At 41.8% G+C, this 72089-nt stretch overlaps 1 protein-coding gene across 1 annotated transcript; it reads left to right on the forward strand.

The window, feature by feature from the left end:
- Positions 1–27926: 27926 nt before the first annotated feature.
- On the forward strand, positions 27927–53262 carry LOC124545767 (endocuticle structural glycoprotein ABD-4-like). The gene is made up of 4 exons (XM_047124712.1): positions 27927–27942; positions 37119–37324; positions 45457–45596; positions 51324–53262. The coding sequence occupies exons 1-4, from the start codon at positions 27927–27929 to the stop codon at positions 51595–51597; spliced, it is 636 nt and encodes a 211-aa protein (XP_046980668.1). The 3' UTR covers positions 51598–53262.
- The last annotated feature ends 18827 nt before the right edge of the window (positions 53263–72089 follow it).

The raw sequence follows: 72089 nt of genomic DNA on the forward strand, positions 1-72089 counted from the left end.
GGATCGAGCACCTGTTCATAATGCACGGCTAGTGGCGGAGTGGTTACACGACAATAACATCCCTGTAATGGGCTGGCCTGCACAGAGTTGTGACATGAATCCCATAGAACATCTTTGGGATGTTTGGGAACGCCGACTTCGTGCCAGGCCTCACCGACCAACGTCGATACCTTTCCTCAATGCAGCACTCCGTGAAGAATGGGCTGCCATTCCCCAAGAAACCTTCCAGGAACTTGTTGAACGTATGCGTGCGAGAGTGGGAGCACTCATCAAGGCCAAGGGAGGGCCAACACCATATTGAATTCCAGCTTTACCGATGGAGAGCGCCACGTACTTGTAAGTCATTTTCAGCTAGGTGTCCGGATACTTTTGATCACATAGTGTAGGTCGATGTTGAGATACCGTCGCATTGGAATGTCCGACAAATATGGGTACAGCTCGGTTAGAACTGCCAGTCAAATAGAGTGCGTTTATCTCAACAAAGAGGCAATAGCAGCCAGAGGGATGACATTCTGAAGTATCTGAAGATCACGACACGCCCCTTTAGCTTCTTTGCCCGCCGTTTCGTTCCCCATTATACGCATGTGCCCTGGTACCCCGCAGAATAGACACCCTCTTCCCGGACATCCTGGACCACTTTATCGGCTCGATTCAAGGGTTTCTGACACTGGAGGGCCCTCAAGGGGTCGGAACAAATAAGGAACTGAGTAGGTACGTCATGTTTCGTCTTCTTCAGCTCCCTCAAGATTGATAATGATTCGGCATCGAAGAAAGTGAAGTCTGGAGGCGACCGAATCTTCAGCACACTATTGCGAAAAATGACAGAGCACGCAGAGGGGTCCCCCTGTTTAGACCCACCCGTGCGACTCACAGTGTGGCCCATTTCTACTGCAATGATAACGCTGTCTGATACGAACACGCTGCATCTCGCGTCCTTCACAACGATCACACAACGTCTTTTGCTGTTGACGGTTCTTATATCCTCCAATCTGGTGGCCGTTCTATCTATCTACGAGAGAAATGCAACTCAGTCATTTCCGCACCTGTCGATGGGGTGTATTATCGGACCATGTCTTTTGGATGTTCGCTTTTGCTTGCCATTTTTTTGCCACTCATTTATGCGCAACTACTCTTTAAACTGACTGACAGGTTCCACGTCATCACGATATACCGTGCAGTGTGACCCATGAAACTTGTAACAAACTATGTTTGCTTCGTTTCCACTGACCTCGTCGTCAGCGGGAGGTTACACCTATATCGTCCTCCCTTCCTCCCTTAAAAAGGCGTTCACCTTGCTTTTCCGAAATTTCAGCACACACTGTGGATCTCGAGCACGCCACCGGTTCTCAGAATAAAACGTGAGTGGTCGAGTTTCCAAAATACAACGCAGCTGTCGGCTGTCACGCTACCTGTAGCGCTTTGCTGGCGCGGCCGCGGTCACGAAACTCCGGCTCGCGGCGGACTCTCTCTCACGCGTAGAAAGATTACACGTGTAACGCTGGACCCGCCAAAGGTCGGCCAAGTGGGATACGGCCACGGAGGGTCCGCTGACCTTTGCAGGCGCCGCCCAGAAACTTATACAATAACTCTGAGGGCAGCTGAGATCCGTAGCACTGATACCGGCCCACAACTTGGATGCTCCTCTCTGTTCGTACCTGTGCTAACGCCACGGCTTAAAGGCATTAATCAGCGGCGACTGTGGCAATGGAGCGCTGAAGGAACGGTACGAAAAGACATCAGAGGAACAGTGCTTGTAAATTTTATGTAAAATGTTTCAAATGGCTCTAAGCACTTTAGGACTTAACATCTGAAGTCATCAGTCCCCTAGACTTAGAATTACTTAAACCTAACTAACCTAAGGACATCACACACACCCGTGCCTGAGGCAGGATTCGAACCTGCGACCGTAGCAGCAGCGCGGTTCCGGCCTGAAGTCTAGGCGCTTCAGTCCGAAACCGCACTGCTGCTACGGTCGCAGGTTCGAATCCTGCCTGGAGAAGGATGTGTGATTTCCTTTGGTTGGTTAGGTTTAAGTAGTTCCAAGTCTAGGGCACTGATGACCTCAGATGTTAAGTCCAATAGTTCTTAGAGCCATTTGAACGATTTGGGGTCATTTACGACGAACAATATCTTAGACGTCAGGAGGCAGAGGAACACCGTGGCGGTGTCGGAAGAACTATTATGACTTTCGCTAAAATATTTTAAGGGTACCTACCAAGAACCTACACAGAATCTGAAAGACGGAGGTCTGAAAACTTCTCCTCCCATGTACGACAAGTATGTTAAGTTCTCGGCTAACTCGAGTTGCACACACGTAGGTAACGAGCCGAATCATATGAAACTGTTGCACTCACAGAACACATGTCCTAGATGTAGCCTCACAACTCCTGTCAGATATCTTAGACCTTCGCCCTGGAGCATATCGTGGGTGTCTACTTATTGCATAACTAAAGAGATGCTCATCTGTGGAAGCTGCCCTGTTCATCCTTCGCTTCAATCCACCCTTTTTTAACGTCTTTAGAAACGGCAGAGGCAATAAAATGCGTCAACTCCCATGTATTCGTTACTGTTACAAGCATACTGTGTCTCACAGTAAACATAATTAGATAGGTGTTCACAGTCAATTTATCATCGAAGCTCATAAAATCGCGTTTACATCGTCCCTGTGTTAGTTACACGCTTTTTCATCCACAGATCCTTTTACAAACATGTTACAAATGTCAAAATTAACACGGGAATTGAAAGTTTTTAAAAGTTACTAAATTCTCCGTAGACTACTTTCTTTGCCTATTCTTTCCTGTAGTTCGTACGCTCTACTACTGACAGCCTACTGTGTGGTTTGTGTTAGGGACTTACTTTTCTCTTCATTCATCACCTCTTCCTCATAGTTTGAAGAACATGCAATATACAGTTTCCTCTCTAATGCAGACCATTTCTATTTATACTTTCCACGTTCACTATTCTTTCGACCCCTTCACATTTGGACTTTCCAGCTCCCGACCTCACTGCCGCTTATAGTTTGCTGCCCATGAGGACTGTACGTCTCCGCAGCATGACGTATTATGCGCTAACGAGTTGTTATCCGAGACGAAAGGCTAGATTTAAAATTCGTTTCCCCATTTAATCATGGAAAGCCCGGCTGCCCCTCACGCAATCTGAGGATAAATATCTATTAGCCAGCTCTGACGCTGCCTTTGCTGGACCAGGAACTGATTGCGATGCGCACAGCGGGGAGTCGACACAAGGTTTTCAATTTTCTCGTTAGTATCCACGGCAGCTGAAACGTGACGACGATTACGCTATGTGTCGTCTACGTACGTCTTCATATCCAGTCTGCAAATCACTGGCGTAGGTCACTAGCTAGCGTAGACAATTATCTTTCCTCATACGTCTCTGTAAAGAACTTTTAAACATACGGGTTCCACTGATTTGTAGATTGCTTGAATTCACAACAAGGCTGGCCGTATTTTATTTATTTGTTTATTTAACTTCATAATTTACGGCCTTCAAGCCTTATATTACATCAGAATTCCCTTCAGGAAAAAAAGTGGCACTTTAAGCCAAGTGTCTCCGTATCGATACTATAGAGAATATTTGTAAACATGTCATGCCGAGTAATCTGGCGTGAGATGCAAAGCACAGGTTTTGTCGGTCTCACCTGCTGTATTAGGCGCAAGCCCGTTTCAAGGAATTCTTCCGTATGACCACTGTTTATTGGCATGCCGAAATCTTCTTAGTATTTTAGTTTCCAGAATTTTCATATTGAATACAGGTCACATTCCATTAGGAAATTCGACTAATCCCAATGATAAACATCAATGTTACAGTCTCAAGCAATCCATTACGCTGAGAAAAAAATGTTGTAGATCTTATGACACATTGTTGATGGTAATGGTATCTTGAATCATATCTTTCTTTTATTGATTTCGTATTCCAGGATAGCTTGTTGATGTCCGTTTTTCAATCATTACATGCTATCTAATTTACCAAACCGAATGACTATTTACCCAGGTTAACAAACAGTAAGTCTCCACTTGTCTTTGTAAGAATTCCTGTCAGTTTCATAAGGTGGTTAACAACACTTTTTGATAGCTTGTGCTGGTTCTGCTTTGCCTGACAATCGTTAGCGAACTACTTCCAATTTCTAGGAAACAACGTAACAACTGGCAGTTGCTGCGGAACAACCGACCAATGATAGTAAAACGAAACGCAGAAGGCGGGACGTGTTAACTGCTACGAATACTGTGTACGAACGCTCTGTATGCGTTGGGCAGTTCATGCGGTACGGGGTTTGACCAACGTTGTTGCGGAACCGAATAGCGCGACATTCCGTGTGGTGCGGCAACATCTCTGCAAGGAGTTCATGCGGTACGGTGTTTGACCAACGTTGTTGCGGAACCGAATAGCGCGACATTCCGTGTGGTGCGGCAACATCTCTGCAAGGCTTCATTTGAGTGCTTACGGTCGTGGAAGAACAGTTGAACGGCTCGATGTTGGTCAAGGTGTCGCTACTGTGCAAACAAAGTGTCCAAAAGTGTCATCTCGCGATAGAAAAGGCCGCTGAAGGTGGAAATACTATCTGAAAGCATGCCGGTGGTCGTATAGACGGACCATATCACCGTAAGAAAATCGATATGTATCCCTAGTGGTGAAAAAGAACTAACTTCTCACTCCAAAGAAAGTCAACGCAGACGGTGCAACCGCTACCGGTACAAGTGTCTCTGCCAGAACCATTTGTCGGCGATTAAATCAGGCTGGTTTCTATGCTTGGCCGCTTGTTAAGTGCAGCCCCCTTCAACCACGCATCATCGAGAAAGAGCTAGTTGCTGTAGGGAGCATCGTGTTTGGGTTCAGTAACTGTGGACCAGATTGATCTCCTCCGACGAATTCCACTTCACTGTGGCAATGTGGCAAATGATTATGGCCATTAGTGTGAAGAGAGAGAGAAGTGAAGATTTTACACACCACAGGATGTTCATGAACGTCGTCAGTATCGCCTAAACGTTATGCTGTGTACAGGCACTGTGCTCGATGGCCGAATACCTTACATATCTTTGCGCGAGGTATCGTTACAGCACTGCGGATTGCAGGGAGACTATTTGAATCATTTGCGTCTGCTTAGGGGTGCTGTAGGTCACGAATTTTTGTTTATGGACGACAATGCCCACTCAGACAGCGATGTTGAGGAGTTGAACGCACTGGAAAGTATGGAATGGCCTGCGTACTCCCAGGACTTAAACCCTATAGGGCATGCCTGGGATGCTGTTAGCAGACGTGTTTATCAATGAATAACACCCCCCCCCCCTTTCCCTGGATCATGCAAGAACACAAAAATGTCTTGAGAGAGGAGTGGGACAATATGCCCCAAGGACTCCTCAACAGTTTGGTAGCCAGTATGATTAACAGGTGCAAAATGTACATTAGTGCCAGAGGATTGCACATTCCTAACTGAGAGTCCGATATCGACCTGTAAGTTGGGACTATGACCTATGTCAAACATGAACGTTTTATGTCTGTGAAATCAGCACTGTTTTTCTTTATACGTACATTCCATCTCTTTTACATACTGTATGTACTGTGTTTCATGTCGTCCATCATTGCCTGTGATTATTCCTGAAAGTACCTAACATTTGGTTCTGTTATAGTGTCGCATATTTTCACATTATTTAACTGAAAAAAATATCCTGTCCATATTTCTCATCTTGTGTTTGTCTAGAAATTAGAAAATTTCCACAAGGACACGAACATCATGCGCCCATCCGTAAGCATATTAAATTACTTAATTTCCCCCCGTTTTTTAATTTGTGCGATATTATTTTCTAATATCCAAGAGACATGTAAACTGGTTTGCTTGCTGCTACATTAAGTTAAACGCTGTTACATCACTCATTTAGGACATTAAGTACAGGTTTTATACCGTCGTAGACCTTTAAGAAAAATGCAGAATGCCTTTCTTTGACAAATCTGTTCTTATAGAAAAAAAAGGCACATCTTGGTAATCTATTATATCCATCCTGCACAGCCAACCTGCTTCTAGTGGAAAAGGACACTGGTTTTAGCTTTGGAACGGTTCTTTTACTTCTGTGTACAAAAAGCTATAGCTGAGCTTGATTTCAAACTGAAATTCCCGATAAGAAATTATTTAAAGTATGAAATCACTTAGCACTGGAATTTCAAGATTCGTAATGGAAATGTACTCCGGAAAAAAAACAAGATCTCTAGTAGTATGCCAAATATCCATTTTATGTTTTTGATGCGGGTATGAGAAAGAATTTCTTCGGTGCAGATTTATGTCTTTTCCCTTTTTGCCAAGTCAGACGTCACTGACTTTACTTGTACTTTTCTAGCACTTGGAATTACTGCCAGTCTCGTTAGTTAGATTATATTAATTTTTAGGTTGTGTCAGTAATATCGAAAACAAATTTCTTCTTATCCAATCAGAATCTCCTGAGGTTGCCTTATGACGCATACACTCACACAGTATTTTCGGTAGTACAAGCAGTTTTTCTCATCAACAACTCGTAAAACGAAGTAGAGACCCTTGAAAATATGTAGTCTATGAGCTATAAAAAGATCCTCGGAAGATGCTATAGCATACTATATGCACAAACTAAGTTGGCACTCCGCGCTGTGGCTGATGGTAGCGATCGCAAAAGGAAACTGCCTTTACGGTTGCCTCCGTCAGCCAGCGCGCCGAGTGTCAACTCAATTTGTGAGAACAATGTAAGTTTTTGTTTTAAGGGCATTAAAGACAACTACTGCAGTGCGTTTGAAAACCTAAATATAGTTATAAAATTAAGTTTCCGAGGGATGTGAAAACGAAAGTTTACAATCAGTGCGTATTACAAGGTTTGGATACTGACATGAGATACGGAATTTGAATGTAAAAAAAAAAAAAAAAAATCCAAAACCTGATAGCTGTTCAGCTAATAATGATGAAACTTATTTTGGGAATTACTGAAGGAATGTAACGAAAGGATGTGATATGGTGGATGGTAAAACGACGTAGAAAGTTCTTTGCAACATTCCAGGATATGATATTTTGAGAGGACAACCTAATGGTGTTTATGTACCAGAAAAATTTCTGTTCGATTGTGCTTACTTACGGCAGAAGAATAGGCCTATAATAAACAGGAAATTCTAGAATGATGCTAATGATGGTCATTATGACGACACAGGTTTATAATTCATGATGAGACACAATGAAATAGAAACACTACCGCGAGACTGAGAACTGCGGACATAATGCCGCTACAAGTTTTGAAGTTTTAATATTTAGGTAGCCGTTATTAACCAAGGTATTAGAATCATCAATGTTTAGGTGGAGGAATATCGTCCTCAATTAATTGTTCGATGTATTCCAATCACTGTCTTCCACTACGTAGATGTCTTGAAAGTTATTTCTTTACGTGTTAACGCTTGCCCGTCAACCCCGTCACTTCTTTTTTTTTTTAACTGTTTCATCTTTTACTTCCAAATAAAAACTTCGTTTCGTAGTTAAAACTGCAGTGCAGTTTAGCTTATTCTTCTCGTATGGTTACATAATTTTGTTACGACTGCTTAGCATTTGTAGCCACAATAAACATCTTGGTGTCTTTGCTTCAGTCCTAGTTTCACATAACTAATTTTTTCCACAACCACGAATGAAGGTGATATTGTCTCCGTTTACATTTCAGTCAACCACTAAGCGCTTGAGTAGAATAACTCTTACGGTATTTCAATATTTATGTTTTCCAAACATCGCTTTATGGATTATTATTTGACTCCTTTTTACATTTATATCGTTACTCCTGCCAACTTTTGGAAAGCACATTTAATTTTGTTGTCAGATTTATCTGTTTGCGTACTTATCCGTGGTGTGGTTACAATGTTTTTGAGGAAATGTAGTGCTGCTACGTCTTATAGTTATGGACCAATATTTTATAGAATCTGTTGATGTTACGACCATTGATTTAGACATATGAGCCGGTATTTTATAGCTTCCTGCTGGACTTACCTTTCATATCATTTTATTACTGTTTTCATATCACAAACGAGCTTTCTCTTCTCCTTTATGCGTTCTATCAAATGCTGTAATATAACTGGCTCTTTGCTATGAATAAAGAGAGTGCTGACACGTGCACTTTCTAGTGGTTTGCCTTATCGATGTATAATTCACATTGAAAAGTAGATTGCTGTAATACTGTACCTGGCGACGTTAAACTGTGGCACAACATCACTATTCACATTAAGTCCTGATATTCCTATCACATTCAGTCCTGAAAAGAAGATTAGAGACTGAATCAGAACAATCTGATAATACCGTCAACATCTTTTGTGAGTGAAGGCAATGTAGTGAAATTATATTTTACAGGTATTTTAGTACAATAATATGTATCACGTTTTCTAAACGTGATTCCGCACTCTGGAAATGTAAATTAAAGAAGAAGCGGAATGAGGCAGATTTTCACCGGATGTCTCTTAACATTGGTAAACCATCATAGTGGTATACGTTTCGTCCCAACTTTTTGGAGACCAAAAGATGGGGAGACAATTGGGGAGTAACGGAATATCTGCTTTACTGAAGGAGTGTGCTGCCGTATTAGTAAGGAAGCGAATTGACATAGGCCTGTCCACTAACGAGTATTCACTATGAATTATCCTACATGGCATCCCAAAGATCCTTAGTGTCTGTCCGAAATCAGTTGCATTTGGAGCAATGCAACACGAGAGTTTTTTTAAAAACAGTTACATAACGTTCAGCATCGTTTTGTAGTAAATTATGTTCCTTTCTCCTTTGCTTAACACGGCTGTGTCAAAAGCGCGCCTAGCACGTTCTCCACAGATGGGAATTGCTTCGAAAATGCGGTCGAGTATTACGCACGCATCCTCTTAACTTCGTGAGCACATCCTTACAAAGGTCACGTTATTGCGCCTCTGGAGCAACAAAAGTTGTTCATAAAATAGATGTGTGCCAACAACGGACGTATTTAGAATGTTAGAGATACCGCTGCGTGTAATGTTACCGAAAGTAATTTTTGTGTCATTTCGAGTTTCACGGTCAGGTTATATTTGCGGTGCTTGAAGAACATGGAAACATTCACAGTGATTTTCGTATCAAACTTAAATTTGAAATACATTGGAATAGATGATCGCTAACCCTAAAATGCAAGAAAAAAGAGAAGAGATAGGAGATCCAATATTATAATGAGAATTTAAAAGAGTTTTTGACGGCTTAAGATCAAGTGAAGCAGCAGGAATAGATAAGTTTACATCGGAATATCTCAAATCTGTGGGGGAAGTAGCTACAAAGCGACTATTCATATTGGTGTGTAGAATGTATAGCTGTCAGGCTTTCGGGATAACATCATCTACACAATTCCGAAGATAGAAACGGCCGACAAGTGCGATAATTATCGCCCAATCAGCATAACACCTCATTTATGCAAGTTACAGACAAGAATAACATATAGAAGAACGGAAAGAAAAGTGGAAGATCTATTAGATGACTATCAGTTTGCATTTTAGAAAGGTAGTGGAAGCAAGATATAAGATAAATCAAGACAAATTCATAGGTTTTGTCGATTTGGTAAAAGCGTTCGCTAATGAAAAATCATGCAAGATGTTCGAAATTATGAGAAAAATACGAGTAAGTTATAGAGAAAGACGAGTGATGTACAATTTGTTCAAGAACCAAGAGGGAAAAATAAAGCTGGAAGACCAAGAATGAAGTGATCGGATTGAAAAGGGTGTAAGACAAGGATGTAGTCTTCAACTCGTACTGTTCAATATGTACATCGAAGAAGCAATGACGCAAACAGAAGAGAAGTTCAACAGTGTGATTAAAATTTCATGTGAAGCGGAATCAATAATAAGATTCGCTGATGACATTGCTACCCTCAGTGAAAGTTAAGAAGAATTACAGGATCTGTTGAATGGAATGAAGAACCGTGTGGGTACACAATATTGACTGAAAGTAAATCGAAGAAAGGAGAAGGTAGCGAGAAGTAGTAGAAATGAGAACAGCGAGAAAGTTAACATCAAAATTGTGGATCACAAAGTAGACGAAGTTGAGGGATTCTGCTACTTTGGAAGCAAAATAACTCATGATCGGAGGAGAAAGGATACATAAAAAACGACTAGTGCTGGCAAAATGGGCATTCCTCCTCAACAGAAGTCTGCTAGTATCGAATATAGACCTTAATTTGAGGAATAAATTCAGAGAATGTACGTCGGCAACACAGCATTGTATGGCAGTGAAACATGGAATATGGGAAAACTGAAATAGAAGAGAATAAAAGCAATTGAGGTGTGGTGCTATGGGTGAATGTTGAAAACTAGTTCAACTGATGAGGTAAGGAACAGGGAGCTTTCCGCATAATCGAAAGGAAAAGAGTATATGGGAAACCCTGACAAGAATAAGGGCGTGGATGATAGGGCTTGTGTCACTACATCAGGGAATAACTTCCATGGTACTAGAGGGAGCTTTAGAGGGTAAAAACTGCAGAAGAAGCGAGAGAGTCGAAGAGTCGTCCATCCAGAAAAATAGCTGGGGGGCATAGGTCGCCAGAGCTACCCTGAAGATAGTCCCTCTAACAATTACATTCCAAATTTTTTCTTTGTATTCATGTGCGGCGCCTAGGGAAAGAGTGTTCGCAATAAAAATCGCGGTTCAGTCAGTGAAACCTGAAGCTGGGCCTAATGGGTTACCAGCTGGGTTACGTATGAGAGGATGCAACCGTCCTGACGTACGCGTAATAACTTCTCTCACCTTACTCTTCTCAGACCATACTGTCTCAGACCAAAATACGAGCGTGAGTGTGTGTACGTGTGTGTTTGTGGCTGTGTTGTGTGTTCCTGCGTTTGTGTCAGGAGTCACTTCTCCAGTGACTAGATAATGAAGCCTCTTTCCTTCTTTCATGTCAGCTATTAAGCCTAAGTTGAACATTTACGGTGGGGAAAGAAGAACGAGCAGCGCTTAACTACTCGACGGCGTTGACGCCATTACGAGCGAAGAAGTGACCCAGGTTGCCACGTGTGCCGTGTTCGTATCAAAGTAGCCTGCTTTCAGCAGCCTACGCAAACCGTGGAAAACTAAATATGGATGAGCCGCACCACTGTCCTGCAGACTGTCCCGACTTCTGCACCACCTCGATAACCGTCATCACCAGTATTACTACTCTGAACCGCTACCACAGCGCACGTTGCATCAATGTTTAGCAACGAAGTTTAGGTCAGTGAGTATCTGACAGAGATTTGTTTACTATTTTTTCCTTGCACGCCGTTTCAAATCCTCCTGTAGTATTAGGTAAGAACTCAAAATTTCAAAATTGGTCAAAAGCTCCGAAAATCGTATTCCAGTTTTTTTAAAAAAAGCAATATCTCCAAATTTGGCTACAGTTAAATATGCTGGAAACTTAGTGGAGACTTCACTGTGAGATGTCACTGATAGTGTCAATAACGAATCAACGTCTAGAAATCTGAGAGAAAATACAAAGAGATTTCGATCGTATGTAATGCGTGCTAGAGGTGCGGCACAATCCTTACTTTCACCAAGTGATAACAGTGGTACTGATACCGAACACAGAGTCACTACGGTAGTGATGACGATTATGTTTGGTGTGTAGTGCACTCAACTGCGCGGTCATCATCACCCACAAAAAGTCCAGTTCTTACACAGTCCTGTTTTTTACACAGTACAGTCTAGTCACTGTCACGAATGATGAGGAAATGTTGAGGACAACACAAACACTCAGCCCCTGGGCACAGTAAGTCACCAACCCGGCCGGGAATCGAACCCGGGACCCTGTGAACCAGAGGCAGTAACGCTAGCCACTAGACCACGAGCTGCGGACCACTACGGTAGAATTACTAAACACGTCTTCAGAAATTCTTTCAACAAAGACGATGCCGTAAATTTTCCAGAATTTGAATCAGTAACAGCTAACGACATGAGTAATTCGGAGAAACACCCTCTCGGAATAGTGAAGAGACTTATTTCACTTGGTAAAGACTGTATACAAATTAGGTCCCTTTCAGACTACGGTGAGGGAATAGCTCCATTTTTAGAGTTCCGTGCCTCCGTCGGTAAACACGGAATCTTTGTTGAATCGCTTTGTTGTCCGTTCGCTTATTTGTCATCTGTCCGACTGTTAAGAATCCTTGATCTCAGGAATAAGTAGGCGCCTCACAATGAAATTTGTCACATACAAAGATCTACGATCCCTTGGCGGTGTAAAAGATCCAAATCTCAACGTCAAGACAATCAATGAAGACAATCAACAGACACGACATTTATGTTCAATATTTTGATACTCGCAGATCCACTCACCAAAACCTGTATGATACTGCCCGTTGACACAGAATCATGAAACTTCGTAAAAAGCAAGGTTTCACAACATAAGTAAAGGAAAAATTCCGAAAATTGTTAATCTGTAATTATGTCTCACAAAAATATTTTTTGTAATTTCGTAACCTTTTGTCTGCCTGTCCGTGTGTTATGACCCCTTTTTCATGTAGTAGATGGGTGTATCAAGTTCAAATTCATGTGAAATAGTAAGATTTACTATCCCTTGACAGTGTAAAAAATTGTGTTTCGGCGTCAATGCAATCAAAAGACACAGCCGTTATTGTCACATAGTTTGATATGTTGGCACTATCGATATCTATAACAGTCAAAAATCGTCAAAATGATCGATTCTCGGGATGAATGGATGAACCATCTTTATACGTAATTAAGTGTTTGAACGGACCATCGGTGCGTGGGTACTACTCTGAAATTTTAGTACTCCTGTGCAATCGCTCACACGATGTAAATCCTTACCTAAAAACTGGAAATTTGCACACGACACATCGATAAACCCTCTAGTACCATGGAAGTCGTTCCCTGATGCCTTAAAAGATGTTCAATTATATATATATATATATATATATATATATATATATATATATATATAAATGTGTGTGTGTGTGTGTGGGGGGGGGGGGGGGGGGTGTGAAATACCACGACTCACCGAGTCAGTGACACACGGTATCGAAAACATCGTTCCTGTGAAACCCAACTAGCTTTTATTTCACACATATAGTAATGACTGCTGTCGACAGAGGCTTTCCAGTCTGCTTGATTTTAAAATTTTAAGGTTTGTCGATGACACTTTATTCATGTCAGTGATTACAACGGTCTCGGAAGAGCAATTGAAAGGGATGCATGGAGCAGAGATACTAAGCTGAGCATAAACAAAAGGAAAACAACGACACCAGAATGTGTTCGAATTAAATCAGGTGATCCTGAGGGAATTAGATTAGGAAACGAGATACTAACAGTAGTAGACCAGATTCAGTATATGGACAGCAAAATAACTGACAGTAGCCGAAGCAGAGAGAATGTAAAATCCTAACCTACCATATCAAGAAAAGTATTTCCTAAAAAGACGAATTTGTTACCTAATATCAATTCAAGTAGTAGGAAGTCTTTTCTGTAGATATTTTTTGTGAAAGGAAACGTGGTTCGTAGCTGGCCATATCTTTATTCATTAATTGTACTATCGGCAGATTTTGAGGTTTATGTCATTATCAAGGACAAGCGTATGAACATCATGTGATGCATCACTTCAAACATGACACGTAATTGAAATCTCTGTTCCACATTTGAGGCCACATTTTACTTAGTCCTTGAGTGCAGCCTTGTAGTCGAACGGAAAGTGGACGAAAAGTATTTTAGACCCGAAGAGAAAAGAAGATTTTGAAGTATGGTGCCACAGAAGAAGGCTGAAGTTAGATGGATACACTAAATATCTAATGAGGGGGTACTGAATCAAAAAAGATATTTACAGCACCAGTGGGCTGAAAGAAAGTATCGGTTGATAGGAGTAATCCTGAGGCATCAAGGAACCGTCAGTTTGCATACAGGGGGAAACGTGGGGAGGAAATATTTGTACAGGGAGACCAAGGAATGAATACAGTATACATGTTCAAATGGGTGTAGGTTGCAGCTGTTTTTCGCAGGTGAAGAGGCCTGCACGGAAATGGGTAGCATGGTGAAATGCAGCAGACCAATTTTCAGGGTTAAGACCACAACACCAATAACATTATCACCTCATCTGCACAATTGGAGTCGTGGCTTCTTGTGTAACGTAATAGTCCATAGTAATTGGAAATCATCTAATGAATCGGAAGTTATACCTAGGGTTCCCCAACGTTATAGGCCCTGTTCTGTCCTTAATCTACACAAATTTAGGCGGTAGTCTGAGAGCCCTCTTAGGCTGATTGCAGATGGTGCAAATGAATTAAATAGAATACCTATAGACTGCGAGAAGTATCAAATAACCCTGTGCGGTAAATAGATAAAGAAAGGCCATTAAATTTTGTTGTACTATAAATAACAAGAATTTATAAGTTTTCAAATCAACTAAATACCGAAGGATTACAAATAAATTAAATTATTTACATCAAATGGAGACCACTGCGATTTGTTGGCAGAGCACTTAGAAGTTGCTACAAATCAACTAAAGAGACTGCATACATTACACGTGTCAATATCTTTCCTACAGTAATGGTGCGCTGATGGATCCTTACCCGACAGGACTGACGGAGGACATCGAAAAAGGTTCGAAGAAGAGTAATTGCTTTGTATTATGAAAAAGTAGTGGCGAGGGTGCCACGGGTGTGATAAGCTAGTCGGAGTGGTAAGCATCAAAACAAAGACCTTTTTTTTCGTGTCGAGATCTTTTCACACAGCTGTAATCACCAAATTTCTCCTCCAAATGTCAAAATATTTACACTTTAATTCTAAGTTTCTCATCTACATAGGGTCCAGAGCCCTCACATACAGATTTAGGTGTTCATATTTTCCGCCTATGTTATTCGCGAGTGGAACGCTAGAAAAATTGTCTGATAGTGCTTCTATGAACATTCTGCCAGACATTTAACTGTGAATTGCTGAGTAATCATGTAGCTGTAGATGTAGACCTTTTTACCATTCCAACAAACGTTACGCATTTCACTGGAAAACTCCGTGCCGGTGATCTGAAGTTTACTCGTGTATAGATGATAAGAACTGAAATCTGATGTTTAAAAAATAATGGGCATATTTTAAGGTATTTATTCCTCCTATGTAGACAATAAAAAAATTCATTACAACATGCGTCCGGAAGTACTCGTTTTCCGAGCTATGGCCTTCAAAACAGGGGTGTTCACGTGAACGCTTTTCTTTCCGTAGGTGGCTGAAGAGATAAACACAGCAATCTATTCTGGGGCGAAAGGTACATCGAATGTTGTGTTTCACGTTCGATATGCAAAATTACAGGATGGCAGAAGTGCACTTATGGTGGACGGAAATGCAGCGCTGGCTCTTATCTTACACGAGGATGTACTGAGGGCGTTGTCCGGATCGTAAGATATTTGAACGTCTCCTTCACTGTCCATGCACTCGTGGGAAAAGTACACCTCCTGTCTTGGAGAAGGGACGACCAAGATCTACAATTACAGATATAGCTAGAGATTTCGATTTTGTGCGCACAATTTATTCTATAACAATAGGAAGGTTAGTGTGCAAGTGTTACTTATAGGACGGTCTGGAAACTGTGACGAGAGGACGAATCACGTTGTTATAATTTGCAACTTGCACAGGGTCTGTCAAACACAGATTACCTTCAGTAATATATTAAAATATGAGAGGACACAAATATAGACTCTTTTTCTTTTAGTAAGAAGAGTAGTTAACAATAAACAAACATAAAGTCAAATGAAGTACCTTTCAGCCGTCTAATTTCTAAGCTATTATTTTATTGGGCTACCAGTTTTGGTGATGTATTACCCAATCTTCAGGCCCCCTGACGATCTGAGAAATCTAGAGATACCAGTCTTTGAATTCTGGTCCATATTTCCACCGGAACCGAGGTTGGGATCTTCCTACTCGTCGGTCTGCGGGCCTCAATATGGTGTAATATATCGCCTAAAATGGTAGCCCAATAAATTAACAGCTTAGAAATTAGATGGCTGAAAAGTTTTTGATTTAACATTCTGTACGGAACAGCCGAGTCCAACAACCATCTCTGGCAACATGGGCATACAGAGAATAAACAAACATGTCTGAGAAGACAGACAAACAAAGTTGAAGGAACCCTGATCTTTATGCAGCAAACGAAGTGAGTAATGGTAGCATGAAAGAATTTATGCACTTGGAGCAGATCATCTCGGGAGACGAAAGGTCTCAAAAGTAGTGATACTAAATTTTGAAGTGCAGGGAACTCAAAAGTTCGTTCAAATTGGAAAATTCAGTACTTCGTGGAATAATGTAAGTAGAGAGGTAAAAATTCACACATGTGTCTGAAATGATATGCAGCTCTATTTGAACAAAAACAAGTGCACAAAATCACCAACAGATGGCGCTTCATATGATACGAAACCAATAATGAGCATAGCAGCTGATTTTTAGCACAGACGATGTTCATTATGATAAATGCTCAGAGTGTCGGTAGTTATTTACGAACAATACCTGTGTCAAGGAACAATGTTGTGAACAGCACTGTGCAGCATATCAGTAGGTGTGCTCAGAAACTGCCGTCGGATGTTGTCTTTTAGCATCCCTATTAGGACCGACGATCGTGGAAGTCTTAAGGCTTCAGGTAACCCAATAACTAATAATCACACGGAATGAGGTCTGGGGACATGGGAGGCTAAGTATGACGGAATCGACGGCTTAGCACGTGATCCTCACGAAACGGTGTGCTCAAGAGACCTTTCACACTTGTTGCAATATGAGGTTGAGAGCCATCGTGCATAAAAGTCGTTTCTTCAAGCAGGTGTTTATCCTGGCATGAGTATCTCGCATCCGGCAAGCTGACAGTTTCCGCGAAGGAAAAGGGTCCGATCACGAGTGATCTAAATCCAGGCCACACCGTCACTTTTTCGTCATACCATGGGGTTTTCCCTCCAACACTAGGATTTTTGGTAGCTCATTTTACACACGATTCTTATGCAGTGTTACTGTCGACCCACCCACTGTCAACTCCAAGCCATAAGGAGATACCATTATTAGCAAAATAGAATGTGTAGGTCATGTTCAAAAACGGTTGGGAACAAGGCTGGGAAAACTAACTGTTGATATGAGAGGAAAAGAATTAGAAGATGGAAAATTGTTGGCCGGACAGGGTCGGTTAACTAAAACTGAAATAGAAAACTTGCAGGTATACTATGGGCAGACAATTAGGATAAACAAAGAAAATCTGGAGGCAATGACGAGAGATGTTTCGGCCATGTTCTTCCATAAGTCCTCTACTGATGACAAGCCATGTCATGGATTGTGTCCATCAGGAGAAAATTCATGATGCAAATACAATAGGGCTCAGGCAACTGGAAAATCTTATTCTCACCAGCATTCTCTTCCTGCTGCTGTTATTACAATAATTAAACCCATTTTCAGAGACTTCGCTCATCCTGACCTTCTAATGAAATGTCTGCATGGGCAGACACAGAACCCAAATGAATGTTTCAGCAGCATAATTTGGAACCACCTTCCTAAAACTTTATAAGCAGGCATGCATACAATGAAACTAGGAGTTTATGATGCTGTTATTACGTTCAATTGTGGTAGTATTGGAAAGTGTTGTGTATTGAAAAAGCTGTGAATTAATCCTGGTGAAAACATCGCAACATTGCGATAAAATGAGGATAGCCGATGCAGACAGATTTGCATCTAATATGGCCAAGAAAGCAAGACAAACATCCAGGAAGGTGAAAAAGAAGCTGAAAGACCTGCTAAAGGCCAAAGATGGGCAATCATATGCAGCAGGACAGTTTTAATTAACTGTAAGCAACAAATTTAAAAAGTATTTTCTTCATAGTCAATTTCCCGCTATCTAAAATCTTCAATACACATACCCCATTACGTCAGAAACTATCATAGATAAATGAATGAAGTTTTCAGAGTCTCTGCATAACATAAAAATCCACCTCTGGTACTACATTCATTAATGTTCCCCCATTAGGAAGTTCGCAAAAAAATGTTTTCTGCAGAAAAAATTTAATATTTTTTGTTAATAAATTTAAAAAGATATTTCTTAAAAACTATAGAATGGATAAAGTAGATTTGACTCTATTAGCATCATGTAACATACATTAAGAATATTAAGGTCCTGCATCAAATAGTTTTTTTTCAGAAATGGGTAAAATACTTGCCTAAATTAACATGGGTTAGGTAGGCAGGGTGTGGTCCCCTTAAGGTGACTTAATAGACCCGAGTGGTACCAGTCTACCGGTCGAAGTCGTAGCCATCTTCCTGCTGCATCAATAAACACCCCACCGTTCACATAGTGCTTTATGCGTTGTGCGTCCTTCATTTGGCCAAAAGTTTGGAAGTCGGAAGGTGCGAGATACAAACTGTAGGATGGGTGAGAACAGTCCAGAGAAGTTATGTGAGCTCCTCTCGGATGTGCAGACTTGTATGAGGCCTTGCGCTTCCATGGAGAAGGAGAAGATCGTTCGCATTTGTGTAGTGATGAAACCTCTGGAGTCATTCCTTCAACTTCCTGAGGAGCAGATGTAACAGAGTACCCCCACAGTTGCATGAGTTCAGAGCTATCAATAGAAACGCCGAGCAGTGAGGTGTTGATAGCGGCACGTCGGTTACTTCAAATGAGAATGTCCGCACATTCAAACGTAGCAAGAGTCACAGCAGAGTGCGGCCGTCCGGCACGCAGGAGATCGGACAGGTTTGAGCGACCTTGTTCGCAACTGGTGACATACGCCTCGTCGAACGACTCAATGTGCTTCAGCTCACTGCCAAGTCTCCGTAGATATTCTGCAAGTGCCTATGCATATCTGCTATGCTCTGTGTTTCCTCCAAAAGAGACTCAGTGGCAGCTGTCTGCTTGGATCGCACCTCTCTCACAGACGCAAATTTGAAGGCTATATATAGCGCCTCCAGCTATCGGATCTCCATGAAACTGTAGGGGCTAAAGCGGCAGTTTTCTACCATGTCCGACAGCAAATTCCGCACTTTTCAACCCGAGTTGACTGAGAAAAGGAAGTGTTGCGTTACTTACTGAACGTCGGCCGTTGTGGCGCTCCAGTCCGGAAACGCGCTGCTGCTACGGTCGCAGGTTCGAATCCTGCCTCGGGCATGGATGTTAGGTTTATGTAGTTCTAAGTTCTAGGGGACTAATGAACTCAGATTTTAAGTCCCATAGCGCTCAGAGTCATTTTGAACTTATTGAACGCTCCTCGTACATTAATTTAATTAGCAATCAATGTTCTACAATGCTGGCCATTAATGTTCCAACATTGGGAAAGATAACGTATGTTAACTTCTATTGTGGATATATACGCTACTGGCCATTAAAATTGCTACACCATGAAGATGACGTGCTACAGACGCGAAATATAAACGACAGGAAGAAGATGCTGTGATATGCAAATGATAAGCTTTTCAGAGCATTCACACAAGGCTGGCGCTGGTGGTGACACCTACAACGTGGTGACATGAGAAAAGTTTCCAACCGATCTCTCATACACAAACAGCAGTTGACCGGCGTTGCCTGATGAAACGTTGTGATGCCTCGTGTAAGGAGGCGAAATGCGTACCATCACGTTTCCGACTTTGATAAAGGTCGGATTGTAGCCTATCGCGATTGCGGTTTATCGTATCCCGACATTGCTACTCGCATTGGTCGAGATCCAATGACTGTTCGCAGAATATTGAATCGGTGGGTTCAGGAGAGTAATACGGAACACCGCGCTGGATCCCAACGGCCTCGTATCACTAGCAGTCGAGATGACAGGCATCTTATCAGCATGGCTGCAACGGATCGTGCAGCCACGTCTCGATCCCTGAGTCAACAGATAGGGACGTTTGCAAGACAACAACCATTTGCACGAACAGTTCGACGACGTTTGCAGCAGCGTAGACTATCAGCTCGGAGACCATGGCTGCGGTTATCCTTGACGCTGCATCACAGACAGGAGCGCCTGCGATGGTGTTCTCAACGATAAGCCTGGGTGCACGAATAGCGAAATGTAATTTTTTCGGATGAATGCAGGTTCTGTTTACAGCATCATGATGGTCGCATCCGTGTTTGGCGACATCGCGGTGAACGCACATTGGAAGCGTGTATTCGTCATCGCCATACTGGCGTATCACCCAGCGTGATGGTATGGGGTGCCATTGGTTACGCGTCTCGGTCTTCTCTTGTTCGCATTGACGGCACTTTGAACAGTGGACGTTACATTTCAGATGTGTTACGACCCGTAGCTCTACCCTTCATTCGATCCCTGCGAAACCCTACATTTCAGCAGGATAATGCACGACCGCATGTTGCAGGTCCAGTACGGGCCTTCCCAGGTACAGAAAATGTTCGACTGCTGCCCTGGCCAGTCATCAGTCCCCTAGAACTTAGAACTACTTAAACCTAACGAACCTAAGGACAGAACACAACACCCAGTCATCACGAGGCAGAGAAAATCCCTGACCCCGCCGGGAATCGAACCCGGGAACCCGGGCGTCGGAAGCGAGAACGATACCGCACGACCACGAGCTGCGGACTCTTTTGTCAGGCTATAACACATGCTGGTACCAGCTAGTAGCGGGGAAGTGCATGCCCTGGCAGGAATTTCACTGACATCGCCATTAACACATTCTTTTCAGCATCACTCCCTCATTTTCAAGTGACATCATCGCATCACTGCCCTGTGAAGACCACGCTTATCCCAGCATCCCCCTTCAGTACCCTGTTCCACACCCTCACCTGTTGCACTTAATGCCCAGTTCGTCGCCGCACCCCTACCCCTACCCCCACCATGCCACCGATTATCCTCTGCACCTGCAAGCTTAGTGCCCCCGTTCATCAATTGCATGAAAATTCAGCTGCCCACCCTACGAGCAGAAGTAATTTGCATGCAGTGTTGTACTGCAGCGAAGCCACGAGTTGATGATGTCTGCAATCATGCTAAACGAGAGTAATTTAATGTGTATGATGTTTTTAAAACACATAATTCTAAAGTGAGGACTGTCATTTCTTCGCTGGCTTTACATATATCTCAGTCACATGTTGAGTTGCTTGGATTGAGTAAAGAAGAAGGTAACAAGTGAATTTGTTGTAAACCTCTGTGAAAGAAATTACAACTTTCTGCATCAGGAATGGAAAAACCTGACATTGGATGACTGTGAAAGGAGGAATATTGTTCATATAGACAAGAAACAAGAGTTACTATACTTTAAAGTACCCAGTTTTGACTACTTCCCTATTTCACCCAACTACCTGACTCCCATGCATGTGGATCATCGTAAATAGGAGATCTGTTTAGGACTTTTGGCAGGGTAGGGAATGTGGAAACAAATATACATGTACAAAATGTTTATTAAGCTCTACCTATAAATTTACACTCTGTAAACAACTCTGTCATTATTTAGGCTTGAAATGGTCTTAGCAAGATACAGCTTAATTTTTTAAAATGAGGACAGGTTATCACATGGAAGCAGCAATGATGAAACACTTGCAGCATTCCATGAAACATGCAGCCACGTCACCAGCACATGCAGATGGGGGTTTCGTTGTTATACTTTTGGTTTTATGCTTTGCAAATGATTGTTGTACGGGTAGTATACCACATCTAAATATAATGGAACCGTCCTTTCTAAGCAGCCAACATCGAAATAGAGTTTTATAAATAGACTTTTTGAGTGCCCTTTAATGTAGTACACACGCTCCAATCCACCATTTTCGGCTAGGACTCCAGCATGTGGCCACTTACCAATGCTGTTTACAATAACTGCTTATATCTTTTATTCCTCTCTCATAGTTATATGTCTTAATACACTATATTTAAAGCTACATCTAAATCTAACTGGACTTAAAGGTGTAATTCCTTAATACTTGTAGAATAATATTGGTGGTGTTGAGAAGAACAATGTAATAGTGAGAGAATATATTCCTCCTACTTTCATGGACCATATATGTAGATGGCACTGCTATGCGCGATTGCTCTGAAGTACTAGCAATTTGCCTATCCAAGCGCGTAACACACTTCATGCTTGTTCGTCGTTTGCTGCATGCTGCCTTCATGGTTTTGCTGTTTTAATGACCAGTTGTTTACTAGAAGTGCTGGAAAAGGGGGTAGAGGGAACGAGGCTTCTCAGCCTCTAATACAACTTGGGTTGTTTCGACCACTTCAATAAACTAAAAACATGAAATGAATTGGAAGCATTAGAAGTTATCTAACTTTCTCTCATCAGCCAGCAAAGCGACGGCGTGGTTGGGCCGTATCAGATGGGGACGCGTTTGTCGGTGTGCGATCCTCCACGGCTCACGGCTGAGGCCGGCTGGACAGGATGTTTACACGGAGTGTGGGCCAACGCGCCGGCGGCATGCTTCGTTGCGGACGCAGTGGAGCTACGGCTACTGTGCGTGTCTAGCACGGCCGTGTAAATGACCCGTTCTCTCTGCACAGGTCAGGAACTACCGTGCAGCAGTGTTATACATGGGTTTCTCTGCTTACAGGATTACGATTCTTCCTAAAGAAATCTTATCAGCCGGCCGGGGTGGCTGAGCGGTTCTAGGCGCTACAGTCTGTATCCGCGCGACCGCTACGGTCGCAGGTTCGAATCCTGCCTCGGGCATGGATGTGTGTGATGTCCTTAGTTAGTAAGGTTTAAGGAGTTCTAAGTTGTAGGGGACTGATCACCTCAGATGTTAAGTCCCATAGTGCTCAGAGCCATTTGAACCATCTCTCCGTTTCTTGATAATTACTGGAATTGTCTCATGGACATGAGATCTAATATATGTACCTAAAGGGCTATGAACACATTTTTCAATAGAAGAGATTTGTTTCACAGTAGCGAAGATAAGCAAATGGTCGCAGCTCTTAAGGTATGAACTTCAGAGCCAATATTTATTGGACGTAGTTTCTTGTTCAGGTTCATACTTCCACCTTTAAAAATATGGAAAGCAGAAAGTTGTAGTAGCAGAAATTTGTTCCACAGTATCGATGTATTTCGGAGCCAGTGTTCGCTCGATTTTTTTGATTTGAATCATCGTGCCTGTCATATCACGTAATATTGACGATTTCTCCTTGGGCGCTGTGGATATTCTTCAGTTGCTTGTAAATTCGCGGACAAGTTCGTCACTCCCTGGATAGACCTTCACTTGAAATCAGCTCAAATTCCAGATGAAAACCGGCTTACGAACTCATAATATAATATTGCTAGGTGATATGCCTGGTGAACCACAATTCACACCTTCTCATGACAGAGTTTCGCGATTCTAGCGAAATTTCTACCCCTGATTTTTCTGGAAGATACTGTCTGTTTCGAATATTCATGATAAAGTGTTAATATGCGGTTAGCATCATACACACACAATGCAGCATTTTCTCATGTTACTCTTGTTTCCGTATCTACAATGTCCAGTTCCGTCACTAAGTTACTTCTTTTGTACTTCCATTAATGCTGATATCTTAACTGGATCTCCCGAATTAAAAGTTCGAAAGTGGAACGGAAAAAAAATTTTCTTTATTGAGACTCAATGGCAAGAGAAAGAATATTTAGGAGCTTTAACTGGAAAATTAAACGTAGAATGAACTCTGAAGGAACCACTTTATGTAACTCGCCTCTTAGTTCCGGCATAGGAATGTGTGACAAAGGAGAGATGTGACAAACAAGAACTTTTGCAGCCAAGACAGCGTATTGAAATACTTTTATTTCTTCAGTGACCGGACACGACAGGTTTATGGTTTAGCTGTCCCTTTCGGATTTTCCGAAATTGTTATTACTGTACATGAATCGTACGACCGAGGCACCACATTGGTTTGTCAAATACATAAAATAGAGTAATTAGAAAGCACGTAGCACCAACAGTGTGTTGCGGAGTGGAGGGGAGTTTGTCCGTTGTAGCTAACGCCCATCAGTAAAGAGCTCTAGCGCTGTCCGGTTAGTGAGCAAACAAAAACATTTCAACATGCGATCTTGGCTGCAAAAATTTGTATTTATCAGTAAAGATCAGATCGCGTCCAACAACATATGCAACTTCACAGAAGACAGATGGCTAGCGTACGTGATGGTGCGTAGTGGTATGATCGAAAGGAAACTGATGAAAACATATAGTAAGAGCTAAAGAATAGTAAACAACTTTTATAATTGAAAACCGACCACACTCTTATACCAGTTACTTCTGTTATTAATGACATGATGGTCGATGTCAGCTCTGAAATGTATTTCGTGACACAGTTCACATGGAAAGGAGTGCAGTCGTTAAGGGATTACCGCAAACCACTGGCGCGAGGCTGTTACAAAACACTTTGCTACCTGGTGCACGCATAACAAGGGACCTCACTGCCCGTCTCGGTAACCTCTGACCCTTCAATCAGTAAACTCGGCATTTAATAGTCCTCCGGAAAAAGAAAAATTCGGTACAGCTACAATACAAAAGAGGCGCAGTTCGAAAAGCTTTCCTCTGTTTTAATTCTTTGAAACGACGATGTAGGTCCAAAAGAAATATAAGGTTCCTTCCATTTCCAAAGTATCTTGTGTTAAGCAGCTGCAGATAACGAAAGTAGCCGAGGAAATTCAATTTAATTTTTACTCTTCTGTGTACTATCGAATTACATCATGAACAACATTCTTTGGGAGGCCGAAAGCTGATGCGACCTGGTTCTCCAGTGAAGAAGCAGAGTCAAGAAGCATAAATTATATGATCTCACATAAAAAAAATCGGTTAAAGTGAACTGCGCCATATGCAAGTTAAGCAAGTATCTGAAGGTAACCTACCAACTGAAGGACGCGAAACAACAAGTTTCTTCAAATGTGTTGTTTTCTATCCGAATGAAATCAACAGAAACTACTAGAAGGTGTGCACTGTGGTCGTGAATAATATTTTGTCACAATTTGCATCAAATCAGTTTTTTGTCAAAAGGTAACAGCAGAATTATATTTGACAAGAGTTTTTCTTTGGTAACTCTCACACTCCCTTCCCTCCCACCCTACTCCTACGATTAATGTATGGCTAACTTTAATTTCTCTATAAGGTCGTTATTGATCTTCTAAGTAGTCATTACTAAGTATTACGCATTTAGCCAATTTCTCTAAGAATGTGACAGCGTTCTCTCTCTCTCTCTCTCTCTCTCTCTCTAGTTTAAACGAATAAAAATTGATATCGAACACTTGAACGCTATGAATCTCCTTACATACAAGCTTTTCAATGTCTATGACAAAACTGTGCGAAACAGGAAATGAGAAGATTCATGGCAGGTGCCCGAAAGTGTTAACGGTAATGACGTTTCTATCGCAATGTAGACCTAATGGTCTGAGAACCGCTCCGACAATATTAATGTGTGACAGATTCTAGAAACAGTCGTTACCTCAGCAGTTCATACAAACATTTAACACAAAGCCGTAACTAGTTATACACACAGAGTATGTGTAACTGAAATACATGTATGAGAATTTCAAAAATGCCTTCAAATCGTCAGAACGAGATTTGATCTACTTGTTGGTTCCTGGTAAAAAGAGGAAATACTCGAAAATGTGTTACCTCTTCCCCTATGAACCGAATTATTCTTTTCTCGTTTGAAACCTACTGTCCTAATTCAGTGTCATGCCACGATCTTCAAGTATAAAACCCGTTAGTGTGGAATACAGGATAGTTCGATCGAAAAGAAAGAGCTGTTTCTCATAACCCTCCCCTCCCCCTCCGCAACCAGTACCCACCCCCTACCCCCCCTTCCGTTTTGTTCATCCCGTATCTATTATCCACTGCTTATGACGTTTTCCGTTGACGGGACTTCACCGCTAATCTTGCTTCCTATAGTTTAGAAAGTTTTCTAAATTTCTAAACGTTGCTTGTACTTTTTCCAAAGAGTGGGGCTGAAGAAACAAACCAAAAACCGGACGGAAGGCGCAGCTGGGCCGCAGATGGCTTTGCACGCTCTCCCTCGCAAATGATTTATGCGACTATATAAGTCACGTGGTCAAAGGAAATCGTAGTGCCATTTCTGACAGCTATGATGAACGAAGCACCGCTCTGGAGATTAAAGTGAGGTAAGAAGAGCTGAAAGCAAAAATAAAAACTGTACAAAGATTGAAGCCGCCTCCTTAGGATATTACTTCGGCATTAGTAATTCTATCAGATAGATACTTCTGTACGACTGAGCAAAGTGCTCAAATGTCTAGAGCAATGTTATTCACAACATTTACGTACTTCCGCAGACAGCGCTCTAATTTATCCTACAACACGCTATGTTTGTTCTGCAGACTCCGGAACTTGGTTCATGAGAGAGCTTGTACGACTGCACTTGCTACTCGACGCGCCTTAAGATACTTGGCCAAGATTTATGACTCGCCTGGGTGTCCACACTTGTTGCCGAGTACGCCGAGATCTTGTTCACGCCTGGCCTGAATAGTTATTGCACGTTTTTTCGACTTTAACCGTGTGCTTCATGTAAGCAAAGGAGTAAGGAAGATAATGGTGACATTAGATTTACAGACATTTCCGATTCAGCTTGATAATTACGGGAAAGAAATCGGTAATGTACAATGAAGTATTTCAGAGTTTACTTGAACTGTCTTACTAAAAGCTCAGTCAAATTAAAACTAATGAACAGAATTTGAAACCCGTTCAACCTTAACAGCAGTGCAACTACCTAATCATTCCGTCATCGCACTTCCTCTCTCTGGTGCAGCTGTAATATGTTTATAATAAATTTGTAATGAATCTGCAATTACAACAAGATTCTTTCTCACTCACACACTGTTGGAGCACTGTTTGGCGAAGGCCATTATACTGTGTTTTTTTATTTACTTTTATTGTTCCGATTAGTACTCAGTTACAGTACTTGAGATGTTACCGTGAATCCGGTGGACATGCTTTCACAGCAGGAGAACTACCCGAACGTTGGAAACATTTGGCTGTTGTTCTTACTACCACATATTCTAATGACATAACCCAAAAAACTATTATAAACAAACTTATACTCCACATATAGCAAAACTCGCTGAGAGTATAACTACATTAAACTACTCATAACTCCATTTTGTTCCTACGGAAAAAGGTTCCCAGTTTATATTTCAGTCAAACATTTGATTTATGTAGCATCACGTTCAATTTCAGTGAGAAGTTTATTTCATTCTTTTGTGTCATGGCTGTTAGAAATCGCTAGGTACGATAGTGCAAATCTCTTACCCATGTACGCAGTTAGAACTCGCGAATTACTTTACCAGAATACACGCCGCACAATTAATAAGTGGTTCATAACATAAGCTACAAACTGTGACTAAGTCTATTCACAGTAACGTATCACGTGGAACTGTAGGCACTGGATGTGTTATTCAGGTTCAGTAACCATTTTGGTGGTCTTTCGTACTACTGTAACAGTCTTAGATATGATGATTTCTCTACAGTAAGATGCCGATATCATTAATGTGTGAGTCCAGTAACAGTTATGCAGCAAAGATTTTGAGATAAAACCCTTATTTTGTTATCATGGTTCCATATTTTCTACTGGATTATTGGAATATTTCTGTAACCCAATCAGGTAACAATTATTTGGATACTCATCTGATATTTAGTTGCAGACAGTACGATTATTCTTATGGCAATTTTCATGTGTGAGTAGAGTTCACAAATTACTTTTATAAGTACTAAAAACGCCACTACGGCGCCCCCAGATTCTAGGAAATGTCAATCACTAATATGTTCCTAGCAACCTGGATGAATGTTAATATCAATTATGATTCGACATACGAGGCAATCCCTAAATTATTAAAGCTTTCGTAAGAAAAGTTATTTATATTTGGGCATTTATGGAAACAGCAGGACTTTCCACCATGAACTGAGCATCAGATCATCCCAGCCATCTGGAGAAAAGGAATATTAAGCAATGACGAAATCCTGAAACTGGTTGGTGCAGACACATAAATTTCGTTTTCGTCTCACAACTTCCGGCTCGCGATACGGTGACACATGCTTACTTCTGAAGGTGAGTTGAGATGAAGAATTAGACGATGTATGCATTACATCAAGCTGCTTCGTGTTACTTGATGTTCACGCTCCGAACAGCTCTGTCATTAGGACATCCAAATCTTACTTTTCTGATAATAGTTACAAACCCTTTCAAGTCTGACTTACGATGATGAAAGAGACTGGGGATATCGCATCTAAACTGATAATCGTGCTAGCAAAAGCACTTCAGTCTTAAAAACATCTTTGTCTATTAACTGACAGTTATCAGGAACGGTACAATCTCTCTCTGCCATCAGCTTACAAGTACGAATCCCGAATTTGATATCTAAAAGGCTTTCTGAGGAAAATTAGACGAATAAATTTTGGTGTTATTTCGAATGTTTCTCCTGTAAACAACTGATATTTCATTCTGAATACCTCTTTTACGAATATTTCATCCGTTAAAAATGTACTGCTCCAAAATTTCATGGGACTAATAGAATGAAAAAGTTATTCTGTGACGCCTCGAGCAACTAACATTATGGAAAGGAAAGAACAGCAGTATTTTACGAGCAGAGAGTATCCGACTAAAATGAAACCAGTTGCGTGTCTTCACACTAATCGATTATAGAAAGTTACAGACTTACAAAACTGACCTTTGAGTACCCTGTTCAAGAATAACTCTGTTTCTCATATCGACTGTCTAACAAGGAATTCTTCTGGTATTAAGTTTTAGCTTACATACTAAAGTCTTCTTTGCATAAACAGTTCAACGCTGTAAGAAAAGAATTTCAGCTATTAAGGCGAAACGGTGGACAGTTTAAAGTTTTCAAACAATCGAGGTGTGGAGCTGAAACCAGAGGTTTTTGAGCTCCAACATAGAAACTGTCTACTAGCTTCAACCAGCAGACGAGCATTAAGTTTCAGTAACGTGACATGAAGGAAAGTCTTATGCTATTTGCGGATAATTTACGGAATAAACTATGAAGATGCAGTTCTTTCCGATAACGTCGAAAGGTCTAATTTTTTGAAATAGTTGTTTTAATGTTAACATATTACAAATAAATTTCACCTAACATTTAATATTAGTTTTTACAGTCGCTTTTGGTCTATGGAATGAGAGAAAAAGATGAGGTGGATCTTGTCGACAAGTGCATGGTAATTTCCTTGAAGGAAGGAATATATTTTCCCACTATGTCAATCATATTTGCTGTATATTTTATTGAAGGAAAAAAACAACATTCAATTTAAAATTTAGTCTTGGCCACGAAAGCCACTACTCCAGTGCAGAGTTCCGTAAAATAGGTCTTGATGAAAGATTGCCGGCCGCGGTGGTCGAGCGGTTCTAGGCGCTTCCGTCCGGAACCGCGCGACTGCTACGGTCACAGGTTCGAATCCTGCCTCTGGCATGGATGTGTGTGATGTCCTTAGGCTCGTTAGGTTTAAGTAGTTCTAGGGGACTGATGACCTCAGATGTTAAGTCCCATAGTGATCAGAGCCATTTGAACCACTTTTGATGAAAGATTGTTGTAAAAATGTGTACTTATTCTAACCACAGTCGAAAACTAATTTAGCACATCTATGTTTAATATTTGAGACATAGAGCTCACATTGAATACGATGGTGTCCTGTAAATAAATAATGTCGTTCTGTGGTCCGGATTCATATCCTTTAAGGCATCCCTTAAGCACTTCAGACGAATGTCGGGTATTTGTATCATTAAGACTAAATACCGTGGTGTTCCTCTCCCCAGATATTTCTTCGATTCCTTGTATAGTGAAGATGGATGTTGGCTTTCATAATAATAAAAAGATATATTGGCGAATAAATACGCGCTGATTTAGCCCCAATGTGAGGAGAGAGAGACAATGTATGCAGAGGAAGACGAAAAAGGGCGGCTGACATGTGATTAGTTTCTAAGGTCAGCTGGGAGTGGGCTGACTTGGAAAATCGCTATGAGACATGGACCGATCAGGTGCAGCGGTGGAATTCAGAAAACAGACCTAGGGGGAGGTCACCAGACCGATGAAATTAGATCATCCTTAAAGCCTTTCGAAACAATGGGAAGAAACAACGTAAGATCACCTTAATTGAGGACAACTTCTGACAATGCACCTCGATATTTCACATGGAGATATCTCATTATTTTGTGCAGGGTATGACTGGAAATGATGATGATGATGATAGTTGTGGCAATAATGATTCAAAACTTGCGTTTTAAAAACAAGGAAAAATTAGAACAAAATACTTGCTGCTCGACCAGTCCACGGGTGTACTGCCGGTCCATAGTGTTCAACGGGCACAATATTTCGGCGATCAGACATGTCGCCATCGTCAGGTGCTCCCGCGAACAGCGCACCTGATTGCCGAAATATTGTGCCCGTTGAACACTATGGACCGGCAGTACACCCGTGCACTGTTCGAGCAAGAAATACACCGGGAGAAACTGAAGAATCACAAAATACTTGCTTATCCATCTTGTGCTGAACGTGTGATTCATCTCCACTGACGCCAGCGTAATCGAAAAGAGTCTAAAGTTGCTGCTTCCTACGCCCTTTTAAAAGTCATAATTACGAATATTGATAATAATTAACTGCATTTCTTCACCTAGTCATGTAGCTATGCAAATGGGTCATTATATAGAAAGGGAAAAGACAATGTTAAAAAGCAGTCCCGCAATGGATGATGTAATGAGCAAAAAGTTTGATACTCATCTTAATTAGTGAACATACTTATGGCTCTAAATTTCTTCTTGCTATGGAATGAAGTAAGAGTCCGGGTTTGTCGAACATTAGTGAAGATACTTATTTACATTTTCGTCGCATTTTGTTTTATGTACCATCCAGGCCGGCCGTTGTGGCGGAGCGGTTCTAGGCGCTTCTGTCCGGAACTTCGCTGCTGCTACGGTCGCACGTTCGAATCCTGCCTCGGGCATGGATGTGTGTGATGTCCTTAGGTTAGTTAGGATTAAGTAGTTCGAAGTCTAGGGGACTGATGACCTCAGATGTTAAGTCCCATAGTGCTTAGAGCCATTTGAACCATTTGCCATCCATGAATGGCAAACCACTGACATTTATGCATCAGTCTTCTGCAAACTGATAAAGAGAGTTTTCTCTCAGGCATACACAGATTTTATACTGCTCACTGGCCTCAGTCAACAAGTAGATAAAACACTGCAAAAGGATTTTCAACACAAATTACAGTTTCCATCATAAGAAGTCGTACTTGCCGCACGTTCAGTATACCACACGAAGGCTCACTCCCTACCTTGCATCAAGACGACGACTGTACCACACGAGCCTTGACAAAGACTAAATACTTTTGATGCGTATGACAAACGATGTATTACAATATGGGGTTATAGGCTGTTCTAGAACCGGCGATTAGTCTTATGAAATTCTATACGTAATTTTCTGCATACGTGAGTGATCAATAACAAATAAATACCTCTCTTGAGATAAGTAAAATTTATAAAGAAGAAAATAATTATATATTATCATACATAAATCTGAAACAGAGTTTTGTTGAAACTACAGTGTGTGTCTCATCGCCAAAATAATAAAGATTTTATATTTTCTTCCATATGTCTGAAAACTGAGGCTGCTTTTGAAAAATTATAGCAGTTCTTGGTTTAACAGATAGTAAAATGTTATGAGGAAATCCGTAATCAAAATATTTTAAAGTGGTAACTAAATACCATTCATGGTCAAATAAAACAAATGGAATTTTAAGGCTAATCAACTTCCTTTAAAATCAAAAACAAAATTTTTTTTACAAACCATTAAACAAAAACCCAGGGAAAATATGAAATTTAAATAAATACCGGTTGACAAACCTGAAATTCCCAAGTATTCGTTTTGTCAGTTTTCTATTAGAGACGAAAAAAAAGCGAACTGTGTTTCTAGCGTCTAAAAAATTTCATTTCCCTTTATTCATTAAGACATCTTTGAAATTATGAAACAGTCATACAAAGAAATATGCATGATGTACAAACACGTAAGCACAGTAACCAAATTAAGAAACATGATCCCGGACAGTTACTGTATTCTGGGCGAATCTGCTTCAAGTGTCTTACAACAGATTTTGTAAACGTCTCTACGGCAACCCCTACTCATGGCTGTCATAGAGGACAATGAGTTTCACCATCTGGCGTTTGCGCTTCGCTGTTGAAAGTCGCCAAAACCGATACCAGATGTCGGAGACGTCCTTAAACTATCTGGCTGCAGGAGTGTATTAATAGTAAAGAATAAACGTATTAAAACTTCACGCATGATATGGAATTTTTTCACGTATCTCAGTGTTTATGACGTCACATCTTTTGAACTATGTGTCACACAATTATATATGTGTGTAGATACATTTTGAGGCATATGTGGATACTTTTTGCGATTATGTTGCGAATGTGGTGACAAAGAAGTAATAAACTCAAACGTAATGCATGCTGCGGCAGTATTTCATGCATCTCAGTGTTTTTGACGTCATATCTTCAGAAGTATGCGTGGTATCCTGATGAACATTTGTAGGTTTACTTAGTGGCGTATTTGGATACTACCCGTGAAATTTATTGTGAATACAGTTAGTAGGACAAAGTAATACATAAACGTCAAGCATGATGCGGAATTTGCTCACGTTTCTCATTGTTTATGACGTCATATCTCCTCTGATCTATGGTAGGTAGGTTGTTCTTACTCCGACAGCGATTGTTAGCTGTCAGTGAGGGACATGTGTACCAAGTTTGGTTGAAATCCCCCCCCCCCCCCACTGGTTTCGGAGGAGATGTGGAATACACACACACACACACACACACACACACACACACACACTCTGAAACGTCCCCTTAGAAAAATTTATGAATGACTGTGCTGATAAACCTCTTACATTATTTGCTTTTCGAACAGCTGAGCAAAACTGAACGTACTGAGACATTACTCTCTTTACGTATTCTGATCAACACTAAACTGACACACAATATTTTTAGCGCAACGCAATCTGACTTTTAATAATCCCTACAAAAGAATGGCCCTGACTAACAATAACCTACACCTTTCATGAATCACTTACCTCACAAAAATCTTCGTTACTCAAACTACCGCAATACAGCGAGCGCCAATACTGCCAGCTAAATAAAAGATTCTTACTGCTGAAGTCACTAACTACTGATAGGCATAGTTAGCAAATGAAAGATTTTGATAAAGAACAAACAATGTATTTACCTTAATAGTGTTCAAAAGTCATTATATATATTATTATTATTATTCGTTACAGTCAACTTTGGACTACGCTAAGCATCAGTCATTTCTTGTGCTTTTTCTTGCGTTCTTCCCAGTACTTCTTCATTTTTTCTGAGTGGGCTTCTTTACGTTCTTGCGACCAGGTTGTTCCCGTCTTCTTTGATTGCGTTCGGTCTTTGAATCCCTGTATTTTGTTGATGGCATTCCTATATTCCATTCTGTTGTAAACTGTCTCTGGTATAATGTTCATTTCTGCAATGTCTTCTTTTACTTCTTTCAGCCAGTTAATTTGTGTCTTTCTGCTTTCCATGTATTCCAGGATTTTCTTTGCCGTTCTTTCTGGTGCCATTCTTTTGACATGCCCATAGAAACTCAGTCTTCTCTTTTTAAAGGATGTTGTCAGTCTTTCAATTTTCTCGTATAACTCTTTATTGGATCGCAATTTATAATCTTGTCCATCCTTTTTAGGTCCTAAGATCTTTCTCAGTATTTTTCTCTATTTCCAATTTCTCCAACAGACGTTTTCTGTTCAGTGGGATGCATTCAATCGCATACAAACTTTCTGGTTTTATTACCGCATTGTAGTGCCTGAGCTTGGCATTGATGGAGATCGACTTTTTATTGTATACATTTCGGCATAGCTGGTATGCCGTTTCCATCTTTATTGCTCTTTCCTGTAGTGAAACATTTGGTAACCCTGTCGGTGTAATCCATTCCCCTAGATACTTAAATTTATGAACTCTCTTAATTATTCCATATTTAGTTTGCAATGTCTGTGTTGGGTCTGTTTTGTCCTGTATCATCAGTTCTGTCTTTTCATACGATATTTGTAGACCTGTCTTCTCAGCAATCTCATGCAGCATTTCTATCTGAATCTTTGCTGTTTCGATGTCATCTGCCAATATTGCCATGTCATCAGCAAATGCCAGACATTCAATTTTTGTTTTATTTCTTCCTAACGTTATCCCATTTTTCACTCCAGCTTCTGCCATCTTCTTTCTCCATTCCCTGACCACTTTTTCAAGGACAATGTTAAACAACAGTGGGGAGAGCCCATCCCCTTGTCTAACACCTGTTCCAATTACAAACGGTTGTGACAATCTACCCAAAAACTTCACTTGCGATTTTGTTCCCGTAAGGGTTTCCTGGATTAGACTTCTGCTTTTATCATCAATCCCAAATTCTTCTAATGTGTTAATCAGGGTTGGTCTATCAATAGAATCATATGCTTTTTTGAAGTCTATGAATGTAATTACTAGATTTTTCGATGTGCGTGCGCGAAGTTGTATTATGGAGAGTAGACTGAATATCTGTTCACTGCATGATCTTCCTTTTCTAAACCCAGCCTGATATTCACCCAGTTCTTTCTCTACTTGATTTTCAATCCTGTTTTGTAGTGCCTTGGATAGGATCTTACAGGCCACTGATAACAATGAGATACCTCTGTAGTTATTTGCATTTGTCTTGGCACCCTTCTTATGTAACGGATGAATCAATGCTGTCTTCCATTCCTCCGGAATCTTCTCTGTATTCCAAATCTCTTCAAACAGCGCCTCGAAATTATTTATTAAGTTTTCTCCTGCGTATTTCAGTAGTTCCGCGACTAACGAATCTTTACCAGATGCTTTATTGTTTTTCAATCCTTTCAAGATCTCTTTAATTTCTTCTTTATTAGGTGGTTCAGAGTCTGGTAGCTTATTCTTAGGCTTCTCAAATGTCAAGGTTTCATCAGGTCTTTTGCAGCTTAGCAGCGTTTCAAAGTAGTTCGCTAGGTGTTGGCAATTTTGTTCCACGCTGGTGATCAGATTTCCTTTTTCATCTTTGAAGCAGAGTGTCGGTGGTTTATATCTTGTTATTGTAGTTCTGAATGTTTGAAAGAAATTGCGTGTATTGTTCTTAGAAAATTCATCTTGTATTTTCTGTATTTGTTGTGTGTCATATTTCCTTCGTTCACTTTTAATGATTTTCGTCGTTTCACGTCTTTGCGTTTTGAACTGCTCCCAGTCAGTTGGCCTTTTGGTTGAGTTGTATTTCTCCCAAGTTCTGGCTCTTTTCTGTAGTGCTTTCTCACAGACCTCATTCCACCAGGGATGCTTTTTCTTTTTGGTTAGTAAAATTGTTTGTTCTGCTACGTCTCGTATTGAGGTTGCAATTTCTTCCCATTTGTGACTTTTGATTTTATCTGTCTTTTCCTTGTAGTCGTCTAAGACTTGCTGATTGAGCATTAAGTCCTGTACTCTATATTTGGCTATTTTTGTTTCGTCACTCTTGTGACTTCTTTCTGGTGTTAATTTCATCTTAATTTTGGTCAGATAATGGTCAGAATCAAAGTTGGCCCCTTTCACCACCTGTACATCTTGAATGTCCCTTGAATTATCATAACTTATTGTCACGTGATCAATCTGGAACTCGCCAAGTAATTTGTTCGGTGATTTCCATGTTGTTTGTTTTTTGGGATTCTTCTGGAATATAGTTGTCATAATGTTCAATTTGAATTTCTCACAAAACTCAACTAATCTCTGGCCATTCATGTTAGTTTTAGTGTGTGCTGTAAACCTCCCTGTGCTTTTTGATAATTCGTTTCTTCCAATTTGTGCATTAAAGTCTCCTAACAGAATTGTAGTGTGTTGCTCAGGGATCTTCCCTATTGTTTCTTCCAGTTCCTCCCAAAATGTCTGCACTTTCTCTGGATTTTGTTGGTTGTCTTTATTTATTGGTGCATGGGCATTTATAAGTGTGTACTTTTTATTTTTATTTCTGAATGTTATCAATGATATTCTTGGTGATTTAGATTTAAATTCTAGTACCTTAGTAGAGAATGAGTTATGTATCACAAATGCTGTGCCATATACCCGAAGACCTTTTGTATTCTTTACTATCTGTGCTGGTTTCCCTTTATAAATATATATATATATATAATGTATTAAAATCAAACGTGCAATACATGCACACACACACACACACACACACACACACACTCTGAAACGTCCCCTTAGAAAAATTTATGAATGACTGTGCTGATAAACCTCTTACATTATTTGCTTTTCAAACAGCTGAGCAAAACTGAACGTATATATATATCTCAGTTCATGACATCAAGTCTTACAAATTTACTGTCTCTGATGGACACACGTCCAGATCATCCGCTCTCAAAACTCGGCCATCTCTCTCCCAACATCCACCACTGCTGGCGGCTCACCAATTGTGCAACGCTACTCGCTGTTAACATCTAACTGCCCAACACTACAATAGCGACTATTCCAACAATGCCACCCAGCCACAGACTGCACACAGCACATCCAGTGATTTTCATACAGAGCGCAACATGGCGTTACCAATATAAAAACTTAAACAGCCTACTTACAACTCACACACACACACACACGCATACGTTCTAATAATATGTGTGGACTTCCACACAATACGCCAACCCATAGGCTTGCTTTTTATAATTCAGACTTGCAATTTTAAGTAAAACGTCTGAAAAAAGAATGGAATTGCAAATATCGTCATACTGACTTAGTATCGTAATCTACTATTGATCAAAAATCCCCAGACTCTGGTTCGTTATAAGAAGTCCCTAAACTTTCGTAATCTACTATTGATCAAAAATCCCCAGGCTCTGGTTCGTTATAAGAAGTCCCTAAACTTATTGCGTCCGTCACTGTTTATTGCGGGAGCAGCATGTCTGTGTGAGACAGAATGCCTTTCCTAAAATGCCGGTTCCTTCTCGACGGTTACCTCGTAACGCTCCGTACAGTCCCGCAGAGAAGAGGGAAGATTTTCGTGGTGTCCTTCTGAAGTACGCGCACAGAATTAAAAGTAACCTTGGGCGGAGGAAATTGTTAGCGCGGTGCAGGGAACGACGAGAGGCAACGGTGTCGGTGGTGTAGGGGTCCGACCGGCTTATGGGTGGAAGGCGGGTTGCGAAAAACGCCAGAGCGGCGTGGCTGGGGGCGGTGCGGTCTCGGACGCTCCTCAGTGAAGACGCGCCGGCGTTGCATCACGCCCCCCGCCCCCACACCTCTCCTGTGGACACCTGCCCCCGCGTCGCCGCTGCCGCCGCCGCCGTCCCCGTCGCCCGCCGAGTATAAATACGCGCGCCACACGTTCGGCAGTACAGTCCACATCGACGCCTTCCACCTACGACCCAGCTCCAAAGCCGCAGCCGCAGACATGATGAAGCTGGTACGAACTCGACCACTGTTCTGATACGGTTATCTTGTGACCCACTCGTGGGACACTCCATTTTCGGATACATTTCTGCTTTAACGTATATGTGATTTTTGACTTGCATATTCAGAATTATATAGCGATGCCGTTACGACTTCGGTATTTATTATATGTCAACAGGCTTTCCTGGTCACTAAAGGTAAACTTATTCTGAGCTGTTAGACCCTGTCATGGATCTCTTCAAACTTCTTCTTCAAGCGCTAATGTTTCGAGCACTCTGCTAACTTTCAGGACTCGTTCAGTCTATCCGGATGCCCAAACATCGGGAATAATAGAAGAGTCCTGAAGGAAAACCGCAGCAGAAGGTTCTAAATGTCGACTACTAAAGAACTTCCAAAAGGAACATGGCGCAGTGTAGAAACTCATAAGATGTTACCTTCTGTAGTCATTGTTTACATTTCAAGTGAGGCCGGATTTTAATAATACCACCTCGTGATCGAATGTAGATGCGGATCTTTGTTAGTTGGACAACGATATTTAGGGCCGCTTCTTCACAGGGATGATTTTAAAGTGTCTTCTGGTTTCGGTAACATAAAACGAATAGGTAGAAAGTGGATGGTACCGAAGATAGTCGCAACCACTGCGATATTTCGCTTAGTTTACCTATCCATCACTAAATAGGTCAGTGCAGACGATACGAAATCATTGCGAGAAGGTTTCTAAAATAACACGACGCTGCATTCTAGTGCGAAGTATCCCTGAGGAAATATCAATTACAGCACCTGATTCAGTTCTAAGGTAGGAAGGTTTGAGTTTGTGGTCTCTTCCTGTTTCAGAACGGAAGGTTGCTTTGTGAATGACTGAAAAGAAATTTTGTCGAGCTCATTTTTCAAGAATCGTTCTGTAACGTATCACGTGTTTCTTTGGAAAACATCTAAAAACAGTCTCTATAGCCGAACTGGGATCTCCGGACACCCAGTCTGTGTTGGTGTGTTGTCATCTCGATTAAATTTAGTCGTTCCATCTAATGTATTTTATTAGAAATTTTCTGCTGGCAGTGATGACGTAAGACAGGAAACTCTTGTTCGTTATTGACAATGTGCAAAGAAAAGTTTTCAGCTGGACGTACTGGAGTAAGGAACCTGAGTAAGTACGGAACAGAGACTTGGAGACTGAAGAACAGCGAGAAAACGTAGAAAAGTTGGAAATTAGACGAAGACGTCAGATGGAATAAATGAGTTATCATGAAACAAGGATTCGTAGGGAATTAGAACAAGTGGTGTAACGTAAGACACGTGACCACGAAGAGCTCTGGAAGAGAAAGAAAGATAACTCTCCGTCCTTGTCGAGATAATTGGAGTTGTAGACTTACGTGCCAAATAGTGTATGTGGGAGGGACTCCATCGGCCGTGTCTGTTCAAAGAATCGAGCGTTCGCCTCAAGTAATTAGGGAACAACACAGAAAACGTAACACATGTTCGATTGGACATATGAAGCCATCCAAACTCAGTGTATCGTCACAATCAGCGCGTCATTAATTCGATAGCTTTAATTCGATATCTCAGCCTAGCGATCATGTGTAACGCCGTAGAAATGCCATGGGAAGCTTGACAGCGACAGATACCACTACTGTAAATTAGCAAATTTTGCATAGTTGTAAAGTGGGCAACAATTTCAAATCTGGTTATCTCCAAAAACACAACGAAGCTAAGATTTGACGCGTACTTATTACAACCGACAATTTTTTTCCGGAATATGAAAACATTCACTGTTCAGTCTGTATTACAGAAACTCTTTTGGGAACGTGACTGTTGACAGATGTATCAAAGACTGAGAAACGGTTGAAGAAAAGACGAAGGTTGTCGGTTGGTTTACATGTTTATAAAATTTTCGACGTGGGTTTGTAACTCGCTAGTCGCATGTTATATTCACGCTGCTAACTGGAGTCCACCGGCCGCTGTGGCCGAGCGTTTCTAGGCGCTTAAGTCCGTAACCACGTAGCTGCTGCGGTCGCAGGTTCGAATCCTGCCTCGGGCATGGATGTGTGTAATGTCCTTAGGTTAGTTAGGTTTAAGTAGTTCTAAGTCTAGGGAACTTATGACCTCAGATGTTAAGTCCCATAGGGCCTAGAGCCATTTGAACCATTTTAAACTGGAGTCCCAGCATTCTAGTTGGCTTTTGAGAGTTTATGTTTTCCCAAAATCCATGTCTACTCTCATAAGGCAATGTATTCAGTCTAACCCATCTTTATGATTTACGGATATTTACCTTCTGACTTCCTCTGCTATGTACTTACTTGTTTTTTTCAGTGGAATATGGGGGTTTCGGGTGGCTATAGAATTCGCAAGATATTGTTTCCATTTATGGTAATTGCCACTGTTCTAAGGATAGTTACCCTACAGGCATCGACGTCAAGCTTTAAGTGAGGAAGAGACTTTCAGTGAAGCCAAAGTGGTCGCTGACCAGTTCTGCTCCAAATTATCTAAACAGTAGCCTCAAAAAGTAGCTCAGCCTTGAGCATCGCGTCCGACTAGCCCCTTGCAAAATGGGAGACCACGCGTAGGTCACTACTGCCTCACCCACTACGAGTCGCGTTCGTCTCGTGGCTGAGAACGGCGTGACTGGGGTCAAGACGACGTCTTTCGAGATCTCGAGGGCTCCCGCAGACGCGTATGATACAGTCTGCAGCGCTGTTTTCTGATCGTCTCTCAATCAACAGCAGTTACCAAAATTTCCAAATGTGTCATCTACAGCTCACTATTGTCTTGCTCGATTGTGTAATTAAAATCGAGGCGCAGAGGAAATTGACTGCAAGTTTTCAGGTTACCGACAGACTGACTCGTACCTAAAGCTCTTTTGTAGATCGTACTACTGTTGTTTGTATTCTTCTGGACTTGTGCTGGTCAAACTTCGCAGTCAGATGAGGGACCACATCTGTAAATTTTAATCAGAACGCTTATCTCATGCATTTTACCATGCACAAGCAGGAGTAACAAAAACTGACTACCAACACCGAGAAATATTTCTTATTGCAAGTGCCAATCTAAGGAAAGAGTATAAAAGTGCATGTAGACATGTACGCCCCCATGTACCGTATTACTATCCACTTTTATAAATAGATAAGCAACCCCTGTAATGTTCACTGCCAAAAAGCCTTTCACGGCGTTAATATACGACCATCAGCCATTCTCCCAAGAATATTCCACACAAGGGATGAGTTTACTCTGACTAAGCACTTACTCCATATTTTGAAAGACTGCCGTTGAGCGTCCTGAAACAAATTTTATCAAATGCTTCTAGCAGCAAATTCGATATTTTGTCAGCAGATTAAGGCATAGCAACGGAACGTCTTTCATTGTTTTCAGCTAGGCTGTAATTACCAACCCACTGAACGTGACAGCAAAGGATTCCGCGATTGACATTTTCTTAAAAAAATTTTTATGGAGTACGTAGCTGCCTCGTCAGACCCTTGTATAGAACAATGTTTCGGCCACTGTTGCGAATCGCCTTCAGCGGGGTTATTTATTTATATATACAACACTGATGAAGGCCTTTAAAACGTAAGAATAAACGTAAGTAATTCAAGAAGTTACACGATCTTTAACTCATGTTCATCTCTGATGGTACAGGAAAATGTGAATGTCCTAAATCATTGTTGGTGGGATTATCATCAACAATGCCACATATCGTCACGCCATGAAATACAAAGAGAGATTTGGAACTTTTAAACCAGGGACACCGGTGGAAAAACTGCCTACCAGGAAATTTATACCACCACGTCTCCTCCATTTGTCAGACATAGGTTGGTAGTGAAAAGTTGTTCCACCTCCAGGATTCGAACACGTTACGTCTGATTCCAGTGCCATCACATAAGAGCACGTTACTGATCTCGGTTACAGGCTATGAGACTAGCGCTTTAAAGACCTTAAATTACTAAACGTTTCAGGTAATATTGGCATTTTATTGCACTTCAAGTGCATGACGGCTGGGAGTTGAGGGCAGAAAAATAGATTGGAGCTTACAGCCGCATTGATATTGAGGTCAATAGCCCCTTATCTGGACGGTGCAGGGAAAGAGAAGGAAGTGTTACTAAAGGAACCAACCCGCAAAACATTCAGGCGATTTGGGGTAACCGTTACAAACCTCAACCAGGAAGAGCGAGCAAGGATGTTGAACATAGGCTTCGCCTGTCTGACTAAACCCATTTAAGATTTAGGAAACAACATATTTTATATGAGTGTGAGAAAAAAAATAGATAACTCTTCAAACGTATTCGTGTGTATTTCCTGTGCTGGCTTTGAGAGCCAGAAAGGAAGGCGAAACTACTTTCATACCCGCGTATGGGCAAGCAATATCCGTGTGCTGACATATTAACTTGCGACAGTACTACGAGTAAATGGTTAACGCAGCAGTACAAGGAAGATTAGGTGTCACCTCATTGGATTTGTGCTTATATTAGAGAAAATATTACTCGCTGATTCTGGTGGATGAATTTGTCTGTTGCATGTAAGGAAATCCGGACAGCCCATTTGTTTTACAGGACGTGTCGCTGCGCGCAAACACTAAAAATTCAAATTAGCTCTCCCGGAACACCTGGACACCTCGTCCATCCTTCCATAATGCATCTGGAGGAGGACAAGGAAACCGGTTTCGGGAGCGATTAATTAAACAAATTGTGCCAGCAAGATACTCATTTACATATAGGAGGATCTTCTTAGTTTCGTTTATTTAATTCTTCCCAACTTCCATAGTGACCGCGGCGCTAAGCCAGACGCGTAGGTAGTGGCAAACGCATTACGTGTCGCTGTTTATCACCCGACACGCATAAATCCGTCCCTTAGTACGCCGTTAGGCGTCTGCGGTCGGCTGAACGCACGTGTGTCGGAAGGCCGGATTATTAACGCACAGCGACCCACTGACGGAACACACCGCACCAAGGGGGACGAGGTCCTAGACTCGGACGTAAAACTAATTTACGCCGCGAAATGAGTACTGTCTTCCCAGGTCGAGGTTGAAGCTGTCTCGCGGCTGGGGGTGAGCTGCTACTGCGCCTGCTTTCGACAAAGTTCCTCCAGTTCCTTTACTAATGAATGTGTCCAACATTCACGAAATTGGGCAGATGGACTCAAAAAGGACCTGGGATTATAATTTGGCCCAGTGACTGGAACGTCATTCGTTTTTCGAAAGAAACACAAATCGACAATTAATCAGATAATTTACATGTTCCAGAGACATAATAATTTTCAACTTATCTTTGATAATGAAAACAGGCTGAAGCAATGAATTAAAATTGGTACCAAGGCCAGGACTGGAACCCAGGTCGCTTGCTCTCTGGGCTGATGCACTAACCGCTGCGCCACCTGGGCACTACGCTGTGAAAATTCGAGAAGTAGCTCCAAATTAAATTTTTAAATTATTATTCTAAAATAGCGTAAAAGTAAAACAAGGTTAATAGAGTATACTGCTAATAAATCAGGTCATGCATATGAAACTGGAGTGGATTAAAAGTGGTAGTTTTGCTGTTTGGGCAGCAAAATATCTGACAATGACCAGAATAGAGAAGATATGAAACGCAGTCTGGCAACACAAAGAGAAGTCTTTTTGAAAGCGAAAGATATTTTAATATCTAATTTAAATTTAAATGTTTGGACTTTTTCTCTGTAAATATTTGCCTAGAGGGTAGCCTTGTGTGGAAATGAAACGTGAACGGTAAGTAAATCAGACAAGAAGAGAAAAGAAGGCCTTGAAACGTGGTACTACAGAAGAATGCTTGGGTTCATAGGTAAATCGAGAAGCTAGTGAGGAGCTATAGAATCTAATAGGGGAAAAAAGAAGTTAACGACGCAATTTGATTAGAGAGGATCGGTTGACAGAACATATTCTGAGATATGAAGGAATCGTTAATAGTAGACTAGTGGGAAGTTTGGAGGCCAAATATTATTAAGAAAGACCAAGGTTTGAATAGAGAAAGCAGGTTCAAAACTATGCAGGTATCAGTAGTTGTGCGGGGATGAAGAAGCTTACACGGGATAAACTAGCATAGAGAAATAAATAAATTTTGGGACTGAAAACTAAAACAGCAACAAATGTAGAAACATTTTCACATAGACGTTCATTCCCTTAATTTTATGGGCATTTCTCGACATCACTGTGCTTTTAGAAAGCTTTGTCTGTTATGGTCACTAAACTTTGGCCAGGTGATTTGGTAGGATGTATTGCTGACTGTATGTGAAAAGCGTATCTTTCGTTCTTCTAGCTTGTCACTACACTTGTGCTGTACTCTACTCAGTCGTTTGCTTTAACGTCCAAGTGTAATACGATACGTTGAAAACAGTAGCTGCAATCATTATCAGTATGTAAGATATGCGAAATCTACTACGCGGTCTCAATGTTTGGTTCTCAAAAGGAGGAGTAGTCTTGAGAAATAGTCAGAGTAATAAGCAACGAAACAAAAATTGTGCAGTTTGATCATATTTTTCAATTATTGTTTCAGTCCCCTCTTTCATTTATTCACACGCCTCTGAAGCCAAATTTTACGTAAATCTTGGTTATAATGTAGAGAATAGGAATTAACTTCCCACATTTTATTTTCTTGTAAATTCAGAGCGTCTCAGACTACGTTATTGCTGAAGGCACAGGACATTTTGCATGAAGTTCGGTCTTTCAGCTTCCCATCATTCGTGTGTGATCACTGTTCTCTTATCATCAGTTATGTTATAGACGCACTTTTGACTCGAACATGATCATTCCCGCTTATGGGCGTCTACAAATTTTAGTTTCGTCAGACACACATGCCAACAGATTTTGAACATCATCAATAGGAAAGGAGTTTTGCTATTTGGGGAGCAAAATAACTGATGGTGGTCGAAGTAGAGAGTGTATAAAATGTAGACTGGCAATGGCAAGGAAAGTGTTTCTGAAGAAGAAAAATTTGTTAACATCGAGTATACATTTAAGTGTCAGGAAGTCGTTTCTGAAAGTATATGTATGGAGTGTAGCCATATATGGAAGTGAAACATGGGCGATAAATAGTTTGGACGAGAGAGAATAGAAGCTTTCGAAATGTGGTTCTACAGAAGAATGCTGAAGATTAGATGGGTAGATCACATAACTAATGAGGAGGTATTGAATAGGATTGGGGAGAAGAGAAGTTAGTGGCACAACTTGACTAGAAGAAGGGATCGGTTGGTAGAACATGTTCGGAGGCATCAAGGGATCATCAATTTAGTATTGGAGGGCAGCGTGGAGTGTAAAAGTCGTAGAGGGAGACCAAGACATGAATACGCTAAGCAGATTCAGAAGGACGTAGGTTGCAGTAGGTACAGGGAGATGAAGAAGCTTGCACAGGATAGAGTAGCATGGAGAGCTACATCAAACCAGTCTCAGGACTGAAGATCACAACAACAACAGTTTCTCATGTTAATGCCGCCATTGACTCACATCCGATTCAGGCATCTCACCTTTGGCATACACAGAGTTCGCTGGAAGATGATTTATAATGATGATTTAAACTGTAATTGCTACAGATGAAATTTGTTGACAGCCGTAAGTGGAAATGTTCATGCCGAAAAGTTGTACACAGGTGGCTGACTCAGTCGTCTTCAAACATTTCATTTGTTGAACAAACAGTAATGAGTGGCTGAGGTCATAGAAAGCAGGCTTTTGTAAACAACGTCAACTGACTGACGGGAACATGGTGCCGCTCAACCAGATAATGTTTGTCCGTAAAGGTCTGAGGAATCTTCCAAACCAATACTTGGTGAGCAAGGGAGCAACGGTGGTGACTTTCATAGTACATATTCGTCAATGAATCTCAGTGTTTTAAATTCCTGTAACGTTGGTTGTTTACAGAGTCAAGTTTTGGAGGCGTACACTTCATACTAATCCATAGACTGTTCACCAAAGTCTAAATCCTGACACTGTTGTTAGAGATCTGTTAGTTTCATGGGGACCTTAAGCTCTCTCTGGTCTATTCTAGACATTTATGTGCCCAAATAACGTACCACGAATTCTTGTCTCTCATGAGCAACACAGTCAGGGCCCATCGCCACCATCTACATTACAAACTCCTAAACTACAGAACACTAGATATTTTCTGCAGTCCCTATTTCTCGCCGACAAGTCTAGACGCCTCTCTATGTGTGCAGGTCTCCCTGATCGTCGCTGCCCTGTTGGCGGTTGCCACCGCCCAGAGGTACAACCTGAGCCCTGCCGACCTGAGGGCTGTGCCCATAATCGCCTACAACAACGTCCCGCACGCAGCCGCCGACGGATCCTACGAATACGGGTAAGACCCCTACACGTATGCTCCGTGTAGCGAGTGAGAATACGCCAACTCTACAAACATCGAGGTTCGCCACATTTTCCTTTCCTGTGCCAACCGCTTCATGTCACACTACGTCTTAAACATAAGTCTTCGCTTATTAGTTGGTTATATTCTACTCTCTACTCCTTGTGTTTTCCATTTATTCCTTTCCTTCCCAACTCTGTCGAGAATATCCTCATGTTTATGATTACGTATCTCAATGGTAAAAGCAGAACCCTAATGGGATCACTTCGTTGTCTGTCTGTCTGTGAAGACCACTGTATGTCAGGAACGAGAAGAAATATCAAGTTCAAAGTTATTCCACATACTAAAGTCTTTGGTCCCTTGACGATGTAGGTCAACGCGATCAAAATACAGGCCCATTTTGTGTAACTTGCAAACTCACTCATTAAAGCCATCCCGTTGAAATATAGGTAAAAGGAAGGCTTCAGAGCACAAGTAAAGGAAGAAACCTGAAATTGGTCAATTTATTACCTATGTTGAACTGGAGGGGGCGATCTGTAGTGATTACCTAGGAGAAGAAGAACTTCGTAGCCGAGATCGCTATAAAAACTTAATTGTAGACAGTCGATTTCGGTAAAACTTAATTTTACATGTTCAGATCTTCAAAGAGATTATTACAAAAATCTAAAGCCAGATACAAAATCTTCCCACTTAATTTATAGGTACATAAAACATGAACTGAGCGACGCATTGGAGCCGGCCGTAGTGGCCGAGCGGTTCTAGGCGCTCCAGGTTGGAACCGCGCGACCGCTACGGTCGCAGGTTCGAATCCTGCCTCGGGCACGGATGTGTGTGATGTCCTTAGGTTAGTTAAGTTTAAGTAGTTCTAAGTTCTATGGGACTGATGACCACAGCAGTTAAGTCCCATAGCGCTCAGAGCCATTTGAACCATTTTTTTGAGCGTACGTCACAATTCTTCTGCCAGCCTGGTAGGCAAGGCGAGTTATGTTATGGAAACGATGTTTTGGCGGCTTTTTGTGTGTCTGGTACAAGATGTTTGTAATAAACTTTCTGAATATCTGAAGACGGTAACTTAGTTTTACCGAAACCGGCTACCAACAGAAAACTTTTATTTTATTTTATTTTATTTTTTACTGGCTAAGAAGAGTTCTTCTTCTCCTAAGTGAAATGTTAATTTGTAATTATATCACATAAAAATATTTTTGCCGTTACAAAATTACATCGGATTCTTAATCCGTAAAAAAACTCAGAAACTGCTATTGAGATTTTGATGTGGTTTTGAGTTACAGGAAGAGTAATTCACTAGAGGGATTTCTGTGCATAATTTACAAACATCTCTTACTAACTGGGTGAGCTGCGATGAAGAGATCCCATGCTGAATAAACGTTATCTGTGGCGTCCAATAAACGTTATCTGTGGTGTCTGCTTTATTTTGTTGCAAGTCTTCATAAACTCTGTCTAATATCAATCATCTGTGCCTTACAAATCGGCATCCAGTTCTTGTTCTATTATATCAGCGGATAGTTTCTATTTCCTAGAGGTCGAGAAATCGGTGTCTCCTATAGCTTTTCTTTGTGATAGGAATTGACCTGAGTTGCTGGTGAACCACAGCAAAAAATCTTGGGCCTCCAGAGTTCATTGTAGAGCTGATTTATGGTTACAAATCTCGTTATCAAGCTAAAAATATCTAATATTTCTTAAGCGCTACGGACTTAAATAAATGCAGTAACGAAAATTTTAGCTTGCGTCCAAGAAGTACACAACTGACAATGGAGTGGAAAACAAAGTGTTGCTGTATCTTAGGCCAGTGTTTTGTTGTAAGACAATCAGATAGCTGTTAGCAGTATTTGTATCTTTTTTTTTAACTGTTAAAAACAAAATTAAATTCATTGTCCTGCGTGTTGTTATGGTGGAAGAAACTGGGATGGCAAGCAACCACTGGCGATTAGTAGTAACAATTTTCAGGATACTGATACCCGCTGTCGAACTAAATTGCAACGGTAACGTATGAGGTCGTTGTGTTGATATTTCGGTGAAATCTACTGTCGCACACTTAGCTTGCAGCAGCTGTGAAATTTCGGCAAAGTTGCTGGGAAATATGTGACACTCCAGATGGAAACTTACAACGACGGAACTTCAGCGTGGTAGCTGTGAAATTTATGTACAGCGTTGCAGTGTAGCGCAACTTTCTCCAAGGAATACTTACATACCAGATGACACTTGTAGAAGTCTGCCGGAATCAAGCGGGCGACTTCTACGAGTGTCAGCGGCGAGAAAGGAGGCACTGTGTCTTTCCGGAAAAGGATATCCACGTTCCCAATCCTTAAAATCTATTTTCGAGTCACAGAAATCTCCTTCTGTAAGACTTTCTCTTGGCCCACCACGCTATAGGCTACTGCAGATTACGTTCTGGGCAGATCGTCTTACAAACCGCGGGGGGCTTCGACGCGTACCTGTCGTAACGAACTACACCGGCCGTTATTTGCTTCTTTATGGATGCGCACTGACGTAAAACAATTCACAAGACCGCTTTTCCAGCTGAGAGGTGAACACTGTTGACCCACCCACGATTCCGCGTGGTAAAGCGAAAGCGTTTCACACCCACTATGTTCTCTTAACACCCGAGGCCGATTCGTACGTATTCTTTGGGTAGCTTCAGAAACTGCGGAATGCAAGATAAGATTGTTTCGTCTACCGTCCAGAGTTTTCCAAAGTGTGCTGCTGACATTATGCGTGCGACCTGTGAAGTGAAAGCAGGAACAATTTGTCAGGTGTAGCAGCAGACCAATATATCGCACTACACAGCAAGCGACACTAATGTGATTATTTACCACAACACTTGTCGATAACCTTACATCGATACACAGTACAACAACATGCCGGTAGTGTTTGCTTACGCTGAAAAAATCATCCGACAGGTGTGGAAGAAAATGTAGGGCTGAGAGTCGTGCTTTCAGAAGCGGTTTTTTTCGAAAGTCACGAGAGAGCCGTCGGTGGATGCCGTAGCCAATGGGTAATTCAATAAAACGCTTCTTCTGCTACCACAAACACTGTCTCGGGCGACCTTTAAAAAACCTACCAAGTCTGCAATTGAGACATACTTAGGTCAGCTACAAGAACGAGAAGGTGACTTCGTAATACGTCAACAGCTCGGTAATACATACCTGGCAGGGTGAAGAAATATTTGAAATCATGAGCCCGAAAACGATTGAGAAAGCAGTTCATCTTCCCTGTAAAAGAGGCAAGTCCTCGGTAATTGATTAAACAGGAGGGCGAGAGCAACAGTGCGACTGTTTCCTTATTTTCCGATCCACGCAATCACATACGAGGTTAATACACCTCAACTTCATTTGAATATTTTAAATTATCGAATGACCAACGAAAAGTGAGAACCATGACTAATAAATTACTACCCTAGAAGGAAGTGCTATGTTATTTGCAGTGACACAGCTTCAGTCTCTAAGTTTCACTTGCGACGTAGTTGTGGCAGTTGTATTTAAGTTGGCCGAAGGAAGAAAACATCGCGTTTCTCGTACAATCATGTCTTCGGACGACAGGGTGCTTTTGTTGTGGTCTGCCTGAAAAAGATTTAACAGCTTTTTTCAATGAAAGAAGTGCTTAGCCTGTGACCTGAGTCGTGAATGTAAGTACGAGACATAACGCTTATGTTTAACCGCTCAACTTCCAATTGCGTTAGCAATACTCGAGACAGTTTACTTCGGAGCCCTCTTTTGCATTTCCGGTTAAATTTTCTGTTCGTTTTCTAACGTATTCCGTGTGTATAACTACTTAAAGTAATCTTAATGACTTACTACTAATTTTGGTTCAAAAATGGTTCAAATGGCTCTGAGCACTATGGGACTTAACTTCTCAGGTCATGAGTCCCCTAGAACTTAGAACTACTTAAACCTAACTAACCTAAGGACATCACACACATCCATGCCCGAGGCAGGATTCGAACCTGCGACCGTAGCGGTCACGCGGTTCCAGACTGTAGCGCCTAGAACCGCTCGGCCACTCTGTCCGGCTACTAATTTTGGAATTACTCCTTTTTAAGTAAACTGTTTGATGTAGGATTTGAATATATACTAGCGAGAGGAAGATTATGAAGTAAAGCAGAAACTAAAGCAATTACTTATGAAAAGTATTCTTTCAGTCAATCTTTTCACATTTATCACTATTTAGAAGAAGTTACATTAATGACTTTTATCTGTGTATCACTTCTCACACTACATGCACTCAAACCGTTTTAGTATCAGATCATGGTCTCCCACGCTAACATTATTACCATCTGCCCCTCCAACACTTCCCTTTATCACCAAGTTCACTACTACTCTTTGCTCGAGGCTGTATTCTTTCAAATGATCCTGTTTTTCAGTGAAGCTGTATCATAAATGTCTTTTCTCCACATTTCTATTCAGTACTTTTTCATTAGTTGTCAGATGCACTCGTCTAATCTTGTTTTCTTCTGCAGTAAGATATTGCTAAAGCTTCTACTGTTAGCTGCCTCATTCTATAATCTTATTTCCTCAGTGTTCCTTTACGTAATTCGACAACATTTAAGTATCGGTGTTTTACTTTTGTTGATATTCATGCCGTTTGATGTTAAGTTGGCACATAACAACATTTCCCCTACTCCTTTGTTTTACTGTCAATCTGTATTATTTGCTCATTTGACTTTTCATCCCATTCAACAGGCCTTTTAATTGATCTTCACTTTCACCAGCGAATCTTATTGATATCCTTCCACTATAAATATTAATCCCACTCCTGTCCGTCATTAGATCCTTGCAGTACAGGTTGAACATTAGGGAGGGAAGACTGCCCTTGCCACAAATTATTTTTAATCTAATATTTGGATCTTCCATTCTTTTTGGGGCCTCTTTATTTTTACATACTGCACCTGGACCGAGCGAGGTGGCGCAGTGGTTAGCACACTGGACTCGCATTCAGAAGGACGACGGTTCAATCCCGCGTCCGGCCATCCTGATTTAGGTTTTTCGTGATTTCCCTAAATCGCTCCAGGCAAATGCCGGCATGGTTCCTTTCAAAGGGCACGGCCGACTTCCTTCCCTAAGCCGATGAGACCGATGACCTCGCTGTTTGGTCTCCTTCCCCCCAAAAACAACAACAACAACTGCACCTGGTGGTTATAATTAAAATACAGCTGTCACGGAGATCCAGGTTTGGCTGTAAGTATCGTAAGGCAGTGGAAGTCGATTGATATGCTAATACAGTAATGAGGAACCAAATTATGCCGCAAAAAAGTAGTTCCAATTTTGGTCACCAGGTGCAAATCTGGCGCTATACAGCACCGTGTTAACATCTGCGGTGCTGATATTGATATTGAGCAAACTGTGTAAGCATCGGTTAATAATAAAATCAACAATAGGCCTTTTTCACTTTTTTGGTATTATCTGCCCACGTCCCATCCCTAATGCATTACATACGAAAATATTTTTATATATCTTTCTCGAGTTCACAGCGCCAGATTTTCACCTCGTGGCGAAAATAGGAACTATTTTTTTCGGGCGTAAATCGGTTCCGTATAACGTAGTAGAATATCAGCGAAGTTTCGCTGCCATACGATAATTGAACTGGACCTCTGTGAATAGCTCCACTTTAATTGTATTACATGTCTTTCCCCAAAAGCTGTATTATAACACCTACGACAAGGGAGAATGTCGCACGAGCAGTTGTTCACTGTGACCTTTTCTGTGGCAGATACGAGACAGGCAACGGCATCTTGGCCCAGGAGAAGGGCTTCGTCAAGAACCTGGGCTTCGTCGACCAGGAGACCCAAGTGGCCCAGGGGTCGTACTCGTACACCGGGCCTGACGGCGTCGTCTACACCGTCACCTACACGGCCGACGAGAACGGCTTCCAGCCTCAGGGAGCCCACCTGCCCACCCCACCACCGATCCCAGCGGCGATCCAGCGCGCCCTCGACTTCATCGCCAGCCAACCGCCGCAGCCCGAGAACGCCGGCAGGAAGTAGGCGGGGTCGTGTCTACAGCAGCGACCACGACTGCGACGACGGTGACGACGACGACGTAGACAACGGACTCGGACGACGCAGCTTTGGAAGCATCTACAGTAAACCACCAGCCCCCAGAACTTCCCATCTATATGGACCGAGGCACATGTAGACCACTTCAGGCGACCATCATCTGTTAACCTGTTCATTCAAACGGATCGAAAGTTCAAGTTACTTTCTTGGATTCGAACTGCTCCAGAAGCATAATGATTCACTCAGTTGTAAGTAAGGGCAGTGTATTTAGAATGTTTCCTCTATAATGTATGGTAGGACGTTGTGTTTCTCTTCCTTCCTCTTTCACTGTCTCTTCCCATTTGTCTTCCTCTCTTCCTTTTTGTGAATAGATCATGTGTCTTCTAGTAACTAGTTCGATGATTTCTACTTTGCTTATTTTATAGACTTCCCTATTACAAGTTGTGTCTCCAATCGCATTGCATAGTAAAATTTCTGGAAACTGAGTTGCTACAGGAATAATACAATTCCTTGTGAGTTGTTTCTTCGTTTCTTCCGTGGTATCTGGTTGTGCACTGTATTATTCCTACGGTCTCTCTCCCACTTTCTCTTTCTATCTCTTATCTTGTTTCTTTCCATTCCTTTTTCCATTACTAGTAGGTTTTCGATCTTACAGCAAAAATGCTTATTGTTTTTGCTCCTCTTCTCTGTAGATGGTAGTGATAGCGACTCTGCATACTAGCTCTGTACTGTGAAGTAGTCTCTTACTTTTCGCTTATGCTTCTGCACATTTCACTTACTACTACAGAAACAAGCTTCTGCATGCCCAGATGGTAGTTTCAACCTACCGGTGCAAGGAAAGTAAACGTGCCAAGGACTCTATTAAACATCACAAACCTTCTTCTCTTTTTCATGGTCAAGCAGACGTCGTATCTCTCTGCTTCACCTCGCACGTCCTTAATTCGCAGCGAGCTCGTGGCAGCAATCTTCCAGCTCCGTTGAGCAATAAGACATAGCCGGTCCCTTCAGACAATACGTAATTAAAATTTCTAATTCCTGCCTCGCTTTTCATACAAACGGACGGCGGCAGCGTGGCTCGCCGCTCCTTTCGTTAGAGCCGATGACTCAGGCGGGTACTGCTGCAGTGGTAAACCCACTACTGCCGCCATGTAACAGAATAAACACAAGCTGCCCCGCTGGGGAACTGTTCTGCTGCGAGTCCTCTGACCTCAGAATGTGCTGCGAACGGTGGCGAAGAATTGTAGGATATGCGGTGGTTCTCTGTGGCAGTCTTCCAGCGCTAAACACATTTAATTTATTATATTGTACTGAAGCTTAAGAGCTCTTGCTTGTTGACGCCCGAAATTTTATACTACTGACTGGGGTGTTTCGTCGAGTTACATTTATTGTAAACCCAGGCACTTTCAACTTGGATAAAATTTCTGGCGTCATTCCGGTTAACGTATACCTAAACTGTGTACGTACGAATGGACGTAACATCTCTCAAGAGTTTATCTCGTGTGGATAGCTCTGGACATTTTTCTACAGTTTATTAATGTGCTTATCGAGATGGAAGCGTCCATTTCTTAGTCCATTTTTTGTACAACACGTATGTTTGAAACTACATATATTTATATTTTTTTGATGAAATAAATTCAGGAATTATTGTAAAAATGTTGTCTACCGATTTATTTTCATTCACTTAAATCGCTCTACGTCTCCACTGCCTTCCTTTAATTTTGCACTACAGAACTATGAAAATCAACATTTATTCCACAACGAAAATCTGTATTAACTTGTCACAAACAGAATGCAAACAAAATATACCGATATTTCTGTGCCTGTGAAAATGATACCGTCATAATCGGGGTGAATTGTAACAGGTACATAACCATTAGGAACACTACACTACAGTATAGTCATAAAAGTATGAGTAACAAAATTGAGAAGACTCTTATAAGAGAAGAGGGCAATTCCTCTAATGTAGTTGTACAATCCTCCGAAATAAAAGGTACTTAGTAACTGAATAACTTTCGTCGACGTACCAGACAGTTCACTCTCAATGAAGTAGATTGTAGTCAATAATTGCTACTGTATCAATACTTTCCACTTTGCGCACTCATTCCTTAGTAGATTGGGAATGCTTTCAGTGATTAACCTATATAACACACACTCAATGTCTACAAAGTGGTAAGTCACTAAATAACGAGCCACTGTTGGATGTCAAAATTTTACTGGTGATAGAGAAAAAAATGATTATTTTGATTACTAGGTGCAGGGCTAGATCGACATCAATCAAACGAAACTTACCATTTCATACGACGTGTGCAGGAAGAAGAAACATCATTAAATATTGACTTCAGGGTGCTTAGGCAGACAGGGAACAAACAATTTATCTTGGAAATTTGCTTCGTTTTATTTATTCATTTGATTTTAGATGGTATCCACCAATTCACCAAGTATATTTCGTTTACAGAACTACATGAGATGTACTTTTAAAACGTATAAGTTACATAAATACATATACATGGTTACATATTCAGACATAAACATTCTAAAGAAAAATGAAGTCAAATATTGATATCCGAGACTATTAGGTACACGCATGTGGTGTGATATTTCAGGTATAAACATTCGAGAAAATGAAATTAAATACTGTAATGCGAGTCTTTTAAGTACATTCCTATGATGTGGTATAATATTAAATCATTCGCATTTATGACGACAGTTACAGATGCTGACAAAGGAATCTTCAGCTGGTTCAACTTGTGGTATAATTTTGTTTGCTGTGTTCGGTATTTAGTGCCTGTTGTGATTTAAAATGCCTCCTTCTATAACCCCGCTTCTACAGGGGAGTTTCATTCCCTGGAATGTACCTTGAGTAATTCTTTCTTTATCATATCCGTTGGATAGCTCGTTTCCAGTGATGCCTGCATGCCCTTTTATCCACAAGAATGTTACGTCACTCCCAAATTTTCTTGCCTTATGTATCAAGCATCTTACATGGAGGACCTGTACTCCCGCATGATCCCACTCTACAAGTCGACGTCGGAGAGAACGTCTTGCTGCATCAATAACTTCCACACCATCCGCGTGCTGCTTCTTGCAGAGTATATCCTCCATTGGACCAAACACATTGAAGTCGATAGGTACGAGATCCAGGCTGTAGGGTGAATGAGGCAGAACTGTCCAGTGAAGTATTGTGAACACCTATAGGGTACGCAGACCTGTCTGAGGTCCTGCATTGAAACGGAGAAGGAAAAGTTCGTTTGTATGTTGACGACGACGAACACGATGAAGTCGTGTCTTCAATTTAATTGTTGCGCAATACAATTCAGAGTTTATTGCTGCACAATGAGGGAGAACATCAAAGAGAATAACCTCTTCAGAGTCGCAAAGACGGTCGCCGTAATTTCAACGGCTGAGGGCAAAGCTTTGAACATTTTCTTCCGAGGGGTACACACACACACACACACACACACACACACACACATATATATATATATATATATATATATATATATATATATATATATATATATATATGCTGCAAACGCTAGCGCCATCACAAACGAAGATGACCGATGTCGGAAGTTATCGATACTGAAATCAGTAATCAACAGGTAAGGTAGAAGCATTAACTTTGTCCCTCGGTTTTTTGAAAGCAGAGAGAGCAAAATTCCATGCGGAATTTAAACAATAGCCACCGTCTCTACTCACAAGGGTCCTTGCTGATTTAGTTTCAACAGCTTCCTTAATAACACTGTCCCAGTAGCTGCAAGGGCATGTCAGACTCCCCGCGTTGTTATACTCCATAGTACGACCGCTGCCTAGATAGTGTTCTGCAATGGCGGATTTGATCGGCTGTTGTAATCTTGTGTGCCACTATTACTCAGTACATCGGTCCTCCACAGGCTTGGCCGGTGTACTGAACATAAGTGACACACACGGTTACAACAAGTGAGAAAATTTGGTTCGATTCCCGGCGGGGTCAGGGATTTTCTCTGCCTCGTGATGACTGGGTGTTGTGTGATGTCCTTAGGTTAGTTAGGTTTAAGTAGTTCTAAGTTCTAGGGGACTGATGACCATAGATGTTAAGTCCCATAGTGCTCAGAGCCATTTGAACCATTTTTTGAGCAAATTTCTTCAACCGACATTGGCATTAAAAAACATGTGTTGCGTTATTTACTGAACGCTCCTCTCATCTTGTATGTTATAGGCATTCTGACGTGATGTTTCTATCCTCTGTCGAGTAGTTTTAAGGTTTGTTACGATAAAGATCGTTTGAAATGCGTTCCTTATTCCATAGGTAAACACTTAGCGAACTGTTAATAATTCAGCAATATAAATAAAAAGAACAGTCAAATAAAATCTGGACAAATGGAAAAAAAGCAAGAAACTGTTTATCATTTCAATAGTAATCGCCATAACTGTTTGTCATTGCGTATGGAACTATGATGGCACCAAGGCATGCACCTTTGCGTCCAAAGCAAATCGACGGCTAGAAATATCCTTGCTCGCGTCTCCAAAAATGCGGAAATAGCTTAGAGAGAGATCGGTACTATATGGAGGATCTGTAAGCCTTGACGAGATGTGAACCCGCCATTCCCTTCTTGAAATAACTGTTCACTGCGGGCAAAACAGTGATGTTGTTGTTCGTGTTGTGGTCTTCAGTCCAGAGACTGGTTTGATGCAGCTCTCCATACTACTCTATTCTGTGCAAGCTTCTTCATCTCCCAGTACCTACTGCAGCCGACATCCTTCTGAATCTGCTTAGTGTATTCATCTCTCGGTCTCCCTCTACGATTTTTACCCTCCACGCTGCCCTCCAATACTAAATTGGTGATCCCTCGATGTCTCCGAACATGTCCTACCAACCGATCCCTTCTTCTAGTCAAGTGGTGCCACAAGCTCCTCTTCTCCCCAATTCTATTCAACACCTCCTCATTAGTTATGTGATCTACCCATCTAAGCTTCAGCATTCTTCTGTAGCACCACATTTCGAAAGATTCTATTCTCTTCTTGTCTAAGCTATTTATCGTCCACGTTTCACTTCCATACATGGCTACACTCCAAACAAATATTTTCAGAAACGACTTCCTGACATTTAAATCTATACTCGATGTTAACAAATTTTTCTTCTTCAGAAACGCTTTCCTTGCCATTGCCAGTCTACATTTTATATCCTCTCTACTTCGACCATCATCATTTACTATGCTCCCCAAATAGCAAAACTCCCTTACTACTTTAATTGTCTCATTTCCTAACCTAATTCCCTCAGCGTCACCAGACTTAATTCGACTACATTCCATTATCCTCGTTTTGCTTTTGTTGATGTTCATCTTATATCCTCCTTTCAAGACACTGTCCATTCCATTCAACTGCTCTTCCAAGTCCTTTGCTGTCTCTGACAGAATTACAATGTCATCGGCGAACCTCAAAGTTTTTATTTCTTCTCCGTGGATTTTAATACCTACTCCGAACTTTTCTTTTGTTTCCTTTATTGCTTGCTCAACATGCAGATTGAATAACATCTGGGATAGGCTACAACCCTATCTCACTCCCTTCCCAACCACTGCTTCCCTTTCATGTCCCTCGACTCTTATAACTGCCATCTGCTTTCTGTACAAATTGTAAATAGTCTTTCGCTCTCTGTATTTTACCCCTGCCACCTTCAGAATTTGAAAGTGAGTATTCCAGTCAACATTGTCAAAAACTTTCTCTAAGTCTACAAATGCTAGAAACGTGGGTTTGCCTTTCCTTAATCTTTCTTTTAAGATAAGTCGTAAGGTCAGTATTGCCTCACGTGTTCCAACATTTCTACGGAATCCAAACTGATGTTCCCCGAGGTCAGCTTCTATCAGTTTTTCCATTCGTCTGTAAAAAATTCGCGTTAGTATTTTGCAGCTGTGACTTATTAAGCTGATAGTTCGGTAATTTTCACATCTGTCAATACCTGCTTTCTTTGGGATTGGGATATTATATTCTTCTTGAAGTCTGAGGGTATTTCGCCTGTCTCATATACCTTGGTCACCAGATGGTAGAGTTTTGTCAGGACTGGCTCTCCCATGGCTGTCAGTAGTTCTAATGGAATGGTGTCTACTGTGTTTCGACTCAGGTCTTTCAGTGTTCTGTCAAACTCTTCACGCAATATCATATCTCCAAATTCATCTCCATCTACAGCCTTTTCTGTTTCCATAATATTGTCCTCAAGTAGATCACTCTTGTATTGACAGTCTATATACTCCTTCCACCTTTCTTCTTTCCCTTCTTTGCTTAGAACTGGGTTTCCATCAAAGCTCTTGATATTCATGCAACTGGTTCTCCTTTCTCCAAAGGTCTCTTTAATTTTCCTGTAGGCAGTATCTATCTTACCCCTAGTGAGATAAACCTCTACACTCTTACTTTGCCATCCAGCCATTCCTGCTTAGCCATTTTGCATTTCCTGTCGATTTCATTTTTTTGACGTTTGTATTCCTTTTTGCCCACTTCATTTACTGCATTTTTATATTTTCTCCTTTCATCAATTAAATTCAATATTTCTTCTGTTAGGCAAGGATTTCTACTAGTCCTCATCTTCTTACATACTTGATCCTCTGCTGCCTTCACTACTTCATCCCTCAAAGCTACCCATTCTTCTTCTACTGTATTTCTTTCCCCCATTCCTGTCAGTTGTTCTCTTATGCTCTCCCTGAAACTCTGTACAACCTATGGTTCTTTCAGTTTATCCAGGTCCCATCTCCTTAAAGTCCCACCTTTTTGCAGTTTCTTTAGTTTTATTCTACAGTTCATAACCAATAGATTGTGGTCAGAGTCCACATCTGCCCCTGGAAATGTCTTACAATTTAAAACGTGGTTCCTAAATCTCTATCTTACCATTATATAATCTATCTGATACCTACTAGTATCTCCAGGGTTCTTCCATGTATACAGCCTTTTGTCATGATTCTTAAACCAAGTGTTAGCTATGATTAAGTTATGCTCTGCGCAAAATTCTACCAGGCGGCTTCCTCTTTCATTTCTTAGCCCCAAGCCATATTCCCCTACTATGTTTCCTTCTCTTCCTTTTCCTACTCTCGAATTCCAGTCACCCATGACTATGAAATTTTCGTCTCCCTTCACTACCTGAATAATTTCTTTTATCTCATCATACATTTCATCAATTTCTTCGTCATCAGCAGAGCTAGTTGGCATATAAACTTGTACTACTGTGGTAGGCATGGGCTTCGTGTCTATCTTGGCCACGATAATGCGTTCACTATGCTGTTTGTAGTAGCTTACCCGCACTCCTATTTTTTTATTCATTATTAAACCTACTCCTGCATTACCCCTATTTGATTTCGTATTTGTAACCCTGTATTCACTTGTCCAAAAGTCTTGTTCCTCCTGCCACCGAACTTCACCAATTCCCACTATATCTAACTTTAACCTATCCATCTCCCTTTTTAAATTTTCTAACCTACCTACCCGATTAGGGGATCTGACATTCACACTCCGATCCGTAGAACGCCAGTTTTCTTTCTCCTGATAACATCGTCCTCTTGAGTAGTCCCCGCCCGGAGATCCGAATGGGGGACTATTTTACCTCCGGAATATTTTACCCAGTAGGACTCCATCATCATTTAATCATACAGGAAAGCTGCATGTCCTCGAGAAAAATTACGGCTGTAGTTTCCCCTTGCTTTCAGCTGTTCGCAGTACCAGAATAGCAAGGCCATTTTGGTTAGTGTTACAAGGCCAGATCAGGCAATCATCCAGACTGTTACCCCTGCAACTACTGAAAAGGCTGCTGCTCCTCTTCAGGAACCACACGTTTGTGATACTAACGAAATTTCTGTGTCGATTATTCTAACAATCACAGCCCGAAGGCATTAACGTTCAAATGATCGATTTGTATTTCATCACAACGAACATTTGATCGTAGTAGTGTAGATACTCCACTTCTGGCATCTTCTCGATTATAATGTTGAGGTGCATATAGATTACGTAAGGATTATGCAAGGACAGACATTACACTATGGTGACATCAATGATGGAACATCTCGTGGCGGAGTGTCGGACCTCCTCTTACACGATGTAGCGCAGCAACTCGACGTGGCATGAAATCATAATGTCGTTGGAAGTCCCGCGCAGAAAAAATGAGCCAAGCTCCCTCTATAGCCATTCATAATTGTGAAAGTGTTGCCGGTGCAGGATTTTGTGCACGAAATGTCCTCTCGACTATACCCTTTAAATTTTCGATGCGCTTCATGTTGGACAATCTGGGTGGTCAATTCATTCGCTTGAATTGTCCAGAATGTTCCTCAAATCAATCTCGAACAATCGTGGCTCGGTGATATGTCTCCAAGTAGCCGAACATAACCGTTCCCAGTCAATGATCTGTTCAGTTGGACTAGAGGACCCACTCATTCCATGTAAACACAGCCCACACCATTATGGAGCCACCACCAGCTTGCACAGTGGCTTGTCCACAACTTGGGTCTATTGCTTTGTGGGGTCGCGCTTCACTCGAAAACAATCATCAGCTATTACCAACCGAAATCTTGATTCATCTGACCAGGCCACGGTTTTCCAGTCGTCTAGGGTCCAATCGACATAGCCGCGAGCACAGGATACGCGCTGCAAGCGATGTCATGTTGGTAGCGAATGGATTCGCGTCGGTCGTCTGTTGCCACAGCCCATTAACGCCAGATTCCGCCGCACTGTCCTAACGGATACATTTGCCGTACGTCCCACATTGATTTATGCATTTCACGCAGTGTTGCTTGTCTATTAGCACTGACAACTTTATGCAAACGCCACTGCCTTCGGCTACTGTGTTCTCCTTCTTGAAAGGTAGTACCTAAAACTTAATAATCTCGGTGCCACTGTGGATCTCGGGATACCGGATTCCGTAACGATATCCTATGCCTCTGTCTCCAACTACCATTCACACTGTGCTGCCAGAATCACGTCGGAAACTTTTTCACTTGAATCACCTAGATATAAATGAAAGCTCCGGCAGTGCACTGGCTTTTATACCTTATGCACGAGATACTAGCATCTGTATATGCATATCGCAATCTCGTGAGTTTGCCACCTATGTATGTGTCGTATACAGGGTGAACGTTAATGAAACCGACAAACTGTGGGGACAGTTTCCTGCCGCAAATGGACTGTGTGTGTGCGACGACAACAAATCTTACCGGGACACAGAGCAGAGCTGCATCGAATCCACGTCACAACAAATGTTCAAAGTGGACTCCATAGGACTGCATATCCGAAAATGCTTCGTTGCCACGGTAGATGGCGCTGTCGAATGACGATTCCTGTGACTACATGTCGTATGTTCCTTGTGTGTTGCGGACTGTGTGATTGACGCAGTGTTCTGTAAGCAGCAGAATGGTCCGGTATTCACGTCGGGAACAAGCCGAGATGGTGTTTGTGTACGACCAAGCAGATGGGAACGGCCGAGAGGCAGCACGGCTATACAGACACACCAACCACATGACACAACATTTAAAGCCCTTTTTGGGCGTTTGTGTGATCATGGGTTCGTTCAGACAGATGAACCTGCAGGAAGGCGACGGACTGTGCATCGCCCGGTTTCGAAAACCGGTTTGTAGCGGATATTTAGACGAACCCTAGTAAAAGCTCCATGCAAGTGGCACGCCAACATGCTGTAAGCCGAAGTACGGTTGTTCTTCCTGCATAACATCTGTTGCTGTGCTGTTACCTCCTATCCCATGGAATCCATACTGAACTGCTGTTGTGACGTGAATGTGAAGCAGCTCTGTACTGTGTTCTGAGATGATGTGTTGTCAAATCACACACACTGTCCATTTCCGGATACATATTCATAGGACCATTTTCCCCCATTTCCAGTCAGGATTCTGTTCCTGCAGTTCATCGGTTTCATTAATGTTCATCCAGCATATTTCTAAATTAGCTGAGTACCCTGTATTGCGCGACTAGGTGCTTGTTCCAATCTTCTATTAGTCAGTTTCCTCCATCCTCCTTTTCCTTTCTCTGTCCATCTCCTATACTCCATCTCTCCGTCCTTTACCCTCCTCCCACTCTGTGTCGATCTCCTCCTTCGTCCTCTCTCCATTTCCTCTCGCCCTCTCACTGTTCATCTCCTCTTCTCTCCTCACTAACGCCTCTTCCTCTTCTCTCTTTCGATCATCTACTCCCCTGTCCTCCTCGCCCCTCTCACTGGTTATCTCCTCTTCTTTCTTCTCTCTCTATGTTTCCTCTTCTTTCATTTGTCTGTCCTCCTCTTCCCCCTCTCTGCCCATTTATATCTTCCTCTCCAGCTGCCTATCTCCTCTTACCCCTCTTTATCTGTCCATATCCTCCTGCCTTCCTGCTCCATCCCATCACTTGGCTGGTGCTTCTCACCACAGAGGCAGCATCCAAAGAATCCGTTTTGGTCTGGATGACAGTACGCAAGAGAATGACTCAGTGGCAACAGATTCGAAACTTGTGTCGTTATCGGAATCAGACTGCAAAAGCAGCGTCAAATCAGAAATGGAAGAGAGGCTTCTGAAGAGAAAACGAAGTCAAATGCTCATGAGAATAGGTTTTATACTGGAATGAAATCCAGTAAAGACTAGAATGGGAATCAGAACAACAATAAGTAAAGTGATCACAGGATCGGATCGACACCAAGAACAAGTGAGGCCTACCAAATCACAACATGAAGTCTCTCAAGAGATAAAATGTCACTCATCAGTGTCTCCATGGGAAACGTCTATCGAATGTAATCACCGAATATTTTCACTCTGCCGAAAATGGTCTTTTTCAACTCTCCAGGTCTTCTGCCCTTGCGCTTCCAGAGCTCTGAAAGTTTCCTCATCACATCGGCTAATGATATATCAGTGCCAGCCAGCAGATGGTTATCCCGGAACCGCTATCCTCCCCTTGATTCCTCGTAAAAGGGAGCTAGCTTTCCGCTGAGATATCCTAAGGGTCCCTAAAAGCTATTATGTCTGATCACTAACGTAATGTGTCCAACAGGTATTCCCAGAGTTTTGCCCTACTGGTTGACGAATTGCGGCATATTGAAAAGAACATTACTTTCTCGAGAAGTCTGTAGGAGTCTTCAGAATGGTCATCCGCATGCATGAATCTCAGCCACCCCCGGCCCACTCTCCGTTATTTTTCTGAAGGAGGCATCGATTTAGTGGAAGAATGCAATTTCCTAGTGGAAAAAAAATGTTCAAATATGTGTGAAATCTTATGGGACTTAACTGCTAAGGTCATCAGTCCCTAAGTTTACGCACTACTTAACCCAAATTATCCTAAGGACAAACACACACACCCATGCCCGAGGGAGGACTCGAACCTCCGCCGGGACCAAGTGGAAAACGGCAGCTGACGATGAGTCCCCTTTGCTAATCACAATCCTTTCGCAGTAAGGTCCATCCACTGGGAAACAGTGCTCATCTCCACAGTTCCACTTTGTCCATTGCACATGTTTCGAGGAAGGATTTCCACAGAGCACAAATAAGCACTTAATGGATCGTCTTGTCTATAAGTCACACACGGTCTGTTTGTACATTCACTTTAATAACGTTGTAAATAAAACAGAAATACAGAGTTAGTAGGAAGCCGATGTATGTTCTGGAACATTGTCACCATTGTCTTTCAGGTTGTCTGCATGCAGGGACAGGAGCTTTCCTACCTGCCAGGGACGGTCTTGGCTGCAGATTTCTAGATCTGCGTTATCGTGTGGAGATTTATGGGACTTCCCTTGATAGGTCTCGCGATCACAACACAAAGGAAGTAGCTACTCGGGTAGCAAAGTACTAGTGGAGTGCACAGCACGGTTTTTTAAGCTAGGCAGTACCTCGAGGTGCTCTGATGAACACTTGGCAGTCGATGTGCAGGAGAGAAAGTCAAACGACGTTCTGAATAAAGACACTTCGACTGTTACAATTTTATCAGTAAACTGTCGAAACATTTGTAATAAAGTTCCAGAATTTACTGCCTGCAGGAAATTCCTCGTGCTGAAATTATTCTTGGTACCGAGAGCTGGCTGAATCCTGGAGTGGAAAGATCTGAAATATTTAACGAGTCGTGGAACGAACATGGGAAAGAAAGATTAGAGGCCATAGTAGGGGAAGTGTTCATTGCTATTGAAAAAATATTGTCTCTATTGAGGTCGAAGTAGAGTGTGATAGTAAAGTCATCTGGTCGAGTATAACAGGTATAGGTGAAACCAAGTAATTGGTGGACCTTTTTACCGGCCACCCGATTCTGCGGTGACAGTTCTAGAGTCATTCAAAGAAAGTCTACAGTCAATAGCTCGTAAATATCCAGACCATGCAATACTAGTTGGAGGCAAATTTAACCTCCAGAGGCAGACTGGGAGTCTACGGATTCGTTGTTGGGGAGGGGGGGGGGGGGGGCAGGGGAGGGGAGTACAGACAGTCGTGTGAAATACTTTTGAATACGTTTTCTGAAAGTTGTCTTGAGCAGCTACTTCGGCAGCCCACAAACAATGGAAATGTCTTAGCCATTGTAGCTACAAACAAGTGGGGCCTTATCCACAATGGCAGTATAGAAACGGGGATTAGCGACCATGACGTCATTACAGAAACTATGATTACGAATGTTAATAAATCTGTAACCAAGGCTAGGAGAGTGTTTCTACAAGATATACCATATAGCAGTGACTTAGACAGTTAATTGCTATCAGTTTCAGTAAGATCAATGTAGAGGAATTATAGACAAAGTATAAGCGTGTTGTAAACCGTGATCTGAAGATTTACATACATAGTAAATGAATGAAGGATGGAAATGACCAATCACGATTTAATAACGGAATTTGGCGCATGCTGAGGAAGCAGATGTAGCACTCTCGTTTCAAAAGGGAACACATAAATGACAACAATCGAATTTTAGTAGAGATTCGTGCATCTATGAAAAAAATCTATGCGCTAAGCATACAACAACAAACACCGTCACACCTTAGCAAAAGATCATGCAGAGAATCCGAGAACATTCTGGTCGTATGTGAAACAGCTTAGCGGGTCTAAAGGTTTCATTCAGTCCTGCGTTGACCAGTCTGTTGTGGCAGTTGAAGATGGCAAAACGAAAGCCGAAGTTTTTATTTTCAACTTCAAGAAATAGTTCATACAGAAGAATCGTACCAACATAGTGTCATTTGATCATCGGACAGACTCCTGTATGGATGGAATAGTAATAAGCATGCCAGGTGTAGAGAAACAACTGAAAGATGTGAAAGCAAATTAATCACCAGGTCCGGGTGGAAGCCCAGTTTGATTTTACAAAAAGTACTTCTTTGGCTCCTTACCTAGCTTTCATTTATCGTGAATCTCTCGCCCAGTACAAAATCCCAAGTGACTGGAAGAAAACGAAGGTAACTCCACTATATAAGAAGTGTAAAAGAACAGACCAATATCCATAACTTCTGTTTGCTGTACAATCCTTGAACATATTCTCAGTTCGAATATAATAAACTTTCTTGAGACTAAATAACTTAATCAGCATGGTTTTAGAAACCATCGCTCGTGCGAAACTCAGCTTGCTATTTTCTCACATGATACACTGAGAATTATGGGTGAAGGGAAATAGACAGAGTCCATATTTCTAGATTTCTGGAGACACAGTGCCCCGTTGCAGGCTGTTAACGAAGATACGACCATACTGAATAAGTTCACAGATATGTGAGTGGCTTCAATATTTCTTAAATAATAGAAAGCAATGTGTTGTCCTTGACAGCGAGTATTCATCAGAGACAAGGACATCGTCAGGAGTGCCCCATGGAAGTGTGATAGGGCCGCTGTTGTTCTCTACATACACATAAATTATTTGGTGGCTTGGGTGGTTATCAATCTGGGGTTATTTTCTAATGATGCGGTGATGTACGGTAAGTTGTCGAACTTGAGTGACTGTAGGAAGATAGAAGACGACTTAGAAAAAAGTTCCGGTTTATGTGATGAGTGGCAGCTAGCCCTAAATGCGGAAAACTGCAAGTTAATGTGGATGGGTAGGAAGATCAAACCTGCAGTGTTCGGATACAGCATTACTAGTGTCCAGTTTGACACAGTTAAGACATTTAAATATCTGTATGTAACGTTGCAAAGCGATATGAGGTTGAACGAGTACGTGAGAAATGTGGTAGGGAAGGTGAATGGACGACATCGGTTTATTGGAATAATTTTAGGAAAGAGTGGATCACCTGTAAAGAAGACTGCATATTGGACGCTAGTGCGACCTGTTCTTGAGTACTGCGCGAGTGTTTTGGATCCTTAGCAGGTCGGACTGAAGGAGGACATCAAAGCAGTTCACAGGTCGGCTGCTAGATTTGTTACCAGTAGGTTGGAACAACACGTAAGTGTTACGGAGATACTTCAGGAACTCAAATGGGAATACCCGGAAGGAAGCTGACGTTCTTTTCGATAAATAATATTGAGAAAATTTGGAGAACCGACATTTGAAGGTGAGTGTCGAACCATTCTACTGCTGCCACCATACTGTCGCGGCACCACCGTTTAGGATAGGGACAGTTAGTTTTGTGCAATATTCTGAGCACGAGTTACAGCCAGGTGCGGGTAGGATTGCAGTGAGTTACGCTTACCAACAGTTGTGAAGTAGAATAGAGGCCACAGGGCCGTCAAATTGCTGAAAGAGTATACGTAGCAGTTTTGTATGTCGCACTTAACAGGCAGAAGGGGCACACTGGCCAACCTAGCGTGTTATGAGTACGTGTCGTGAACCAGCACGTATGGCAAAACAGAGGCGCACAGCCACATATAAATAGGCGCAGGTTTCTAACGAGATTCACTCAAGTGCGGCAGCTCTCCTGGACGACAAGGCGTGTCACACCACCAGCTACATGCAGCAGCAGATGGGAGCCAGCTTTCCAGTCCATGGCAGGTCGCTGGTTCGACCCTCTGAGGCTGACGCGGGGTCTGTAGCTAGCCAGCAGCGGGGCACTCCATGGCTCGCTACCACAGGGATTCATGCTGGGTTCCAACACACGCCGGATGCATTCCGAGGCGGGGGCTGCAGATTCGGACTCCGGATCGTGGGCGCTTGTTGTCGCCGTGATCTCAGCCAAGCTGGCGAGAAGCACGCAGCTGGCCACCTGCGGCTGACATTGAGCGGCGCAGAGTCAGCAGGGACGCAGACCACTGAGTCGACTGCTGGCATCCTGACGACGACGCAATGCCGCTGGCGTAAAGGCTGAGACACAGCAGTGTGTGCACAGATCGCTGAGGCAGCCGTTCCGCGCCAAGCCGTTTCAAAGACAGCGAAGTGGTGTCCTCAGCATTGTGGGACCCAGTGACATAGATCGAGAGGAACGGGGACACTGTAGCTGGAAACAATAAATCACTTGGAAAGCTCTGATGAGTCTTAATATGGTGCCTTCTACCTCTTCAGGCTACATTTCGTGTTACTGTTTCATTTGGTGGCAGAAGTGCCACTGCATTTAGTGTCAGAATAGCGGACTTCGTTTGTCCAGAATGACGTTCGAGCCCACCACCCACATTACATTCACAAGATGTGGTGAGTTTTAACCAGTTTTCTTTTGAGTATTGGACGATTTCTTGCCTTTTTGTGTTTTTGAGTATGGCTCATGGCAGGCCATTTTAGATGATTTGCTTAGGCATATTATTTCTTTTGGTCAGAACAAGTGTTACGGTATTTGGGGCAGCAAGATTTATTACTTTTTCACGGCATTTAAATACGTTTTTATCGGTTTGAATATGATATTACCAAGTATGATGATACTTAGGTGAAGCAAACAGAAGGAGAACAAAAGATGTCTACAGTAAGCTGAGTCTAAAGGATATAAGCTACATTAGTTATTTACAGATGAAGAGGCTCACACAGGATAGAGTGGCATAGAGTGGTGCGTCAAACCAGTCTTCGGACTGAAGAACTCTGCAACAGCATCAACAACAAAGATACAGCTGTTAGAATGCAACTGAAATAAGTATTCACAGAACCTGTTAAGCAGAGTCGCATAATTAAGTTCAAAGTTGATTTCGACAAATTCCGTTTTCGACTTTAGAGCAATTTCGAAATTTTTCGTAACACCACGCATAGTTCTTTATAGATGGGAAAACAGAACGAAGTGTACGACTTTTGTGTTTACCTTTTATTTGCAGACTTTTCCCTTGAACCAACTCCACAGCAAAAAATTTCAAAGGGTGGAATATGGAACCTTGGTGGTTACGAGACGTCACCATTTTTGCCGATCCGTCTTTCGGGAATTCTTTGGTTTACATGAAGTGACACTAGACGACTATAACGTGCTGCATCGCCTGCCTTATAGCTAACGAGACCTCTTCCAGTAACGCTTTAGCGGGGCCCTCCAAGGCAGTGTGATTACCCAAAAGGCACAGTCAAGCATCTCATGTACCACACTATACATTTACAGGGAAAGTTTCATTAAAATACAATATGTGATAAAAAGTATCCAGACACCTGGCTGAAAACGACTTACAAGCTCCTGGCGACCTTCATCGGTAATGCCTGAATTCAATATGCTGTTGGCTCACCCTTAGCCTTCATGACAACTTCCACTCTCTCAGGCACACGTTCAATCAGGTGCTGGAAGGTTTCTTCGGGAATGGCAGCCCATTCTTCACGGAGTGCTGCACTGAGGAGAGGTATTGATGTCGGTCGGTGAGGCCTGGTACGAAGTCGGCGATCCAAAATATCCGAAAGGTATTCTATAGGATTCAGGTCAGGACTCTGTGCAGGCCAGTCCATTACAGTGATGTTATTGTCGTGTAAGCACTCCGCCACAGGCAGTGCATTATCAACAGGTGCTCGATCGTGTTGAAAGATGCAATCGCCGCCCCGAATTGCTCTTCAACATTGGGAAGCACGTAGGTGCTTAATACATCAATGTAGGCCTGTTCCGTGATAGTGCCACGCAAAACAACAAGGGGTGCAAACCCCCTCAATGAAAATACACGACAACATCATAAAACCCCCGCCTCCGAATTTTGGCACTAAATACGCATTCGCCATTCCCACACCCTGTCATCGGACCGCCACATTGTGTACCGTGATTCGTCACTCCACACAACGTTCTTCCACTGTTTACGCTCCTTACAGCAAGCGAGGCGTTGTTTGGCATTTACCGGCGTGATGTGTGGCTTCTGAGCAGCCTCTCAACCACAAAATCCAAGTTTTCTCACCTTCCGCCTATCTGCCAAAGTACCTGTAGTGGATCCTGATGCAGTCTGGAATTGCTGTGTGCTGGTATGGATAGATGTCTGCCTATTACACACTGCGACCCTTTTCAACAGCTGAGGTCAAAATGTACACGTTTGTGCTATACATGTCCCTCCACGTTTCCACTTCACTATCACATCGGAGACAGTGGACATAGGGATGTTTAGGAGTGTGGAAATCTCGCGTACGTATGTATGACACAAGTGACACCGAATCACCTGACCACGTTCGAAGTCCGTGAGTTCCGCGGAGCGTCCCATTCTGCTCTCTCACTATGTCTAATGACTACTGAGGTCGCTGATATGGAGTACCTGGCAATAAGTGGCAGCACAATGCACCTCATATGGGAAACGTATGTTTTTGTGGGTGTCCTGCTACTTTTGACCACGTAGTGTATGCCTCCACCAAGACTGTTAACTTCCGACAGACCACTGACCTGAGTTACCATTGTTATTTATACGTTACGAGTGAATATTGCTTCATTAGTAAGCAGCATTAATGTCATTACTCCATAATTTGCAATCACTCGAAAGCAAGTATCTAATCATGTACCTCCATCGCGTTCCAGTATGAGTACAGTCCGCTAAAACTTATAAGCACGGAGGCTGTGTACACGCAATTTTCGCTATACTCTTGCATGTGGGTCACCGGTACATGCTGAACGACCTTTTTTTCTTTTGTTTTGGGCAGCAGTCATCTGACTCGTTTGAGGGGGCCATCAGAAATGCCTTTCCTGTGTCTATCTCTTCACGTCCGAGTATCAGAATACCACTGCAACTTTCATCCTCAATTATTTGCTGTATGTATTCCAGTCTCTGTCTTCCTCAACAGCTTTTACCCTCCATAGCTGCGTCTAATACCATGGAAGTCGTTCCATGAGTTCTTAACACATGTCTTTAACCTGCCCCGTCTTCTTGCCAGTGTTTCCACACAGTCCTTTCCTCGGCGATTCTGCGGAGAACCTCGTCAGTCCTTACCTTACCTTTCCACCCAATATTCATCAATCTTTAGCAGTACCACATTTCAAACGCTTCGAATCTCTATAGTTCCGGTTTTCCCAGAGTTTGTGTTTCATTGCCATATAATGCTGTGCTCCAAACGTACATTCTTAGAATTTTTTTCCTCAAATTAAGGGGTATATTTGATACTAGTAGACTTGTCTTTGTCAAGAATGCTCTTTTTGCCAGTGCCAGTCTGCTTTTGATGTCCTCCTGGCTCCGTAGGTCGTGGGTTACTTTGCTGCCTAGATATCACAGCTTCTTAACTTCATCTACTTTGTCATCACCAATCCAGAGGTTAAGTTTTTCGCTGTTCTCATTACTTTCGTCTTTCTTCTATTTACTCTCAGACCATATTCTAGATATCAGAGCTTCTTAACTCCATCTACTTTGTCATCACCAATCCAGATGCGAAGTTTTTCGCTGTTCTCATTACTTTCTTCTTTCTTCGATTTACTCTCAGTCCATATTCTGTGCTGAATAGACGATTTATTTCATTCAGGAGAATCTGTAACTCTTCTTCACTTTCGCTGAAGGTAACGATGTTATCTGCGAATCTTATCATTCATATTCTTTCACCTTGAATTTTGATTCCACACCTGAACCTTTCTGTATTTCCGTCACTGCTTTTTCGATGTATAGACCGAACAAGAGGGACAACAGACTAATCAGTGTCATACACCCTTTTTAATCCTATCTCTTCGTTCTTGGTCTTCCAATTTTATTGTTCCAGCTTGGCTCTTGTACATATTGTATAGTACATGTCTCTCGCTATCGTTTACCATTATTTTTCTCAGGATTTAAAACATTGTGCACCTTTTCACATTGTCGAACACATTCTCCAAGTCAACAAATCCTATCAACATGTCTTTATTTTATTTTAGTCATGCTTCTATTGTCAACTACAGAAATGCCTTTCTGTGCCTTTAACTTCCCTGAAATTACACATGACCGTCATCTAACATATCCTCAATTTTCTTTTCCATTCTTCCACCTATTGTTCTCGTCATGTACTTGAATGCATGAGCTGTTGTTTTGACTGTGTGATAATTCTTGTACTTGTCATCTCTTGCAATCCTCAGAATTATATGGACGAAGTTTTTCCGAATGTCTGATGATACATCGCCAGACCCGTATATTCTACACACCAACATGAAGAATCGTTTGGTGACACTTCGCCCAATCATATTACAAATTCTGATGGAATGTTATCCCTCCCTTCTGCCTGTTTTAAATTCTGATTCTTATGCGGGGTCGGTGTTGGTCTGCTGCCTGAATAGCCCTATCATTAAACTGTTCACAGTAATTGACTCTCTGCCCTACTTTCAAATTCATAACGAATCCTACTCTCGCTTACCATTTTCTTTTACTCTTGATATTACCTTATCTGACCATTTCATTTCTTTAACTCCACTATTTTTCTTTTCACATTTTCGAACTTCCGCATCCTGTTCAAGCACCTGACAATTCACACACAGAGTTGTGGAACGTTATCCTTTCGTTTTTTATTCAATATGGTCAGCTCACCCGTGGCTTCCCCTCCCGGAAATCCAAATGGGGGCAATTCAGGAATCTTGTATCCACGGAGAGACCATCATGACATTTCATAAATTTCAGTCCATATGTCCTGTGGTTGCACATTATGTGTCTTTTGCAGTGGTTCCCTTTGCCTTCTGTAACATCATGCCGTAGATCATTGCTGATTGTTCCGTCCTTTATATGAAGATTCCCACGCGAAGGGCAAGAGAGTGCTCTAAACCTCTGTCCGTTCCTCTGTCCCCTTTGCCATCAGTAATAACGGAATAAGAAGTCCTCCTCGATTTGCCAATGGCCTTGCTGAAGTATTACGTTCCTCTAAGTGAGTAGCACCTTGTACTTCACATACACTCTTTTCATTTGTATGTTTACATGAGATATGAATATTTCACCCTGCATGTCTTCAGTGAAAATAGGAGAAAACACTGTTGAACCTCGTAGGCTGCCGTTAACAAATCTTTTACTCTATTCTCTACAAGAAGCAACAACTTTTCCATTAAAAAACCCCTACACAACTACCATATGATCATACTGAACATCTCTGAATGCAACATGCTTAAGCGATTAGGTAAAATGGGCCAACAAATCACAGTGATAATTAATGTTGAAAATTTCAGTTGTACAGGCTGTTGAAAAATTATTCCATATTTTGACGAGTATTTATCGAAATAAGAACAAGATGCTCTAATGTATACCTTAAGTGTTGTGAAACACATCTCTTCTACTGCAAACTGCTATTACGAACAACCAATGAAACGCAATAAA

This window comes from Schistocerca americana, chromosome 8 (assembly GCF_021461395.2).
Source record: "Schistocerca americana isolate TAMUIC-IGC-003095 chromosome 8, iqSchAmer2.1, whole genome shotgun sequence".
Lineage (NCBI taxonomy): Eukaryota > Metazoa > Arthropoda > Insecta > Orthoptera > Acrididae > Schistocerca > Schistocerca americana.

What these genes read in the sequence shown, in the direction of transcription:
- LOC124545767 (XM_047124712.1), top strand. An exon ending in CCGCAGACATGATGAAGCTG is followed by an intron (nt 37,325 to 45,456) that starts GTACGAACTCGA and finishes CTATGTGTGCAG; the next exon opens with GTCTCCCTGATCGTCGCTGC. An exon ending in GACGGATCCTACGAATACGG is followed by an intron (nt 45,597 to 51,323) that starts GTAAGACCCCTA and finishes TTTCTGTGGCAG; the next exon opens with ATACGAGACAGGCAACGGCA.